This window comes from Urocitellus parryii, chromosome 3 (genome assembly GCF_045843805.1).
Source record: "Urocitellus parryii isolate mUroPar1 chromosome 3, mUroPar1.hap1, whole genome shotgun sequence".
Classification (NCBI taxonomy): Eukaryota; Metazoa; Chordata; class Mammalia; order Rodentia; family Sciuridae; genus Urocitellus; species Urocitellus parryii.
Window position 1 is genome coordinate 199950858 of NC_135533.1, and position 62241 is coordinate 200013098.

At 40.7% G+C, this 62241-nt stretch overlaps 2 protein-coding genes across 3 annotated transcripts; one reads left to right on the forward strand and one right to left on the reverse strand.

The window, feature by feature from the left end:
* Positions 1-7784: 7784 nt before the first annotated feature.
* Positions 7785-11434, reverse strand: LOC113196288 (uncharacterized; the record flags this gene model as incomplete). Its single annotated transcript, XM_077795675.1, has 2 exons — positions 7785-9235; positions 11317-11434. Coding segments are annotated over 2 exons (1569 nt in total), but the record flags the coding sequence as incomplete, so codon positions are not given.
* Positions 11435-29969: 18535 nt separating this feature from the next.
* LOC113196295 (uncharacterized) lies at positions 29970-57970 on the forward strand. Of its 2 annotated transcripts, XM_077796287.1 has the most exons (8): positions 29970-30180; positions 30618-30777; positions 31600-32137; positions 35792-35957; positions 37539-37630; positions 37945-38071; positions 39864-41298; positions 56648-57970. In XM_077796287.1, exons 3-8 carry the CDS (start codon positions 31715-31717, stop codon positions 57498-57500), a joined length of 3096 nt encoding a protein of 1031 aa, XP_077652413.1. In that variant the 5' UTR covers positions 29970-30180; positions 30618-30777; positions 31600-31714; the 3' UTR covers positions 57501-57970. The 2 variants fall into 2 exon arrangements, with proteins under 2 accessions (XP_077652413.1, XP_026263897.1); XM_026408112.2 differs by lacking the exons at positions 29970-30180; positions 30618-30777; positions 31600-32137; ... (2 more) ...; positions 37945-38071; positions 39864-41298 and adding exons at positions 49902-49920; positions 50949-51077; positions 52061-52138 and having other exon boundaries at positions 56324-57970.
* The last annotated feature ends 4271 nt before the right edge of the window (positions 57971-62241 follow it).

Consider the following 62241-nt stretch of genomic DNA (forward strand, 5'->3'; position numbering starts at 1 on the left):
CACATGCTAGGCAAGCACTCTACCACTGAGCCACAAACCCAACCCTTAACAGCAAGTGTTTTCTTTTTTACCACATTGATAATATGCAAGTTTTTATTTTTCCTCAGGGCCTTGATCCTCCTCCTACTAACTGACATCATTGCCCTGAGTGTGTGTATCTGTGTGCGTGTGTCTGTGTGTTGGAAAGAGAGGAGGGGTGCTGAACTTATGAGAATGGGAATGTAAGGGAAAAAAACCCATCAGGTTAGTGTTTGATTTCTGGGTCTGCATCAGAGACAAAAACTCAAGAAGAAAGCTTTGGTTTCACAGGATCCTGTGTAGAAGCAAAGCTCTCTCAGAACAATCTGGAGGTGGGAGTTCCAAGGCATGAGACAACAAACAGAAACCAGTTAATTTCAGAATGTGTTCTTTCCAGTATCACCGACTACTCACTCATCACAATTGCCCCAAGCAAACCTGCTTCTTTACCCAAACAAAGAACAAGGAAGTGCCAACGTGGGCTTTGGAAGCCAGATCTGCCTATACTCCTTCATTCCTTCATTCACAAGGATTTTGCTGAGAGTGGGATAGGTACTTTTCCAAACTGAAGGTATGTCAGTCTCTAGATGTCAATCAGTAGACACCTGTTCCCACCTCCAGGAGAGGAGTCCCCCATGTGGAGGATAGCCAAGAGCATAACTGTACCTAACACCTGGAGCAGCAGTCCTGGGATGTCAACCCACTGCATGGTTTACAGGAAGAAAAGGAAGAAAAGACACAGACACTGGATGGGACAACACTTAAGTTACACAAAGAAGAGACAAAGTAAGATTACCTGCAATTGTGAACCTTGGTCCCCATGGTTGGTGGCTCTTTCTGCACGCCAACACAGACAGTTGCACAGTCATGCATCTTCTGTGCTGCTAGCCAAGAACTTGTTTCCTCCCCACAGAGAACAGATATAGCAGCAAGGATGAGTGGATGCCATATGATATGTACACACTTAAACAGAACAAAGAAGTACACATCAAATCTGGAACAGGGAAAGATAGTAACAAACAAGGCAATGAGCCCAGCACCCAGCACCGGTTATGGAATCTTTTTATCTCCATGTAAAGAAATATTTCAGGCCTGAGGCACATTCTTTTGAAACTATGTGAGGGTCACATAGTTGTGCACAACTGTCATGCACAACTGCAGTTTACCTGCTATCCCAGGCTGCTAAAATAGCAGATTGAGCCTGTCAGATCTAGTGAACCATCTGTTATGAATTTGGAAGCAGATCTGGGTTTGATGAAGTCAACCCCTGTGAATGAAGAATCACAGAATCTTTCTGTTGTTTTCTTTTAAATAACCTTTATTTTTGAGTCCTTTTAAATTCATAGCAAAATTGAACAGAAGGTACAGAGTTCTCATATACTCCCTGTCCACATGCATCCATAATCTTACCCACTACAGGTGTCCCCAACCACAATGGTACCTTTGTTACAGTTGATGAACTTACTGACAAATTATCAGCCTTCAAAATTCACACGATATTAGGTGTTGTATATCCTGTGGCTTTTGACAAATGTATGGCATATATCCATCCATGTAGTATCATGGAATAATTTTACTACCCTAAAAGTCCACTGTGTTCATCCTACTCATTCCACTTTCTTCTCTATCCCATGGTAACCACTGATCTTTTTACTATCCCCGTAGTTTTGTCTTTTCCAGAATGTCATGTAGTTGGGATCATACTGCATGTATCTTTGCCAATTTGGCTTCTTTCACTTAGTGGTCTTCATTTAAATTTCCTCCATGTTTTCTCAGGGCTTGATAATTCATTTCCTATTGTCTGGATTACCACAGTTTATTTGACCATTCACCTATTGAAGGATATCTTGGTTGGCTCTAAGTTGGGGAAAATATAAATAAAGCTACTTTTAAACATTTATGGGCAGATTTTTGTTTGGACGTGAGTTTTTGATTCGTAGGTAAAGACTGAGGAGTACATGCTGGATGGCATGGAAACAGTGTTGTTTAGTATCATAAGAAACTACCAAACTGTCTATACTATGTTGCATTCCAACTCCCAAATTGCTATCCTATTTTGCATTCCCACCAGTAGAGAAGGAGAGCTCTTGTTGCTTATATCCTCATCCATATTGGGTGTTATCACCTGGGCGCAGTGGCTGGGGAGGCTGAGGCAGGAGGATTGTGAGTTCAAAGCCAGCCTCATCATCTTAATGAGGTCCTAAGCAACTCAGCAAGACCCTGTTTCTAAATAAAGTATAGAAAAGGGCTGGGGGCTGGGGTTGTGGCTCAGTGGTGGAGCGCTTGCCTTGCACATGTGAGGCACTGGGTTTGATCCTCAGCACTACATAAAATAAATCAAGGTATTGTGTTTATCTATAACTAAAAAAAATGTATTTAAAGAAAAGAGTTGGGGATGTGGCTCAGTGGCTAAACATTCTGGGTTCAATCCCTAGTACCTCACCCCAAAAATGGTGTTGTCATTGTTCAGGACTTTAGTCATTCAAATGACATAGGATGGTGACTCATTATGTTGTTTAATAATTCTCTAACAACTTATGATGTTGAACATCTTTTCATATGCTTACTGGCCATCATTATATCTTCTTTGGAGAGGTGCCCAGTCAGGTCTTTTGTTCATTTTTTAAATAAAGTTTATTCATTTCTTATCATTAGTTAGAAGTGTTCTTTGTATCTTTTCAATAACAGTTATTTATGAGATATGGTTTTTGCAAATATTATCTCCCAATTTGGCACTTGTCTTCTCATTCTTTTGACCATGTCTTTTACAGAGCAGAACTTTTTCCATTTTGCAAATCCGGCTTATTTCAATCCATGAAATTATTTCTTTCATGGATTATGTCTTTCTTGTTGTATCTGAAAAGTCATCACCACACCCAAGGTCACCTTGATATTCTGCTATGATATCTTCTAGTAGTTTGATAGTTTGGCATATTACATTCAGTTGTAGGATCCATTTTGATTTATTTTTTGTGAAGAGTGTAAGATCTGCGTGTAGATTGTTATTATTATTGGCATGTGGATGTGCAGGTGTTTCAGCATCATTTATTGCAAAGACTACTTAGCTCCATTGTATTGCCTTTGTTCCTTTGTCATACATCAGTTGGCTATATTCATGTACACCTATTTCTGGGCTCTCCATTCTGTTCCATGGATCTAGTTGTTTGTTCTTTATCCAGTATCACATGGCCTTGATTACTGTAGCTTCATACTGACTCTGCATTTGTCAGTCCTCTTTGTTCTTCTACTTTGATACTGAGTCATCTACTAAGGGTTTCTTGCATCTCAAAATAAACTTTAGAATCAGTTTGTCAATATCCACAACACAACTTGCTGGGATCTGATAAATATTGCACAGAATCTGTAGATCAACTTATGAAGAAGTGACTTCTTTTTTTACACATTTTGGTTTTTTATTTGTAGTTGGACACAATACCTTTATTTTATTTTTATGTTGTGCTGAGGATTGAACCCAGCATCCCGCATGTGCTAGGCAAGCACTATACCACTGAGCCACAACCCCCAAGAAGTGACATCTTAATAATGTTGAATCTTCTACTATTATTTATTTAAATATATGGTACAGGGATTGAACCCTTGGCCTTGCACATGATAAGCAAGCACCCTATCACTGAGTGGCATCCCCAGCTCATTTCACTGGAATTATAGACATGGGCCACCATGCCCACCAACAATGTTGAATCTTCTAATTTGTGAACACCTAAATCTTAATCTCTGCATTTATTTAGTTATCTTATTTTTCATCAGTTTTATAGTTTTCTTCATGTAGACCTTGTACATATTTTTGTTAGATTTATACCTAAGTATTTCATTTTGGGGGGAGGTGCTAATGTTAATGATAGTATGTTTTTATTTATTTTTAAGTTTTCTTTGTGTATGTGTGTGTGTGGTACTGGGATTGAACACAGGGTTTCTCTATCACTGAGCTACAATCCCATCCCTTTTTAATTAATTAATTACTTTTAACTTGGTGTTTTAGATATATATGACAGTAGATTGTATTTGACATATTATACATACATGAAGTGTAACTTCCCATTCTTGTGGTTGTACTTGATGTGGAGTTACACTGGTTGTGCATTCACATATGAACATAGGAAAGTTATATCTGATTAATTCTACTGGCTTTCTTACTCCCACTCCCCCTCCCTTCCCTTTATTCCACTTAGTCTAATCTAATGAGCTTCTATTCTTCCCACAACCCCTTACTGTGTATTAGCAACCACATATCAGAGAGAACATTCAGCCTTTGGTTTTGGGGGATTGGCTTATTTCACTTTAGCATGATGGTCTCTAGTTCTATACATTTACTGACAAATGCCATAATTTCATTCTTCTTTATGGCCAAGTAATATTCCATTGTGTATATAAACCATAGTTTACTTATACATTCAGTTGTTGAAGGGCATCTAGATTACTTCCATAGCTTAGCTATCGTGAATTGAGCTGCTCTATACATTGATGTGGCCATGCCACTATGGTATACTGTTTGGATTTAAGACAGTAGAGCAGATACTGAAATAAGACTTTAGGGGATGGTAGGATGGAATAATTGTATTGTACATAAAAGGACATGAATGTTGAGGGCAAAGTGGAATGTTATGAATGTGTATGTTGAAGCCCTAATACCAAAAATGTGATACATTTGGAGGTAGGACCTTACTGGGTTTAGATCATGAGGATTTGGCCTTCATGATGGGATTAATGACCTTAGATTAATGTCCTTAAGAGAAGTGAAAGAAAAATCTGGACTCTTATTATTCTCACATGTAAGGACACAGCAAGAAGTTGGCCATTTGTAAACTAGGAAGAGACCTCATCAACACTCAATCACGCTGGCACATTGATGCTGGACTTTCAAGCTCACAGAATGTCCTTGAGAAGTAATTGTCTGCTATTACCCACCCAGTCCATAGTATTTTCCCATGGAAGTTTCACTGGACTAAAAACCATTGCTAAGATATATCCAACCTCCACCCATGTTGAAGAACATTTAGGCCCAAGTTATTTCTAACAATGTTTCAATCCATGTTATACAAATTTTTAGTGACTAAAAAAACCCCACAAATCTTCCAAATTCATTTTGCAAAAGCTAGCAAAATATCACCAGGTTTGATCTAGTTCTGTACTTGACAAAAAAAGAAAAAAATTCACTATGAACAAATCTTTTTTATTCAAGAAGTATGACGAGATTTCAATTATTTGGAAACTTGTCAACAAAATGAATTTCAAATGACATAGACCATAAAATTACAATTTAAAAAAACTTCACAAAACTTAGCAACCAAGTAATTGCTACAGTACATACCATGTATCAAGCACTATTTCAAATATCTTATACATATTAACTTATTTAATCTCTACAACCTGTGAGGTAGCTCCATTTTATAGATGGAAGAACTGAAATACAAAAAAGCTAAGTGACTTGCCCAGGGTCAATGCATAAAAGTCTGGTGTAGTAGGGTGAATCAGGATGCTGGGTACAAAATTTATGTACTTAACCACTACACCGCTTCTTCCAAAGGCAGGAAGAAATGAAAACTTCCTAAGTACAACAGAATATTTATCAGAACCCAATAATGAACACCATATAAAACAAAACACTAAGAATGTCCCCCACCCCTGAGTTTAAAAAAAGACAAGCAATATCTGCTACATATTTAAAAACTTCTTGCTGATGTAAACATAAGTGGCATAAGATTGGAAGCTGATATAAACAAATCATTATTTATTATGTAACTACCTAGAAACCAAAAAACCACTAAAACTAAAAATAACTTCGCAAGGTAAATGGATCCTGATAAAATTTAAAAAAAAAAATGATACTTAGGGGGCTAGGGTGTGGCTCAGCAGTAGAGCTCGAGCGAAGCTCTGGGTTCGATCCTCAGTACCACATAAAAATAAATGAGTAAAATAAAGGTATTGTGTCCAACTGCAACAACAACAACAATAAATAAATAAATAATACTTAGCACTGGGCATGGTGGCACATTTCTGTAATCCCAGCAACTGGGGAGGGAGGCTGAGGCAGGAAGACAGAAAGTTTCCAGCCTCAGCAACTTAGTGAGACCCTGTCTCAAAATAAAAAGTAAAAGGTTTAGGGATGCAGCTGAATGATAGAGCACTGCTAGGTTTAATTCCCAGTACCACAAAATAGTAATGATGACAATAATAATAATAAGAGGCTTGGGCTAGGGCTTAGTGGTATAGCACTCACCTGGCTGGCATGCATGGATTTAATCCTCAGCACCACATAAAAATAAAAGTACTGTGTCCACCTACAACTAAATATATATATATATATAATATTAGTAGTGGTAAAGTTATACTAACAATGAACAAAGAAAGGAAGTATGGCTTTAAAGTCACAGCTATTTCCCTCCATCCAAATGCCTGGGCTTTCTCAGGAATACAAGGGATTCATTTCTGCTGGACTATACACCCAATTGGTGATGTGGGAAAAGTTATGAATAATGTTGGTTCCCACTGCCAGAGATTTAGTGTGGTAGAGAACGCACAGACAAGGACTAGGAGGTAAAATTATAATATTAAACAGGCAGATAGTTCTACTGAAGATGTGACCAGAAACGTCTAACTCAGGGTGAAGGGCTAGATCCATGAGCTCATATAGCACCTGGTTGTTCCTTGGGATCAGGGAGCCCATTTCTCGGCTGCCCCACCAAAAAAAAAAAAAAAAAAAAAAAAAAAAAGTCCTATCATTTAAAGGAAAATAGAATAAAAAAATAAATACATACTAATAAATGACATAGTCCCAATTTTGTTTTGAGTTCAGAATTTTTTTAGATCCTGAAATGGATACTTTTTTGTTATTGTATTCTGGGGAGTGTACTCAGGGCCTCATGCATGAGCACTTCCATTTTTAAAAATCGCAGTCCAGTATATGTAAGGAAGGGAGAGACTGCACCCACATTAAAGAAGGTTAGATTTGGGAGTTGGGTTTTAAAATATTTTTAAGAACTAGTGCTCAACTTAGTATGTTTTTGCAAAAAGCAATAGATACCACACCCAATCTCAAAAACCTGAAAAGTTGGTAAGGAGTATACTCATATATTTTGAGAGCAATTTGCAAGGTAACTTAACAACAGTTGTACATTGCAGCATCAGTTAATTTAAAAGAATTGTGATCTAATCATAAGTTTAAAAGAAATCCAGAAGCATTTGAAGAAAAAAGTCTTTCAGAGATGAGATGGACTTTGAACAATAAATACAAGAAAACCAGATTACCAAGTAGGAAGAAAACACAAGAGATGAGTGAATATATATTATAATATAAAACATGGATGTGGAGGGCCATAGCAAGAACTAGGAAAGAACAAACTGATAGAATGACTTATAAATGACTATAAAAATGCTCTGTGGAACAATATTGTGGAATGACTTTATGTAGTGAAATTGAGTAGCTGCAATAAAATACAGAAGATATAAACATTCCTGTTGACACACAATTTGATTATGAGATACATATTAACAAATGAGATAAAATTTAAAATAGGAAAAAGGAAGGAAGAAAAAAAGCCAATCTATAAGTAAATTAAATGCCTAGACCTTACTTTCCTAATGTAGGGAAGAATCACACTAAGTTTCTCCCACCTTAGTGACCAACTGGAAAACAATAGACAATGGTCTGCTTTGCTTAATGGTTCTAACAGGAGATCAGGGTGAACATCCTTCTTAAAGAAACCTTCATGCAAAGTCCCTTGTTCTCTGTCTCAGAAAGCCATGCCTTATGATGCTGAGTGAGGCAGACCTGAGGGTTTCTCTCCAGTGTGAGTTCGCTGGTGGTGATTGAAAGTGGAACGCTGACTAAAAGCTTTCCCACACTCAATACATTCATAAGGTTTCTCTCCAGTGTGAACTCTCTGGTGCACAATAAGCTGTGAACTGTCACTAAAGGCTTTCCCACAATCATTGCATTTGTAGGGCTTTTCCCCAGTATGGGTTCTCTGATGTACCATAAGGCTAGAGCTGTAACTGAACACCTTCCCACACTCACGACATTCATAGGGCTTCTCACCAGTGTGGATTCTCTGGTGTATAATGAGGTATGAATTTTGATTGAAGGATTTTCCACACTCATTGCATTTATAGGGTTTTTCACCTGTGTGAAGCCTCTGGTGCCGAATAAGGCACTTACTCAGACTGAAAGCCTTACCACACTCACTACATTCAAAGGGCTTTTCTCCAGTATGAATTCGTTCATGGTCAACAAGCTGACAAATCTGACTGAAGGCTTTCCCACATTCACTGCATTTGTATGGTTTCTCCCCAGTGTGGAGGCTCTGATGTCGAATAAGACATTTACTCCGACTAAAGGCCTTGCCACATTCATTACATTCATAAGGCTTCTCTCCAGTGTGGATCCTCTGATGGTCAATAAGACTTCTGTTAGAACAGAAAGCTTTCCCACACTCAGTACACTTGTAAGGTTTCTTACCAGTGTGAAGAACCTGATGTCGGACAAGATTTTTACTCCGACTAAAAGCTGCCCCACATTCCTTGCATTCATAAGGTTTCTCCCCAGTATGGGTTCTCTGGTGATCAAATAGTTTGGAACTCTGATTAAAAGCTTTTGCACATTCATTACATTTATAGGGTTTCTCCCCATTATGAAGTCTCTGGTGTTGAATGAGATGGGAGCTGTGCCGATACGTCTTCCCACACTCACTGCATTCATAGGGTTTTTCCCCAGTGTGAGTTCTGAGGTGAACGATTAGCTGGGAGGTCTGCCTGAAGGTCTTACCACACTCATTACACTCATAGGGTTTCTCTCCAGTGTGGATTCTCTGGTGACCAATGAGGTGTGAACTCCAATTGAACACTTTACCACATTCATCACACTGAAAGAATTTCTGTCCTTTTGGGACTCCTTGATATTCCTCAGGACTGGGGGACAGATTTGGATGTTCCCCTACTTCTTTATAATCCTCACATCTGTCTTTTGTGGAGTTCTTCTTATCCTCATCTGTTATCTCCAAAAAATTGATTTCCAAACTGTTCCCTTCTTCATCTGAGGGCTGCCCTTCCAGCTTCCTCAAAGTATCTTCACAGACATCTTCAAATTCTGGTCCCATAGAAGTCACCCCAAAGAGTCCCCGTGGTGACCTATCCGATGACTCTGATCCTTTAGAAATGGTCTGCTTTGGAGTGAATTCAGAACTCTCCATCCTGTTCTCACCTGCTGCCAAAAGAAAGAAGAAAATAACCTTTACTCACTTCATGTCCTGTTCTGGAAACAGAACCAAGAGTCTAATATATCATAAGGTTAAGGAATAAAAGAACACATTGAGAAGGGGAGAGAAAATAGAAAATATATCAGGTTTTTTTTCTTCAGGATAGAAAAACAAAGAGGAGGAAGATGGTCAGTGGAGGGGGTAGAAAAGGAGATACCAGGACAGAAAGATGTTGAACCAGAACAGATAATTACACAATCAGAAAGTAGGGGCCCAGGTGGCAAAGCATGATGCAATCTTCTAGAAGTCATACCATCTCAATATTAAAATGATGAACTCTATGTTCCTTTCTAAACATGACATTGTATGGTTCCATGCTTCTCAGAAAAGATGTTGGGAGAAAGAAAGCTGGCAAACACCTCATTTTAAATACAAGAAAGAGAAACAGCAAAGATGTGTGTTGATGAGAGATTATATTGTAAGGATATGACTAGGAAAATGTTTAAAAAGGAGAGATCTTGTATGACAGAAAAGTGACAAGATGTGAACATACTTTTCAACAGTGTTGAAAAGAATAGCAGAGCTTAAAAAAGTGGGAATACCATAGGTACCCAGGGCATTGCACTATAGGAGTCAGTTATGTACTCCTCTAAAAACCTAGGGATATACCTCAGTGGAAGCTCACCTGCCTTGCATGTGTGAGAAGGCCCTGAGTTCAATCCCTGGCATTAGAAAAAGAAATATAGAGAGCATCAATTATTTGAAGTTTGAATTAAATATGTTTGGGGATTTTTTTGTACCTGGGATTGAACCCAGGGACACTAACCACTGAGCCACATCCCCAGCCCTAATTTGTATTTTATATAGAGACAGGGTGAAACTGAGTTGCTTAATGCCTCATTGGTGATGAGGCTTGCTTTGAACTCATGGTTCTCCTATCTCAGCCTCCCAAGCTACTGGGATTAGAGGTGTGAGCCACTACGCCTTGAATGGAATCTTGATTCTCTAGAATAAGAAAGAAACTAGATAAGTATTTCCCTGGAATTTTTAATTCTGGAATACAAAATCTGTACAGTAAAAAGCAGAGTAGTCAGTTATCACTAAAAACTACAACACTGGTTACTTTCAATCATGTCTTAACCAAGGCCAGGGCATCACATCATTACCATATTGGAAAGTTAAAAGTTAAAAGCTCAATGACTCTCATGTCCACCCTTTGTCAAGATGGCCACTGTTGTAAGTTTTTCAATCTCAGAACCTGCCCTTTCCCAGTCTTTGCAGACAGGGAAGCCCAAGCAGCCACAATTTGAATCAGGTGACCCTGAGCATCACATGAGGTGATTGGGCAAGAGCTAGGCACTAGACCCAACTGTAATTTGTCTTTAGGTTAGTCATTAGCTTCTGCTGTGGCCTCAGCAGAACACTACCAAAATACAGATGATATTTAACAGCTATAGCAATTAGAACCCTTCTCTAAGTAAATTCTGACCTGAAAACTCGGCAAAACAATAGCAAATATGAGTGAGACCTAAAGCTGAAATGAAACATGGAACCAAGTCAAACCATTTGAAGCCACAATAAGAAGAATGTATGAGAAAAACCAAAAACAGAATCGAGAAGGAACTATGATGGAGATACAAGTTTCAGAGTAAAGAAAGGGTAACAGTTGGAACAGGGAGCAGCTGTGTTTCAGTCACACTGGAATACTGGCATAAAATTCATTTGCTTGTGCTGCTGAGGCTCCTGGGCTGTCCTGGTTGTGGCTCATTCTCTTTGAGGCTCTGTTTCCTAGTCTGGTCTAGCTGATTGGTTTGTTCTGGGTTCCTGTTACTGTAGCCTTAAAACACATAGCTCCTTACTACCATAGACTAAGTGATTCTCAATTCCTTACAATCTAGAAAACTCAAACTAGGTACCATATGTCCCATCAATTGTGAAGTAAAGGAAATGCTCACCATTGTTAAAGCTGGGTATGGGTGCAGAGAGGTTCAGTATATACTGTTCTACTTTGGAAATTTTTATAATAAAAAGTGGGGGGAAACATAGTGGGAAAAATATGCAGAATGAACTCTAAGAGAATCATTACCTAATGAGACCATGCTATAATAACTTCCTATCATCATGTTCTGGTACAGGGCTCTCTGCCTGAGGGCAGAGCCTTTCCACTTTTTCTGTACATAGTCTACAGACAGGTCCTCATGCACTTAGTCTCCTGAAATGACAAGTTTCTACCACTCAAGAACAGTCCCAGCCTGAAGGGCAGAGTCACAAAGGGTGCAGAGGGCACAGGGTACAGTCTCTTGATAACTGTAAAGGATAAGTCTATGGTAAAGCACTTGCCTAGCAAGCATGAGGCCCTGGCATCAATCCCTGGTACTGCAAAACAGGGGTAAAAAAAAGAAATGGAAAATCCAGGACAAAATAGAGTCCATTAACTGTGAATAGGGACCCAGCTCTAGGGGAAGCATTTAGGCATGAGCCTCAGGAGCTGCCTCAGGGCAGAGACCCACAGGTAAGCTCCAGTCACATTTGGGTCATAGACATGGGAATTTGGGGGAAAATAAAAAAAAAGAAAAGAAAAATCCATGCTCATCTGGGGCCTCACTGTTATTACTGGGATCTTATTTCCCCAAAAAGTTCATGTGTTGAAGGCTTGGTCCCCCATGCATCAGTGTTCAGAGGTGGGGCCTTTGGGAGGTAATTGGATCATAAGGGCTCTGACATTAGTAGACTCATGTATTATGTATTCATTGTTTAATGGGCAATTGCAAAATACTACAAACTTTAGGAGATATGGACCTATTTGGAAAAGGGATGTCACTAAGGGCACACACTTGAAGAATATATTTTATTCTCGGCCCCTTCTTATTTTTGCTACTTCTGGGCCACCATGAGATGATCACCTTTATTCCACCACATGCTTCCCACCATGATGTTCTGTCTGCCTCATCACATTCCCATGAACAACATAGCCAAGTGACCATGTACTGAAACCTTTGATACTGTGAGCCTTTAAGTCTTTCTTCCTTTAATTTCATTTCTTCAGGCAGTTACAGAAATGGAAAGCTGACTAATATACTGATCATCTGAAGCACAGGAGCTGCTGCTTGGTTTCTTGAGTTCCCCATGTGGGAAAGGGCACAACTGTAGATGTAAGCTGAGTTGAGAGGGAAAAAAAGTAGGCCAAGCCCAGCCCTCGGCTCCCATAAGGATTATATTACCAAGGAGAAGATTCAAGAGAACACAGGCAGCTCTATATACTGATTCTGGGCCTTCTTCCTACGGGCTTTATCTCACATGTGCTGTGACTGTTCTTTAAAGGGCATAATGGGAGGTCCCTGATCAAACTGAGAACTGGGTGTTCCTCTTAGCAGGCACTCTCTTCAACCTTCCTGAAAGAAGCTGTTTCTGACCATGTTCTCTCTGCCATGGCTTCCCTATCACCAGCCAAGCCTGATTTCCCCTCAGGTCTCTGGTCCCTTAAGTTCAGGTGTCTTCCTGTTCCTGCCATGTCATGGACACTCTTGGAAGTCTAGCCTAGTGCTTCCTTCTTTTCTGTCAAAGAATTCAGTGGTTCTCATGGCTTTCACACTTCTAGCTTCTCTCACTTGCTACCATGCCAATGCCCTGGATTCTATCCCCAGCACTGCAAAAAAAAAAAAAAAAAAAAAAAAAAGTATGAATGTACTTAATGCCACAAGTGGTTAAAATGATAAATTTGTAGATTCTGCTGTATGGCAAATGTCATGTATGTTTTATTTTATCAAATACTTCATCACAATACTACTCACAAATTTTTAGAAAGCAGAAGCATGACCCTATTCCATAATCAAAATACGTATGTACCAAAAGTAAAATATATATATATGTACCATGCATGAGTGTACATGCTCCTGCACATGTATTTAACCCATTAAATCACAGGTTTTCAATTCTATGACTATTTCAACGAAATTGACAAGGGTACATTAAAATAGGTTGGAAATGATAACATGTAGCTTAAATATATATGTACATATGTGTGTGTGTCTTAAATGTGTACATATGTATTATATGAATTATATAATATTATGTGTTACATTATATAATTTATATAATTATATTAATTGATGTTACCTTTAAATGTAATAAGGTTACTATATATTTATATTATACATTATATACTGTATTTTGGGGCTAGGGTAGTAGCTCAGTGGCAGAACGCTGGCCTAGCACCACATAAAAAGTAAATGAATACAGTAAAAGGTATTATGTACCACCTACAACTAAGAAAATATTTAAAAAAAAAAAAAAAGGTTCTTGGGGCTGGAGATGTAGCTCAGTGGCAGAGCACTTGCCTTGCACGAATAAGGCCCTGGGTTCGATCCTCAGCACTACATAAAAATTAACAAATAAAAATAAAGATTGTGTCCATCTAATATATATATATATATATATTTTTTTTTTAAATTTAGTTCTTATGGGTGTTCCACTGGAGGCTACAGGTCTCCACTTCCCTTCACCTACCCACCCGCGCTCTCTCACCGTTTCCATAGACCACACCCTCGCGCACACTTGTGTGGGAGCGAACGTCTGGAGAGACCGGACTCCAGATTCTCCACACCCGGAGGCCGACCCCAGAGGCTCCACAGAGCGGCCCCTCCCGGAGCAGCTAAAGACCGCGGCCCTCGGGCGTCCAACCCGCACAGCTGAACTGCCAGGTGAAGGCGGTCGGGGTCCTGGTTTTTGGCTACCGCGCCGCCGCGTCGCGCACGCGTGTCGCTGCCAGGGCCGTCGCGCCTCTCTAGGACACCGGGAGAGTAGACGTCTCGGCTCCTCCCGGGCTGGGCGCCGCCACCCTGGGGCCCTGCGTGCTGCAGAACACCTTGCCCCTCCTCGCTTTCGGTTGCTGCTCACTTCACATTCTCCTCCCAGGAAAGTTAGGGAGCCAAAGTAGGGGGTCAAAGTAGGAATTGCAAGCCCAGAAAAGCCTCCACTGTCTCGCCCCAGGGAAATTCCCCAACAAGGCTGTCCTAGTAAGGATGAGTTCCAAGCCCTAGCAGGCAACTCTTCAGCAGTGCTCAGGCAGCATGTGACTGTTTTCTCAGCACTGACACCCAATCACCTACTACAGAAACTTCACCTCCGTGGAAAAAGCAAATAAGTAAGAAATGACACATGGAAATTGCAAATAGTTACAAATACTATATTGAAAATTAATAGGGTTATTTGAGTGACTGATTTTAATACATGTTTATTATTATTATTATTATTATTATTATTATTATTATTATTTTGGATGCCTTTTTCTGAGTTCTTAGCATCCTGCCTGCCACACACTGGTTTGGGTGGCCCAAGGAAATAGGGTCAATAAACTGGATAGTCATTGAGGCCATATCCTTTGGTCTACCCACTATAACACCCCATAAAATCCTTCCTGTCCTATTTCCCTGTGGAGGAAGAATGGGGGTTGGCATGTCTCTTAGCTGAGATCAGAGAAGCTGCGGGGGTAGGGATGTAGGCAGGGTAATAAGCAAGACTAGATAGGTTAAAGGGCAAACTTCCACAGAAAACTAAAATCCATGTCCAGGAATCAAAGCAAAGAGTATATTCAAAGTACTAGATAGAATGAGGGTCCAAGGTAAACTGGAAAATCAGAACAGGCTGTTTTCCTGGGTTATGACCTGGAAAGGCTTTGTGTGGCATTTTGAATTGTAGAACTAAGTACAAAGCAATAAAATGTTCAGTTTGTGCATATGGTTACAACCTTTCTGATTCTTGCCATTTTTTAAAGTGTTCATGTACAGGTTGGTAAAGAGCAGCTGTCCAGCTCCATAGGGGCTCCCCTGTACTCCAAGCTGTTTTAATCATTCTCATGTTCCAACAGCTGTCAAAAGCTAACATAACCAATGTAGGTAAAAATCTAATTGGCTTGCTTGGAATTGATGAATCAGGACAGGGTCCTGTACTATAAAACAGATAAACAGCTCCCACTGGACATGACAAAACAATGTGTTTTGTAAGGTAGGAACAAGGAAACAGAACAACAGAAAAAGGAGATGGGTTAAAATCCAATTACTTCAAGTTACTTTTGTAAGAGTTAAGACAAGGGATTTGCTTAGGTCTTGGTGTTAGTGTTTCCAGATTCAAATTTTCATGCTATCCACCACTCAGAGTGATCTAAATTCAGGATATGGAGGCTGATGGAATAAATCAGGTTTATTACTGGGCATGGTGGCACATGCCTGTAATCCCAGTGACTCAGGAACCTGAGGCAGGAAGATTGCAAGTTCAAGGCCAGCCTCAGCAACAGGAGACAGACCCTAAGCAACTTAGCAAAACCCTGTCTCAAAAATTTAAAAGGGCTGGAGATGTAGCTCAGTAATAAATGCCCCTGAGTTCAATTCCCAGTGACCATAAATAAATGAATGAATGGAAGGAAGAAAGAAAGAAAAATCAGGCTTATTCAAAGTCAGCCCTGAATAGGATGGAGTGAGTTTAACCTCAGAGCTCTATTTTTAGAGGGATTAGGCTTTTATGGGGACAAAAAAAGGAAATGTAGTGCATAGGAAGGTTGTGTGCTGGGTGGAATCTTCATCTTCCAGGGTTGTGTCTCCTTTCTTGTCTCTGGCCAGACTTTGCAATGGACCTGGACCTTCTGCAGCTAATTACAGCTAGTTAAACAAAACCTAAGGAAGGGCTTCTCTTCAGTAAAATGTATTAGAGAGGGATAAGGGAGTGGGGAGCAAAGGACAGTTTAAAAAAGGGGCCCTGTTATAATTACCCCCTTGTTCTTTCCTCAACTTGAGAGATTGGGGGTAATGATTGATTTGGCTATTTCCTGCTGAATTAGTTTATAAATATGGTTAGAGAAATGAAACCATTTAGCACTTGTCTGGACATGAGAGGGAAACAATCTGGGTATGTCCTGGTTGTTGGTCTAATCTGGTCTCACATCAGGGAGGAAGTGATACATGACTAAAAGTCAGTATGGAAACCCTTTTATATTATTATTATTATTAATTTCCTTGGAACTGTCAGAGCTCCTAGAGATGGAGCAGGAATTGCAAATAAAAGACTTATCAGACTCTAAGGCACACAGAGATCACCTGGAGACCTTACTGAAAAGAGTATTATGGTTCCATGGGACAACGATGGGCCAAGAGCCACGTTTCTAATAAGCTCCCAGGTGATGGAGAGCTGCTGGTCTAAGTGTTATACTTGGAGAAACAAAGACCAATCTCTTCTTTTCCCACCAACATTAACAATTGTTAGGAACCAGGAGATCCATAAAAAGTTCAGACCCTATAAAGGTGGCCCAAGGTAGAGAAAGTGATCACTGCTTTCCACTAAGTGAGTGCCTTAATTGAGCAGGGATGACCAAGAGGCATGATTAATGGTTCCAACAGGAACATGCTGAAAAGATCTCACTTCATTTGCATGAGCTTGCCCTGAGAACAAGTTTGCCCCGAGAGAATTAGGATGGGAGGCAGAAAATAGAGTGTGGACCAGAGACTTTGGTGTTATATTTGGGAGTTCTGAAATTCCTGACTATGACAGAGAAATGTGAATGAGTTTAATGCTTGGGGTGGGCAAACTATTTTTTAAATTATTTTAGGATTCAAGGTAGCTTAGTGGTACTGTTTGCCTAGTATACCTGAGACACTGGGTTGATCCCCAATACCATAGTAATAATAATTATTATTATTATCATTATTATTATATAATATTGATATAATATATAATATAATATTATCATATCCATGGTCATCTTTCAGCTGTGTGCTGTCTTTGGATCTTGAAGCTTTTTAATAGGTAGCTTTTAAGCAATGTCTGGGCAAAGGATAAACCTATGTTTCAGTCAGCTTTTTCCCTGCTGTGATTAAAGGACCCGACCAGAACAATTGTAAAGGAGGAAAGGTTTATTTAGGGGCTCCAGGTTTATGAGGTTTTAGTTCATACCAGGCCAGATTCATTCCTCGGGGCTCAAGGTGAGGCAGAACATCATGGTGGAAGAGTGTTGCCAAGGGAAGCAGTTCACATAATGATCAGAAAGCAGAGAGAGAGAGAGAGTCCACTTACCAGATACAAATATACACCCCAAAGCCACGTCCCAATTCCCACCTCCTCCAGCCACACCCTACCACTTTAATTACAACTCAGTTAGTCCCTATTGGGGGATTAATTCACTGATTGGGTTAAAACTCTTATAACCCAATCATTTCTCCTCTGAACCTGTTGCAGTATTTCACTTGCAGGTCAGCATGAGAAAGAAAGAAGAAGCAGAGCAAGCAAAGCAGCAGCAGAAAAAAAGTGCTTTATTGTATACAAGCAATCTTTTTATAGTATTGTGAACAAAGAAGGCAGCCTTCCAACATCAATAAATCAGGTCCTTCAGCTAATTAAATGTAGCACATAGAAGTTTTACTTTCTAATCAGAAGTGACCCTCTTCTCATGGCTAATCTACCCTCGGCCTGGAGCATGCCGAGCTCTGCTCTTGTTAAGAACAGATAATAAAGTTTTTTCTTAGCGCCCTCCTAGCCCACTTGGCAGAACATCCCGTTTGCAAGCAAGTCCTCCCAAGGACAGCAGACACCTCGTTTTCAAGCATGTCCGCTGTTACCTATCTGTACCTTGACAGAATATCCCGTTTGCAGGCAGACTCTATCAAGGACAGTAATAGTAACACAGTCACATCTGATTCTCTACAGAACCTTCTTGAATTGCCTCACATGTGAGCTTTTGGGGGGCACCACATCTAAACCATAACAAGCTACATGATCTTTATGTGATTTTCCTCCAACCAAAATAACTACCAATTTTTAAAGGGAAGATACCACATACCCTTTCTGCATAAAAGAAGGAAAACCCCTAAAAGCACAGTTTTGGCAAGTTCCTGTGAAGGCCTTTCTGGTCAGATTTCAGGCAGACCCTCCTAGAAATTTCTCTTGCAGCAGAGAAGTTCTGGTGCTTGCTGATACTTCATGAACTTTGGCCATGGCTTATCTCTCCTGAGGCATAGGGAAATACATACCACACAGAAGCCCCATATACCTAAGAAGTGTGAGAAAGCTTCTCTCAGTTTCATGCTTACAACCCACCAACCTGTCACTCAGGGGAGAAGGGATGTGTTGGTTCCATCAATAGGAAAACCTTTGGGCAGATTTCAGGCCTTAGGAAACACCAGAAACTATGCACAGGAGTGAAATTCTATGTGTGTACTTAGATATTAGGTGTGCCCAAGCTCATGTGTGAGACAATGCAAGGAAGTTTAGAGGGGAAATGGTTGGGTTATGAAAATTAATCCCCTCTTATAGATTAACTTGGTGGTAATTATAGACAGTTAGGGTGTGGCTGGAGGAGGTGGGTCATTGGGGAAGTGTCTTTGGGGTTTATAATTTGTCCCTGGTGTTTGAGAACTCACTTTCTGATTCCTGGTGGCTATGTCTGAACCACTTTCCTCCACTACACCCTTCCACTGTGATGTTCTGCCACACCTTGGGCCCAGAGCAATGGAGTCAGCTGTTTATGGACTAAGACCTCTGAAACTGAGCCCCCCCAAGAAACTTTTCTTCCTCTAAAATTGTTCTTGTTAGTTCTTTTGGTCACAATAGAAAAAAAAAGCTGACTAAAACAGTACTGAAGATGAGGGAGTATTCACCCTGAGTTCTGCTCTTGTTGTCTACCAGAATATCCTCTTAGATAGAAGCCACTAAAGCAGTGTGCATGGGAAAGACTTCCTCTGGGTCATTTTTCACATATCATGTCACAGAAGCCACAACAGGAAGGAGCACACAGGAATGATGGCCAAGCAGTGACTCACTGATTTCTTAGGTCTTCTCCCAGCATGGGTTCTCTGGTGCCTTGTCAGGTTCTGCTCTGGCTGAGGCCTTCCCATACACCTTTTGTCCTCAGTACTTCTCCCCACCACAGCTCGCTGGTGCAGGCACAGCCTTTGGCCCTCACTGCAGTTTTTCACTCTTACCACACTCAAGGGTCTTCTCCAAAGTGGCCCTGATTTTCCACAATTACCTTAGAGAACTTCTTCATGTTGTGGACTCTGGTGGGCAACACTGGCTAGGCTCGAGGTAAAACGTTACATATGTAGATCTTTCCTTTTACAGTATGTGGTTGCTGATGTTGCCTAAGATCTGAAATTCTAGCCAAAAGATTTGGCACAGTTGTGTCATTTGGAAATAAGGGATGCTCACAAAAAAACAAGAGTCTTGCAGAGGATGAAAAACAATCACCCAAGGAATGGGTGGTAAAGGCCATAAAGAAGGTGCTATCTCACTGTATCCTAAACCAGGGCCCTCAGTAGAAGAGGATTGACACAGAACAGGGAAAGGAAATGCTAGAAAGGCCCAGTATATCTAGCCCACACACCTCCCTGTTTCTGCTTTGCCCATTTGATTTTTCACTGTATCAACAAACAGGAAAGGAGGCACACAGGAAGGAATGAAAGGGGTATAAGAGACACTAATATAATGCCACAAAGTCCATGTTCACTAGTTAATCACAATGTATGTAAATACATTATGTTTCCTTATTAAGAGGCACAGAAAGAGAGAGATGTTTTGCAAGTAACTCACCTAAAACTAAACAATAGAAAAGGTTGAAAAGGGAGGGAGAAAAATATGCCAAACAAATTCTAAGAACAACAAAACTGGGTATAAATAATAAAGTGAGATGACACAGACTCCAAGAATAAGCATTTAAAATGCTTAAAAACAGAACATTTTGTATTTATTTTAAAATGAACAATCTCCAAGTCATCAGGAAACCTATAAGTTACCCTTATTCTCCATCCTCCCACCTCTAAAACATCAGCAAGCCCAATTCACTCTTTTTCCAAAATACCTTATAAATCCACTCATGTCTTTCCATTCTCCACAGTGTCCAAACCTGACCATCATTCTCTCTCAAATGCAATCTTGTAATACTGACCTATTTGGACCCATAATCAGTTTCCTCCATGCAACCTCAGATTCATTAACCTGGTCCACATGGCCTGGGAAAGCAGGCCCCTACCTACTCAACAGCATCTCTGAAGCTGTCACTCCCATCCAGGTACAGTCATCTCTCTTCCATTACCTGTCAGCTAACAGGTCATTCCCCAAGGTGTTTGCAACAACCGTTCCCTCTGCCTGACATTTTTGTGTGGTTGCTTTGTTTTGTAGTTCTGGAGATTAAACCCAGAGCTTCATGCATGCTATGCAAACACTCTACCACTGAGCTACACCCCTAGTTGGTCACTCTGCCTGGAGTGCTCCTCTCCCACGTTTTCAAGGGCATAGAAACATGTTTTCATTTCATGTTCAATTTAAATGGCACCTCCTAAGACAAGAATATGATTTTTTTGCAGTACTGGGGATTGACTGGGAATTGACCACTGAGCAACATCCTCTTAGGCCACACACACACACACACCACACATATATACATATATATGTATACATATATTCATATATACATACATACACACATATTTTATTGAGACAGGTTCTAAGTTGCTGAGGCTAGCCTCAAAAATCCTCCTGCGTCAGCCTCCCAAGCTGCTGGGATTATGGATGTGTGCCGTCATGACCAGCAAGAGGATGAATTTTTAAAAAATTATATCTGTAGATATAAAAGCATAAGAATTACTGTAATTTTCTTCCAATTTATTACCTTTATAAACAAACTTTCAAATGTGTGGACTACTAATATTAGTCTGTTAAATATTGAAGTATGATGAAAACAGATACTTGAGGATTCTCCTTCAAATAGTTCTATTATTTCTCTGCACAGCATTTATTTCCTGTGATTTGTTTGTTTTTCTCCACTAGGAGGCGCCTCTATCCTGTCTGTGACTGTGTTCTCAGGACCCTGGACAGTGCCTGCTACAAAGTAAATGTTCCGTTGCTATGTATTGAAGAGTTGTAGTGAACTCACATGTACTTCTGCATTTATCAGTAGAGCTTTAAATTATATAAGGTAAATATTAATGGATCTACAAAAATAAGCAATAAGAGTGGGATACCAATCTATTTCCCTTAGAAACATCCTAAGCAAAGATACTATGTAACCAAAGGTAGATAAATGAGTACTGTTACTATACCTTTCTGGATTATTTTTTTGGAATTGCCATGCATTATTTTTATAAATGGGATCAAATGTCACTTTTTAACACACCACACACCTAAAGAGGTGGACAAACCCACTCAAGGATTCAAAGTTCATACCAAGATGGAATGTGACAGGAAGGTGCATAGCTTAGCACCTATAGGATTTGGGGTTATTTCAAGATATATAACTGCTTGAGTTTTTTGAAAAGTTTAATATATAACTAACAACCCCTTCTGCAGCTGAGACAAACTGCCAGCCCCCTTCTTTCACCTAGAATCATCAGAACTGTGTTGTTCTGTGTTGAAGGTCCAGATGCCCTCACCAGCATGGGGTAACACACCAATAATGCTAAAGAATTACAGGGACTGGCCTAAGAAATTAAAGCAGATTGTTATCTCAAGGATATCCCAATAGAATAGGAAAGAAATCAGAAGCCCTGAATGATGAAGACCCTGCTCAGCACCTATCCTTTCTGCCCATTGTTCCTGCACCTTCTTTCTTCCCCCATTAAAGTCCTTTTCTGTACCTGAGTTCCCTAAGTTGGTACTTTGAGGATGATAGCCCACTCCACCTTTTCAGAAACAGTGCTTGAATAATTCTGATTTCCTCCCCACAGGCTTCCTTGGGTATTTAGCTCACAGAGAGTAGACTGTGGGACTTCTCAGCCATTATAGGAACCCGATTTCTATAATAAATTCACCATATATATATATATATATATATATATATATATATATATATAGATTATATATAACATGTTATAAATAAAATATATTTAGAAACCATATGAAATTTAATATAAATGACTGTATGTGACAAGATCAGTTGTGGGGGTGTTGTTACAGCTCAGTGGCAGAGCACTTGCTAGCACTGTGAGGCACTGAGTTTGAGCCTTAGCACTACACAAAAATAAAATAAACGTATCTAAAACTAAAAAAAAAAATTTAATGGTCAATTGTGTATCTCAGTTTGGCTCTAGCTTACAAATGGTAGTTGTAGGATATATCCATGATATCTGGAGAACACTAATACGTGTGTGTGACTGTGTGTGTGTGTGTTTGTACACAATGATAGGCTAAACCAAATGAAGGTGACAGTTCAGAAATTGCTTGGTATAATGTAAATTAGAGGAAGGAGTTTAAACACATAAATGGAAGCCAGCTATAACAAGTTAGTTTCCCAAGTGATATTTCCAGAAATTTTTAGAGGTTGGCTTTTGCTATGGATTTTGAAACTGTAGGAGCAGAGAATTGTTCAGAACAGGGGTGAGTGATTAGGATTAATAAGATGAAACAAAATTCTAGCAAGAGGCCTAGAAAAGTCTCATGGAAAGAGATACATGAAATGATCAAAAGTGTTTCTTTTAGAGAAGAGTTGTAGCATTTATCCTAGTCCAAAAAAATAAAGAGGAAATAAACCAAATTGCTAAACAATTGGCCCTTTCACATATAGTAGCTCCTACTATAGCTTTACTCTCCAAATTTATGCATGATTGAAAAGTATGTTTCTTCTAATCCTATGAACTACTTCAGGAGGTATCACATGATCATTCCCTTCCCAGGTTTCATCAGCTTCTGAGCAGTGGAAAGCAGAAACAACAGGGAACCTGGATAAAAAAAGGGAACAGGCTCATTTTTTTCCAAGTGTGTGATTCCTGGGGATACTTTTCTCAGACATTACTTAGGAAAAAGGGAGAGAGGAAATAATACTCCTGACCATCTGCAAACTGAGAACCAGCTTGGCCCTCCAGAACTCATTGAGAGAGGAGTGTTAGGTTGACTTTGGGAGTTAGACACATTTAATCTGGAGAAATATTAGTGTGTAGGACATTGGTATTATCAGGGCACAGAATGCTCTTCCAGATACTCATAGAAGATATGAGCTTATTCTGGCAGAGCTCTAATAGCAGATGGAAGTATACTGGAGGTCTTGTATGTAAAGGGAATTTAGAAATTCCCTGGAGTGTCAAGTCTTATTCTCATTGGATCTCTGCCTGTTTTTCAATTAAGAAATAAGGATTGTAACCTGGCATGGTAGCACATGCCTGTAGTCCCAAGTCCAGCCTGGGCAACATAGAAAGACCCTGTTAAAAAAAAAAAAAATGAGGGAAGACAGGAAGAGGGTAAAAGAGATGGGGGAAAGAAAGGAGAGGGGAAAAAAGAAAACTATCATCTTCTATCTCTAGACTGGTAGAACAGAATCATCAGGTGACATTATGGTTGCTTAAAGGCACAATTTTTATACATCCAAACACCTTTGCTGTTGTTTAAAATTCCCTATAGACTACAATAGGAAATAACCTGAACTGAGATAATGAACCTTCCCAAGCAATCACTATCTCTTGACATTTGATCAAGTTGTTCCCTCTTACCAAGAATGCTCCTCCCTCTCTCCAGATTCCTATCCAAGACCCAACTCAATGCTATTCCTTTTGAATCTCATCTAATCCCTTTCAGGATCAATACTTCCTTTGGCTCTCTTAACTTCTCTTATGTTGCCTTTTTTTTTTTTTTATTGGTCGTTCATAACATTACATAGTTCTTAATACATCATATTACATGGTTTGATTCAAGTGGATTATGAACTCCCGCTTTTACCCCGTATACAAATTGCTGTATCACATCAGTTACCCTTCCATTGATTGACATATTGCCTTTCTAGTGTCTGATGTATTCTGCTGTCCGTCCTATTGTCTACTATCCCCCCTCCCCTCCCCTCCCCTCCCCTCCCCTCCCCTTTTCTCTCTCTACCCCTTCTACTGTAAATCATGTCTTCCATTTGTATTCTCTTGACTTACCCCTCCTTACCTCTTATATGACATTTTGTATAACCCTGAGGATCGCCTTCCATTTCCATGCGATTTCCCTTCTCACTCCCTTTCCCTCCCACCTCTCATCCCTGTTTACTGTAAATATTCTTCTCAAGCTCTTCGTCCCTTATGTTGCCTTTTGTTAAAGTCATCAGTATCCATCCACTCCTGGTTCTTACTATTTCTGAGGTGCAAATCTTCCTTGTTTCCCACCTATTTTCTTCCTTAGATGTTGTCTATAAATTATGATGTATAATGCTTGATAGGATATGCAAAGCTCACCTTTTACCTTACTTAATCCTCCCAACTATGTGGGGGAAAGGAAGCATGGATCGCTTTTTGTTGTTCCATTTCTCAATTAAGGAATTTAAATTTTAGGGGGTGATGGCCATAGCTGGATTTTTGCCATATTTATATGCTGGAAAGTATTTCCAGCCCCGTTTTGAGACATTCAGGAAGAATTTGATTTTCAAATATGAGGCCCAAGAGTACCCAGAAACTGATAAATTACAACCAATAACGTCAGGTTTATTATTTCCAAGTCCAAAGCTATGCTTTAGGAAAATCAAGCTCACTGAAAACAGGCTCACAAAGAGACAAGGTTGCTAATAGTGGGAGGCAGGAGACCTGGATTCCTTTTTCTCTGTGGGTCTGTTTCTCCACCGGCAAGAAAGGAAGGTAACAACTAAGCTGGTTGAGAGCTGTGGTTAGGATGGCCAGAAAATGTTCCTTCCCCCTCGCAGATTTGCATCTCAAAGACCGGTGGAGAGCGTGGGGAAATGGACTACAGGCCCCAGCGGGTGATTTGGCCAGAACAGGGTACTAGATGTAGGATGCTTCAGATCCGTCCCCGACCCCATGAGACCACTGGAACAGAACCCACAGGGAAGCACAGAGTGCTTGAGGTAGTCGGTTGGAAGGAAGAAGCCTAAGTTCCCGCCAAACGTCCTCGCTGATCCCTAGCAGGTCTCCACCTCTCGCTGCATCTGTCGCCCCATCTGTAACAAGAAGGAGTCGATACCAGCACCAGCAGCGGATATGGGGAGGAGGAGGTAGCCCCAAGCCGGGGACTCCAGCAGTTTATCCACCAACTCCCCACCCAGATCCCCACGCCCCCAACCGCACTGGCCAAGGAAGTCCTGAACTCAAGATCACCGAAGTGAATCCTTCCGCGGTTTTCGCGTGCTTTGAGAAACTTCCGGTTTCGTCTAGGAAGTCGGAGGTCTGCACATCTCGTTGGTCTTTAGACCTGGGCTTGGGTCTCTGCGGGGTTCCTAGAGGCCAGTGGATAATGAAAATACATTCCCCGCCCTCCTCCCCCCCCCCCCCGTTTCCCTTGAGACAACATTTTCTGACATCGTTAATCCTTCCTGCGGAAGAAATCTGAAAGGAATTAAAAAACAGGAATGAAAGAGTCAGAGCAATGGGAGAAGAAAGCAGGTCTAAAGACCTCAATTCAAGGGTTTCCTTAACATTTTCAGCCAGCAAAATATTGCCAAGCCTCCAGATCCTCGCCTGCAAACTAATGATGCTGTCTTACACAGGCTCTGGGAGTGCACAGCAGACATACAGATATGAGAGTTGTTCCTGTCTCTTTCTCTCCAAATCCCTCAAGAGAGCTGGATATCACAGGCAACTTGCCATGACTGAGACTTTATCAGTTTCCTTCTCAGCCTTGAAGCTTTAATCAAGGACACATTTCTTGGTGGCCAAATTAGGCTCTTTGCTGGATATCAGGGAAACAAAGGTGGCCTGGCTGGGCTGGGGATGTGGCTCAAGCGGTAGCGCGTTCGCCTGGCATGCGTGCGGCCCGGGTTCGATCCTCAGCACCACATGCCAACAAAGATGTTGTGTCCACCGAAAACTAAAAAATAAATATTAAAAAAATCTCTCTCTCTCTCTCTCTCTCTCTCTCTCTCTCTCTCTCTCTCTCTCCCCCCCCCCTTCTCTCACTCTCTCTTTAAAAAAAAAAAAAAAAAAGATGGCCTGGCTGTATAGAGTTCTCCTCCTAAAGAGTTCTCCTTCTAAACAAAACAAAGCAAGACATCCAACAAAGCGTGGAGTTAGCAGCTGGTATTGGCATCAGACCTGCCATTTTAGTTCAGGAGCCATTTTTATCTAGTGACTCCTAAGTTTCAATTTAGGAGCCATTTTATCTAGAGATCCTAAGGCAATGCTGCTTAGCCTGTGCCTGCTAAAGGGTCAATGCCATCCCAGCCCATGACCCTCAAAGTATGCTTGTGAAATTCCTCTTGCGGGCTATAAAGCTGCCCTGTGAGTGCCCACCTGCTGCTGTTCTTCTTGGAGGGAAAGCCTGGTCAGTTTGCTCTGACAATAAATCTCTTGAGCGGAATTCTGGTGTGTGGTGTGGTCTTTGGACTTTGCGTGGACTCTGCGAGTGTCCTTTCACCTAGGGACTTGATTGTGAATTAAAGAGACTTGCTCACATGGGGCTTACAGTAAGGGAGTTGTAGTAATAAGTCGGTGTTAATACAGTAAGGCAAGAAAGGTCCATGACAAGAATATGGGAGGTTACTGCAGAGGCACAAAAGAAGAGGTACCTAATTTAGGTTGGGAAGGTGTACAAAGAAGATTTTCCCAGAGAAGGGGCTTCTCAATTAAGTCTTAAAGGATGAGTAAGAGTTTTTGAGATGAAAGGAGAGTCTTTGTGCTCTCCTTGCTGAGCTTGGGCCCCATCCACTCCCATTGAAGCAAGGTAGCTGAGATTTTCTTCCTATATCAGCAAACCTCCTTCGGAGTGTCTAAGACCCCAACTTTTTTTAGGGTGTACATGAATGTTCTGACTGTTGAAAAGGGATGTCCACCAAGATGATGTCAGAAGGTCTGAGTAGTTTGCAGGCAGCAAATCCACTGACCTGACTGTGCTCCTTTCTTTGTGGTCTTCTTAATCTAAATGGTCCCTAAGGGGACACTTTTCAAAGCTTCCCCTACCCCAGGTAGGACTTAACACAGAAGAGGAGATAATAGTGATGTAGAGCAGCATAGTAAGTGGTATAGGTATCTTAAAAGAATACACCAAGACTGTGTTTTTCTAAAATAGATGGCATCATGGGTAGAGCTTCAAGTCTTTGGGTTAGATAGTGTATTTTGCATTAGAAAAGTAGAACTTGGGTTCCTTGTGTGGTAGCTCTCATACCAAACTTTTTTTGATGGTTTCCAATAAAAAATCAGGATAGGTTACAGAATTACTGCAAGCCTTCTCAAGGTCATTTTTGGCCAAAATGTAGGTCTCCCAAAATGTTATATGGGAAGCATAGTGAGGCATGTCTTGCCTATTTTGACCCAGCTCAGCTGTGGTAGATAAGGCCCACAATGCCAAACATAGATGAGCTTTTTCTGAAGTCCAGAAACACTGCTTAGATGTCTCCAGCCATCACAGACAATGAAAGCCAACTAGCTGAGCATGAAATACCTCTGAGGAATTAAAAACAAAACAAAACAAAACAAAAAAACCCTCTATTATTGCCTATGTATTGCCTAATGTAGGAATCTCCTACATTAGGCAGCCAGAACTGCAGGACAGCACATGGTCAGAGAAACTTGGAGATAAGAACTGACAGCTTTTGGGGCTGGGGTTGTGGCTTAGTGGTAGGGCACTCACTTAGCATGGGTGAGGCACTGGGTTGGATCCTCAGCCTCACATAAAAATAAATAAAGTCATTGTGTTCATCTATAACTAAAAACAAAATATTAAAAAAAAGAACTGACAGCTTTTGACCTGTCCTTAAGAGAATTTCTGCCAGGCATGGTGGCACATGCTGTAACCCTAGCAGCTTCCAGAATGGAAGATCAAAAGTTCAAAGCCAACCTCAGCAACTTAGTGAGACCCTAAGTAATTCAGCAAGACCCAGTCTCTAAATAAAATAATAAAAAGGGCTGGGGATGTGGCTCAGTGGTTAAGCACCAATGGGTTCAATCTCCAGTACCAAAAATAATTCCTGCTCAAGAACCTTGGGCCTTGTTCTTTTTCAATATTCTTTTTCAACGTGTGAGTAAGGCATCCAAGCTCTCCAAGACTCAAGTTGTCTGCAAATCCATCCCTGGTGTTCTTCCCATTATTAGCCAGACTCAGAAAGAAAAACCTCAGAAAATTCTACAAGGGCATGCAGTACAAGCCCCTGGACCTGTGGCCCAAGAAGATGTGAGCTACATGCCACTGAATCAACAAGGAAGATTTGAGATCCAAGAAGCAGCAGCAGAAAGAACAGCTCTATCCTCTACAAAACTAGGCAGTAAAGGCCTGAGTGCCATGCTGAAATAAAACACAAAACTGGCAAAAAAAAAAAAAAAAAAAAAAAAAAGCAAATCCATGGACCTCTAAGGCTTTGATGGCCCAATAGGCTATATCCAGCCGCAATGCCATGCATATAGGCCCAGACTGCCTTGACCTCCTCAGATAGGAATTGGGGGAATAAAGAGAAAGATACTGAGTTTCAAAGGAAATTCCCATAAACCATGGAAATGCAGAAAGCACACAAACAAACAATTGCAACTCCTGAGGGACATGCCCTTGGCTTAGGCCTTTGACCCATGTCCTTAATAAATATTAACATCCACATCAATGGGTTGCTGTCTCTTTTGAGATTGCCCCCAATCTCCCTTGAATATATATCCACTTTCCTAAATAAACAACTGTCTGTCTAAGCCTTTAGTGAGTAATGAAAATTTTTTCTATCATATGCCAAGAATCCTTTGGTCCTGAGTTGAGTTCTCCCTTTTCTCCAGAAATTTCTCAGACACTTCTTCAAAGATATCTCTTCTTCCAAGACACTGTCAAATTTCCAAATATAGGGGTGACTTTGATGTCAGAAGGTCACATTAGGCTCAGTGGACAAAGACTGTTCTGAAAGATCTCTAATCCTGTGAAAACTCTGAGGTACGACTTCCCCTGCCTTTGTCTCTATTATTGCCTTCACATATATATATATATGAGGGACAGATGTCAGAGCCTGAGGTAGGCCCAGGACTCCTCCTGATATTGCTGATCCCTGGACAGCCCAGGAGACTATTTACTTTGGATCCCATAAAGAACCCACTTACTGGACTATGAGGAGATACATAAAAATATATAGTCAATTCCATCTGGAAGTGGTCCATCTTATCTTCTGTCCTTCTCTCCATGCCATTGCACCCAGCGATTGTGCCTCCAAGGCCTGCTCCATCATGTTAACAGCAAGGACGTGTTGACATCCCTAGTTTTATATGTCAACTATTCTTCAAGGTGAAGAATACATCTGGGTTAACACTTGTCCCCCAAAACAAGACAACTGCATCTCAGATTATAAATTGTCCTCATACCTTCCTACTTTTTATCTGCTCTTTGTCCGTCTCTGGCACTGCCTCAGGAAAACATTAACCACATTTCTGGGCCTCCGTCTTTACTTATAACACACAGTCTAACTGGTCATGCTGAGAATATGCCAGCCTTTCTGTTTTGTCGCGAGTGTACTCGTGCACTACTACCTGCCCCGTAAGGCATGAGTTATGTTTTGCACTTTTCAGATAGGGTGAACAGACCCAGCGACTCTTTCACCAAGGTCACCAGGAGGGGAAGGGCCACAACCGGGGTGAGCAAAGGTCTCCCCTACACTGAATTGCCTGAGAACCGGATGTGGGCAGCCGGACGCCTCAGGTGAGCTAGGCTCTGGCTCCAGTCGCTGGCGGCCCCGCCCCTCACCACCCCGCCCAGGACTCCCCCAACTCTCGCCTGGGAGGGCGCGCACACCTCCCAACTAGACTTCCGGGATCCCGTAGAGGCCGGAAGCGGGGCTCTCTCACTTCCGACTCGGCCATTATTTTCACTTGTTTGGGCCGGGGAAAGTGTACCGTGTCCGCGCTTAGTGGTCGCGTATGTGGACCGGTGCGGAGAGGGAGGGTCGGCCGCCGGGGTCGCCGGACCAGCGCTGCGGTGGCCAGAGCCTGGGGCGGCGCGATCCCTGCGGCGCTCCGGTGGCGCCTCTTTGTCGCGGTCATCTGACCAGCCGTGTCTGGCTTGGAGCCGGCGGAACGATGAGCAGGGCAGACGTGGCCAGGTGAGCGGCGCTGCAGAGATGTAGGTACTGTGTGCCCAGCCCTGCACCGCGAGATGAGAAGGAGCGTCAGAAATGGGTCCGACCCAGCCTTGGCATTTCAAACGTGAATTGTGACTTGGAAACGCAAAAGCCCAATTTGAGATGCGCTGCTGAGCATTCGAACAGTCAGGGAAGCAGAAAGATGGCCTGCACTTCCTACCTGTGTGGAATCTCAGTAGACTTCACAGATAAGTCCAGCTTTGTCTTTTTGAGGAAATTGAAGTCCAGAGAAAAATAGCTTACCCAGGGATTCGGGAGCATGGTGATTGGGCAGCATAACATCTACACCCTAGATATCACCTGGTTTTCAAATAGCCATTTTACAGTGTATAAACTGGACAAACGTTTCCCCCAAACTTCAATATCAGCTAAATGAACCTCATTCTTTGGTTTACCAGATATGCGCTCCTCTGTGCCATGTACACACACGTACAAAGATGCCTGGAAGCCAGCCCTGCCCTTGAGTCCTCCCAGTGAATCTTCCCAGGAAGTGGTCGTGGTGGTTGAGGGAGACCCATGTCAACTATGATTACAGTGTAAAGAAGCGATCTGGCAGAGGTATGAGTGAAAAACACCCTGTGGGTTCACTGAGGCAATAACCAGTCTGAAGCTGGAAAGGAAAGCTTTGTAGGGAAGACTAGAAAAGGACTGGAATTTTCTGGTTCCTTTATTTTGGTGGCCATTCAGCAGTTTTAGAGGACATGAGTGGTGAATTGCGCATAGAACAGTATCATAATGAGAGGTACAGCAAGGAAAGCTACCAGCTCTCTTCCTAAGGGGGCAATCAGGAAAGCCTTAATGAGTATTGTTTTGGGTCTGGAAGCATTAGTAACAGTTTGTTAGAAATTGAGAAAAGGAAAACAGGGAAAGTGTATGTGGCTTCAACTTGTTTCTCCACAGTATTAGCCCCAAATTTTAGTGTGCACCTCTATCAGTAAGTTTTAACATGCACTCCCAGCACGCTTATTCATAATTTAAAGATATGTACTACTATACAAATTTCAATACATATTATAAAGCGTAAATAAATAGAGGAGTTGAATTACATCTTAGCTCCCCCCGCCCCATCCTTTGGGATATCTTGCATATCCCACATTGGAGACCATTGCTGTTTTTCTAGTCTGCGTACATGGGGAAAAGCCAGGGGATTGGCTGGGCTGCCAAGAGTTGTGAATGCCAGGCATAGACATTGAGGTTTTATCCTGTAGATGATGGGATTAAAAGTTTAGTAGATAAGTAGGTCCCAAGAGATGCACAGAGAGATGGCTCTCATTGTGCTCTTTTTCCTGGAACTTTGTTTTTTAACTATGTGGAGGATCTGTCATCATCCTGGAATTAAATACTCTGAGAACTCTTATTTCTTTCTTGATGTTTCTTTAGGTGACACTCCACCTTCTTCCCCAACCCTGAAGAAATATCTCCTGAGATCTGAACTATAGTCTTTCATTTTAATTGGACTACCTGCAACTGGAACAAGCTTCTCTTTGGAATCATAATGACCACAGAAGGCAGGGGAACTTTTGGCCTAATCCCCAGGAGCTCTGTTTTCCAGAAGCAGGCTGGGTGTCTGACTGTGAAGCAGCAGCCAGGGAACCAGACCAGGGGACCGAGCTGCAGTCTCCTGAAGAACCACCCTCCTGTCTGTGAAATCTTCAGGCTGCACTTTAGGCAGTTATGTTACCATGAGATGTCTGGGCCTCAGGAGGCACTAAGCCGGCTCAGGGAGCTTTGTCGCTGGTGGCTAATGCCAGAAGTTCACACCAAGGAGCAGATCCTGGAGCTACTGGTGCTGGAACAGTTCTTGAGCATCCTTCCTGTGGAGCTCCGAACCTGGGTGCAGCTTCATCACCCTGAGAGTGGTGAGGAGGCTGTGGCTGTGGTGGAGGATTTCCAGAGACACCTCAGTGTACAGGAAGAGGTAAACAGTGGAGTCTAGAATAGCATCTGGAAACCATTCTCTAGTGCTTGAGTTAGCTTGGGGAATAGGCATCCTCTGTTCCTTAGGTTCTAGGCTGATTTGCCTTTAGGATTTCCAAACCTAATCCATGGAGAAAGGATAAATAATTTTATGCTCCAGTCCATAAACAAAAATGCAAATCCCAGCTAAGCCCTGAATGACTTTGTGAAATACTATGCTGTGAGCCTGCCTATAGCCTGGAGATCACATAAGACTCCTGGCAGGCAGGGGATCTGCACAGTGGTTAGAATATGGGGATAGATGAGAAGGGGCCTTCATTTGAGAAGTTCTCATTAGTTTTGTGAACTTCTCAAAGTCAGTTCTCTCTCTTCCTGCCTCTTAGGTCCTTTATGAGAAATGACATTTCAGGGCCTCCTGATTAGTTCTTCCTTTTGCTAGCTTTTCCAAGCCCAACAGGGACTTTTTTCTTCAGTACTAGGGATTAAATCCAGAGCCTCATGCATGTTAGGCAAGCACTCTACTACTAAGTTACATCACCAGCCCTTTTAAAAATATTTGAAACAGGGTCTCACTAAGTTGTCTAGGCTGGCCTCAAACTTATTATTCTTCTGCCTTAACTGGGATTATAGCTGGAATTATAAGTGTGTACCAGTGTACCTGGCCCAACTGGCATCTTTTTACCTCTTTAATTCTAATTTCAATTTTCTTTATTTCTGGGGTTCTCTCAAATTTAAGGCCAAGGTAGCTTGAACCAGAGGAATAGTTGGAAAGAGTCAGAAGTATGGTACATTGGAAAATCTGACTTGTAGGACCACAGAGCTAAATACATCTGTAACCGTGTGTATTAGTTAGGGTTCAGCCAGAACAGCAGAACAAGTAGAAGATGTTTGTGTGTCTGTGAAGAGATTTATTGCTGAAAAGTGGCTAATGTGATTGTGGCTGGCTAGATAAGTCTGAAATTCACAGGGAAACCATCAACAAGGGCAAGCTGGAACTCTCCGGTATAGCTGCAGTGCACAGGCAGAGATTTTCTTCATGAAACCTTCAGCTCTGCTTTTAAGGCCTTTGAACTGATAAAGTCAAGCCCATTCATCCATCATCCAGGGTAATCTCCCTTATTTAAAGTAAACTGAGTGTGGACTTTAATCAGATCTACAAAGTACTTCGAAGCAACACCTGGATTAGTGTTTGGGGAATGCCATGTTGACACATGACACCATTAAGTTAATTCCTCCTACTGAGCGTCTAGCTGCTCACCTTCATCCCTTCAACATTACCTCTTTATACTTTACCAGGGAAAACTAGTACAAAAAATTTCCCAAATACCCAGCAGGCCATTTTATTCAGTGCTTTTTAAAAAATAATTGCATATCTATAAATATGTCTACCTAATCATCCCAGGTGATTGGAGTCCTGGGACTAGATGTTGTCCAGTCAATGCATATTTGATTGAATTTGTTGTCAGCTGTCATTTCCTTTGTGTAAACAAGTAAGCATACATGAATAAATCAATCATCACAGCTCAGGTTAACAGGTAAGGAGCAAAACACTCATGGCTCCAGCCTAAGCCTGGGGTTCCTGGTCAGTGTTATATTTTCTGACGTGAACACATGAGGGGAAGATTGTCTTTCCTAGCAGGCTTTCATAAAATGTTTATAGAATAACTAAAGGAATAAATACACTTTTCTAGGATAGTTTGCCAGGAAGAGATTAGGGAAGTTTAGGGCAAATCAGAGCCATTCTTCCCATCAGGAGCAAGTCACTTTATTGCTGGAGGAAGAGCATGGACATGAATGTCCCTGGGAGCTGGAGAGAGTTATAGAGTAATTCCTGTGGAGCAGCAGAATCATGCAATTAACAAAATGTTTTTGTGTCTTGTATCTTATTTCAGCTCCTACGAGGCTTACAAAATTGGTGTTGTAGCAGTCATCATCCCCATTTGAAAAGTGAAGTAAGCCCAGGGAGGTTGATTGACTTATCCAGATTAAGCATCTAGTATGCATTGATTTTAGCCAAAGTATTGTTATTGCTGATTACCACCAAGTGTCAGGACCAAGATTTTCTGCCTCCCTACATTCTGAGCCACTACATCTTTCTCTAGTCTCTTGCTGTAGAATACCAATTTAGAATGGAAATTGAAATGAGATTTTCATGCTTTCAAGGAAAGAAAACCAATACATCCCTGATAAGGAATTGGACGTGTACTAGAATTTAATTGTCAGCAAATCACAAGGTTGTGTTAACACAGTGCAGTTAAGTTCTATCATCTGCCCATACCCATAGCTACTGTACTGAAAAGCTGTGAATCCTATTTGTAAGAACCTTCCAGTGAAGAACTTGGGAACCACACTGTTGAGATTTATTAAAGGACAAGTCCCTTGACATCTCAGCAGATGTTGCCAAGAAGCTAATCTGGCATGGTTTATTAAAGAAGTTATTTTCATTTCATGCTGTCTCATACATGCCAGAGCAAGTGCATTTTACTTTTTTAAAAATTCACTTTTCATTACTGGGTATCAAACCAGCGTAGTTAACCACTAAGCTACCTCTCCATTCCTTTTTACTTTTTATTTTGAGACAGGGCTTCACTAAGTTGCAGAGGCAGGCCTTGAATGTGTGATCCTCCTGTATCTACTCCCAAGTCAGTAGGATTATAGGCATACACAACCACACTCAGCATAAATGTACTTTTTTTTTTTTTATAGATAATGATTTGGGTTTTCTGCTCCAAGTACTGCTAAAAATAGTAATCATGAGATTGTGGGGAGCTGGTTTGGTGACTAGCGCAGGTTGGAAATAAAATGGCTATGTTCTAAGGTGTTTTCAAGATCTCTAAAGATGGAGATTATTTGACTTTTTAATACGAATTTTTGGTGAGAGGTAGAATATATTGAAAACTGAGTTTGCAGGTAACCCTAAAGACCCTTAGCAACATTTCAAGGGGAAGTCAGTCAGCAGATATTAATTGAACACTAGTGTTGGGCCAAGCATTTCTTTAGGAGCTAGTGATCAAGACAAAGTTCATATACTCACAAAACTTAATATTCCAGTGGGTAAAAATGACAATAGGGATGTAAATAAGATAAAGAGTATTATATATATCTGGAAATTATAACTGGGTAATTTAAGAGAGAATGTCTATCCCTGCTTTGTTAATGTGTTCAGGGAAGACTTCTCTGAAGAGGAGACACTTTGAAAGAAGTTGGAAAAGCTTTCTTAAGGTTTTTTGTCCAGTGTTCTGGGGAATTGTTTCATCTGTCAGCTTCAGAAGCTATTTTACGTAATCAGGTGTCACATGCCTGTTATTTCTTACTTCTTCTCTAGTTCTTATTGTTCTCTTATGGAGTCTAAGGCCCTAGAGAATGTACTGAATTGCTGTTCTTGCTCACATTTCTAGATGGTTCTTTGTAAGCAAATTTGTGTCTGAAGACCTAATACCGAGTGGAAATGGTTATAGAATCTGTTCCTCAAGCTCTTACCAAGAGACTCAACAGAGGGATGGCAAGTAGGAGTGCAAGCTTCAGATTTTGTCAGAAGAACACTGTGGCTCTTCTTTCCCTGGGTTTCTTCCTAGAAGGGGCTTCATAGAGGTTTTGGGTTCTGTACCTTCAAGGATGCTCTTTTTGAACCCAAATTATATTTCCTTATCTCTAGGTTTCAGCCTCAGCACAGGAACAGGAAGTACATATGGAGGAGACAACAGTTCTGGGTACAACAGAGGAATCTCCTACCTCACCTCTCAGTGGGGGTTCAGCCCCTGGAGCCCACCTGGAACCTCCTCATGACCCAGGGGCACACCACCTCCCCAATGGGCATTTCGGTACTCATATCCCCAACTCATACCTCAAGCTACACTTCTCATCTGTCCTCTGGGGTCTCCTTTCCTTCATCTTTATGTCTCACATCTACTGGAATCCTGCATTGCCCTGCTATCTGGCCTCCTTCCTTTAATGACCTCATCTGTTCCTTTTACTTATTTTCCAATCATGTGTGCATTTAGCAAGTTTTTTCAAGCACATAGGAAACACACTGCTGGGGACCAAAGAGATACAGTACTGTATCTTTAAAGAATTATGTATACTGTCATGTGTAACTAATTAAAACAAAATTTTTTTAAAAAAAGAGTTATTATGTAGCCCGGGCGTGGTGGTGTAGGCCTGTAATCCCAGCGCTTAGGAGGCTGAGACAGAGGATCGGGAGTTCAAAGCCAGCCTCAGCAGAAAACAAGGTGCTAAGCAACTCATTGAGACCCTGTCTCTAAATAAAATACAAAATAGGGCTGGGGATATGGCTCAGTGGCCGAGTGCCCATGAGTTCAATCCCCACTACCCCTCCCCTCAAAAACGTTATTATGTATGTAGCAAGGAGTTAATCGAATATGTAAAAAAAGTCAACCTTATAAGATATATATGAGTGATATATATGAGTGATATCTCTGGCATTTGATCCTCTCACAAATGAACAATGAAGGCAAGAGGAAAGTGGTAGACTGTTAGTAGAGGATTTAGGCAAAGACCCTTGAGCAGTCATTGAGGTGGAGTCAAGGAGAGCTGTATTTGAGATTCAAAGCCCTGCTTGTATTGGAATTTTGACATCGAGGCTAGCAAAATCGAGGGGTGGTTGAAGAAATAGTTTCTCAGGAGGATTACACAGCTGTAGGGGAATATTGTGTATTGAATTATATGGAGCCTCAATAGAGGACTAGTGCAGTAAAATATGCAAATAACTACCTGAACATGGTGGGTAACATGGAAAAGGATAGGTCTGAGAAATACAGGAATGGACAAATTCATAGATGGGGGAATAGTAGGCTTTTTCTCAATGAAGGACTTATGGACAAAATGTGGGAAATCAGGAAAGGAAGGTGGTAAGAAACTGCATTTTAGAAAATCAATTTAAGGTATCTTCAGAGATCAAAGTGAAATGCCCAATACATAGCTGTGATAGGGGTCTGAAAGGAGAAGTGAGAAGTATGAGAGCCAGTGAGCTCGTGGACAAAAAAAGAACACTGGGCTGGGCTTCCAAGCGTGTCCATAATGACATGGCAGGGACAGGAAGAGACAGCTGGACATGAGGAACCAGAGACCTGAGGGGAAATCAGGTTTGACCAGTGATAGGGAAGCCATTGCAGAGAGAACATGGTCAGACGCGGCTTCCTTCAGAGAGATTGAGGAGAGTGCAGTTTAGGAGCAAACCCAGTTCTTAGTTTGACTAGGGAATTCTCACTGTGCCCTCCAGGGAACAGCCACAGCACACTTGGGGTAAAGCCTTTAGGAGGAGAGCCAAGAGTCAGTGTGCATGGAGCTGCTTGGGTTCTCTTGAATCCTCTCCTTGGGAATATAGTTCTTATGGGAGCTGAGGGCTGGAGTCAGCCCACTCAGTGCTTTCTTTCCTCCCTCAGCTCAACTTGCATCTATAGTTCCGGCTCATTCCCAGATGGGGAACTCAGGAGACCAAGTAATGGCCACTGTGCTTCAGATGGTCAAGGCCCAGGTGAGTGTGGCTCTTTCTCTTTTTCCCAAGTTCCTGTGCCTTTGGCCCAAGAATATCTAGAGCTTATCTGTGAGACTGCCACATAAGAGCCAGCTACTATAACTCTTGCCTAACTTCTTACATTGGAGCTGGGTTCCTACTTGTAGTTAAGGAATTTTTGTCTTGCCCTGGACTTGGCCTTTCCAAAGAGTCATCCAAACTCCTTTCCCCTGCCCCTTTGCCCACCAAGAACCAGTACCCTGTGACATCTACACCTGATGACTCTGCCCTTCAGCCTGGGACTGTACCTGAGCAGTAGAAGCTTGTTATTCCAGGAGACTGCCACAAATGAGGACCTGTCAGTGGACTGTACACAGAAGAAGTGGAAAGGCCCTGCTGTCAGGCAGAGAGTCCTGTACCGGAACACAATACTGGAAAACTACAGCATCATGAACTCACTGGGTAATGATTTTCTTTCCTATTAACTTAAGAGTCTGCATTTTATACATTTTCTTGGCTATGTTATTTTTCTTTTATTTTGACTTTTATTACAAACATTTACATTTCCAAACAAAGTATAGTGAACCTTGCTGCACTTACCACCTAGCTTTAACAATGATCAATATTTCCGTTATATCATGTTTGATGTCTGTATGGTGGCTAGTTTAGATTTTCTAAGTTGTAAGGAATAGAGAGTCACTTAGTTTATGGTCGGTAAAGAGCTATGTGTTTTAAGGCTTATAGTAATGGGAACCTAGAACAAATTGATCAGCTAGACTAGAACGTAGGAAACAGCCTCAAGAAGAATGAGCTACATCCCAGGACAGCCCAGAAGCCTCAGCATCACAGGCAAATAAATTTTACATGAGTGGTCCAATATGAATGTAACATAGCTACTCCTTGTGTCTGGTTCCTCTCTTCTTACCCATTTATTTACTCTAAAACTTTTATCCCCATCATACTTCCTCAATTCTGTTTTTGATTTCCTCATACATTCTTATTGTGGATTCTAATGGTTTGACTTGGCCCCTGCATCATTTCAGCCTTAGGTCTTACTTCTAATTGCTATAATTTTGCTCAGTTTCCAGGACAAAATTTACTTAGAGAGGGTTCTAATTGCTACAGGCACTAAATATCATCTATACTTTGGTAGTGTCTGGCCCAGCCGCAGCAGAATCTAATGACTAACTTACAGACAGATTGTACTTGGGCCTAGTGCCTGGCCTTGGTCCAATCATCTGGGGTGGAATGCCCAGGGTCACTTGCTGCCAAGTATGGTTGCATGAATTTCTCTCTCTGCAAAAACCAGGGAAGGTTAGATCCTGTGATTTACAAACTTATGACACTAGCCAACTTGTCCGAGGGTGAACATGAGAATCATCTTGTGATTTTCTATATACTAAATGGTGTTATAGCCTAACTGTAGCTAAAAGAGGATTGAAGGGAACCCACCTAGTTTTTAGTGATAACCTATACTACTGTGCCTTTCCCAAGATTTCAAGGTAAATGCTTAACTCTTCAGTTTCCTTATTCTAAAAAATCAAGATCTTTAAGACATTTAATTCATATTTGAAATTATTGATAATTTTTGGTTTTATGGGAGTACAGAACTTTCTCCTAGCATTCACTGCTTGGGGACCTAGCCTATCCACTTTTGAGTTCTGCCATCTCCTTCAACACTGTTCCACAATATTTCTGAACCCATACCCACATCTTGTCACTGTCCTGTCATACAGAATCTCTCTTTTTTATAAACTTTCCTAGTCATATTCTCACAACATAATCTCTCACCAACTCACTCCTATCTTTGCCCTCTCTCTTGTATTAAACTTGAAGTGTTTGCTAGCTTTCTCTCTCCCAACATCTTTTCTGGTAGCCATGGCTGGAAAGGAATGTAGAGTTTGTCATTTTACCCAAGAGACAGCATCATAGTAACTTCTGGAAGAGTGTACTATGCTTTGCCACCTCAGCCCTTGTTTTTGATTGTCTATCCATCTGTTCTGGCTCAACATCTTGTCTGTCCTGGTATCTCTTTTTCTACCCTCTTCCACTTTTGTTTTTCTATCCTGAATTTTTAAAAAATTAACAAATTGAGATATTTCCTATTTCCTCTTCCCTTCTAAAGTTGTTCTTTTATTCCTTAACCATAAAGGTGACTTTTTTTTTTTTTTTTTTTTTGACACTAAGCTCTTGGTTCTGTTTCCAGAACAGGGCATGAAGTGAGTAAAGGTTATTTTCTTCTTTCTTTTGGCAGCAGGTGAGAACAGGATGGAGAGTTCTGAATTCACTCCAAAGCAGACCATTTCTAAAGGATCAGAGTCATCGGATAGGTCACCACGGGGACTCTTTGGGGTGACTTCTATGGGACCAGAATTTGAAGATGTCTGTGAAGATACTTTGAGGAAGCTGGAAGGGCAGCCCTCAGATGAAGAGGGGAACAGTTTGGAAATCAATTTTTTGGAGATAACAGATGAGGATAAGAAGAACTCCACAAAAGACAGATGTGAGGATTATAAGGAAGTAGGGGAACATCCAAATCTGTCCCCCAGTCCTGAGGAATATCAAGGAGTCCCAAAGGGACAGAAATTCTTTCAGTGTGATGAATGTGGCAAAGTGTTCTATCGGAGTTCACACCTCATTGGCCACCAGAGAATCCACACTGGAGAGAAACCCTATGAGTGTAATGAGTGTGGTAAGACCTTCAGGCAGACCTCCCAGCTAATTGTTCACCTCAGAACTCACACTGGGGAAAAACCCTATGAATGCAGTGAGTGTGGGAAGACGTATCGGCACAGCTCCCATCTCATTCAACACCAGAGACTTCATAATGGGGAGAAACCCTATAAATGTAATGATTGTGCAAAAGCTTTCACTCAGAGTTCTCAACTCATTGATCACCAAAGAACCCATACTGGGGAGAAACCTTACGAATGCAATGAGTGTGGAGAAGCATTCATTCGGAGCAAAAGTCTTGTCCGACATCAGGTTCTTCACACTGGTAAGAAACCTTACAAGTGTACTGAGTGTGGGAAAGCCTTCTGTTCTAACAGAAATCTTATTGACCATCAGAGGATCCACACTGGAGAGAAGCCTTATGAATGTAATGAATGTGGCAAGGCCTTTAGTCGGAGTAAATGTCTTATTCGACATCAGAGCCTCCACACTGGGGAGAAACCATACAAATGCAGTGAATGTGGGAAAGCCTTCAGTCAGAATTCTCAACTCATTGACCATGAACGAATTCATACTGGAGAAAAGCCCTTTGAATGTAGTGAGTGTGGTAAGGCTTTCAGTCTAAGTAAGTGCCTTATTCGGCACCAGAGGCTTCACACAGGTGAAAAACCCTATAAATGCAATGAGTGTGGAAAATCCTTCAATCAAAACTCTCACCTCATTATACACCAGAGAATCCACACTGGTGAGAAGCCCTATGAATGTCATGAGTGTGGGAAGGTGTTCAGTTACAGCTCCAGCCTTATGGTACATCAGAGAACCCATACTGGGGAAAAGCCCTACAAATGCAATGATTGTGGGAAAGCCTTTAGTGACAGTTCACAGCTTATTGTGCACCAGAGAGTTCACACTGGAGAGAAACCTTATGAATGTATTGAGTGTGGGAAAGCTTTTAGTCAGCGTTCCACTTTTAATCACCACCAGCGAACTCACATTGGTGAGAAACCTTCGGGTATGTCTCACTCAGCATCATAAGGCATGGTTTTCTTGAAAAAGAGAATAAGGAACTTCAGTGAAGTTTTTTTTTTCCTTGGTGATACTGGGGATTGATAATGGTAATAGGCCTTTCACATGCTAGTCAAGCATTCTGCTACTGTGCTGTTTCCTAGCCCTTTTTCAGAATTTTTATTTTTGAGACAGAGTCTCACTAAGTTTCTCCCGCTGGCTTTGAACTTTCAATCCTCCTTCCTCAGCCTTTAGATTAGCTGGAATTACAGGTATGCACCATTGTGCCCAACTTGAAGCTTTCTTTATAAGAATCATGTTCATCCTGGTCTCCCTTGGAACCTTTCATCTAAGTGGACCATTGTCAATTTTTATTGAGTCACCAAATTGGGAATAACTTACTGCAGTCCTTCTCCATTATTGGGAAAGTAAGGACTATGCATTTCATTTACTTGTTGGTTTCCCTATTCCTTTATTTTTTGAAACTGTTTTAATGTCTACCTCATTTTTTATTTATCCGTCCCACAATCAGACTGTGTGCTTCTCAAGGACAAAGGTAATTTCTGTGTATTTTAGGTCCCCCGTTCACCATTTCCTAAAGGCATTCTTCAAGCTATGATTCCTTCTCTTCCTCTTGGCTTGTCTCCATGTAGTGTTTAAGCTTTCTGCCATCTGTAGCTTATCATCTGTGTTCTCTGCCTAGAAAACTTTTTTCTTCCTATTTGATAATCTAAAATTCTTTCATAACCTTCAAAAATCCATCTCATGTCTTAAGGATTTTCTTCACCTGCTTCTTTATTCCTCTTAAACATCTATTGATTTGACCTCAATGCTTTAAATGACTGGTGCTATCAGGTGTAACTGTGTTAAATTGCTTTGTAAATGTTTTCAATGCACAGTGTTTACTTTCATACCGCCTTACTTTTGGCTCATTGAGGTCAAGTATATATCTATATCTTTCAGCATATAGATAATAGTTTGTATATACTAGCTGTTAAATAAATAAGTTTTAAACCTCAACTCTGAATTGAGTTATGCAGTTTCTTCTCTCCTTCAAGCTTCTAAAGGTGAAAGGGCATCCTATCATGGACTATCATATACAAAGGTCTCACTGATATCTCTGTATATGTTCCTAGAAATCTTATTATTACTGGTATTTCTGCCTCAAAATTGTGTGTGTGTGTGTGTGTGTGTGTGTGTGTGTGTGTGTGTGTATGACAGAGTGTCTAGGTGTTGTCTAGGGTAGTCATGTCCCACTGAGAGATATATTGCCCTGCATACTGACTGCAATTCCAAACTTGTTGACTGCATCCTACTTCCTCAATAAACAGGTTAAGAACAATACAGAGAATTGAGAATTCAGTGAGATGCATTTCTAGATGATTGGAATTCACAGTGATGAGTTTTGTGGTAAGATTATATAGTAGAGTCAAATGGATAAATTTTTTCCTTATCAACCAGACCTGTTTAAATTCAGTTGTCATCCTAATTTCAAGATGAAAGCTATACATTCAGACAATTTTAGGTCCATCTTTCATTCCTCAAAGACATAAGAAACAGAAAGTCTCAGAACTTTTTTTCTGTAGTCATTCACCAATCATGAACTTTATTGTCTTTTCCTTTCCACTGTTACCATGGGGCCCTAGTGCCAGAAGACTTCACCTCCAGTGTCTGTCTCTTTCAATTTCCATCCTCAGATTTCTTCTTAACAGAAAGAGAGTACTGGCAATATAGCAGAAATGGCTGAAGAGGCTAGAGGTACAGTGTCAGACATACAGCCTGAAGGGGAGATTTTGTGAACTGTGGTTTATGTCTAATACTGGAAAAGAAAGGGAAGAGTTGATGTTTAAGAAAATAATCAGATGTGATTCTAGGGGAGACATCTCAGACAGACTTAAAAAAGATTCTTGGAAGTATACATTTTTGTGGGGGGGGGACTTAAAAAGATTACTGAATTCAGGATACAACTTGAAATATATAATTTGTGAATTATATTTGTTTTTTTAATTTTTTTTTTTTTTTAGTTTTCGGTGGACACAACATCTTTATTTTATTTTTTTTATGTGGTGCTGAGGATCGAACCCAGCGCCCTGCGCATACCAGGCAAGCAAGTTACTGCTTGAGCCACATCCCCAGCCCATTGTGAATTATATTTGTTTTCAACTTTTTTTTTTTTTTTGCAAGCAGAAATTTTATTAAAAAGCAAAGTGAACGAAACAATCACAGCTCCCAGTGCAGTGCTGGGGAGGGGCAAGAGTGCCTCAACTATATTTTTGGTATTTGTTTCCATTTTCCTTTGAAAGTTATGAAAGAGTTCTGCACATAGGAATGTGTATAATCAAGAGAGTTACTTTGGGAGCTTCCAGATCCAAAGAAGAGCTGACCCTGTACCACTACATAGCCACGTGGGCTGCACATGGGCAACCTTCCACCTCGAGTTGGCCTTATTGGTTCTGTCATCCGTAGAACTGCCCTGCTTATTGAATACTGCAATTTTATCATCTGGTTCTTATCTATTCATCCTCTATCACACTAAGTCTTTTGGGGGTGAGGAACAGTTCTAGTCATAATGTTATTTGCCCACGACCACCATCCTGGTGTCAGTGTTAAATAGAAATGAATGTCCTAACTTCCTGGGAAAGCCTCAGGCTTTTGGGAGGGGGAGGGGATGAAAAGTGGCTACATTTGAAAGTCATTCCTCTCCCTATTAGTTATTGCTAATTAAATAAAATTACTGTTATAAATTGTTTGGATCCAGTTATTTGACTATATTATCTTTTCTCATAGTTTTATTTCTTAGTTTTGTAGGTATACAGTTTGTTAAATATTCATTTATCTCTTTTTCCAATCCATCACTTATGCATCGGTAAGAACTTCAAAATGTTGAATAGTGCAAAACAGGTATTCCATGTCTTCCTGTTAGAGGTAATGTTTTTAGCTTTTTGCAGTATCAAAGGGTTCATTTTGGGTTGATTTTTTTCTTTTCATTGAATTTAGTAAGTTTCCTTCTGTTTCTATCTTTAGAAGAAGGAGTGTAGTGGTTAAGAGCATAGGTTTGGTTCCTGGCATCATGCATTCAAATCCTGGCTTCATTGCTTTTTTAGGTGTGTGATCCTGGACAGATCACTTTGCTTCCATGTTTCTCAGTTCCCCCATCTATAAAATGGAGCTGCTTCATAGGATTGTAAAGTTTAAATTAGTTAATACGTGTAAGATACTTAAAACAGTGCTCGGCACACAGTATACAATATAGCAATTATTATACTTTGAATTTTTTCTAGTAGTGCTCTATCTAAATTTTGCTAATATATAGCAAAGAATCATCATGTTTACTGTCATGTGAAACATAGGCATAAATTTGCACCTAGTAAACTGTAAAATCCTTTATTTCCATATATGTGGTTAAAATTCCTTTTTCATATATGGTGTTTTTCATCTTTGTTTCCTTTCAGTTTTTTCTCTGTTGGGATTTCCAAGTGCCACTCCTTTCTTATTTTAAATTGTATTTTTTCTTGAATGTATTTTTTTAATATGTTCTCTTTTTGCCTCAAGTTGAAGAACATTTTTATTGGCCTTGCATTACATTTGTTGTTTCCTCATTAGTGAATGATGAGAGCTTTCCCATCCTGAGATTGGCCATAAAACAGGGAAAATAGATTTTCTTTGAATCCCTTCATAGTCTAATTAGATGTTTAGATCTGAAGCTAGAAGATTTAGTGGTGAATTTGCATAATTATATGCTTCAGCAATGAAATGGTTTCCCATTTGGTGAGTTGGCTAAAAACCATCTAGGACCAGCTTTTATATCTAGCATGCTTTTGACTCAGCCTCTACACTGGCTATCCAATGGAGCCTGTTTCCAAGTTCTCTGCCTCAGTGGGAATAAATAGCTTTATTGTGAAAGAGCTCAATATGCAAAAGCCTTCAGTTAGACTTTATTTTGCTTTTGTGGCTGTACATTGGGAAAATAACCTATTCTTAGTGTGTTTGTGGGGGTGCATTTGATTATAGCAGATATCATCCACCAAAGACTACACCTACAAGAAAGTCTTCTCATTTGTGGCTAGCAAAGCCTTTGGTTGTAGCTCATTTCTTACTTGACATGGGAATATCTATGGGCCTTTTTGATTTTAAGAAACCACTCATCATGGGGGCTGGGGTTGTGGCTCAGCGGTAGCTCTACCTACCTACACATGCTCGCCTAGCATGTGTGAGACCGTGGGTTCAATCCTCTGCACTACATAAAAATAAAATAAAGGTATTGTGTCTATCTACAACTAAAATAAAATTTTTTTAAAATAAAATTCCATCTTCCAATATACAATGGCACAGACTAAACATTCCCATTTTAAAAGTGAGGAATAGGGGTATGAAAAGAAGGGATTTTTTTCCAACACAAATGTAATCCAGCAAAGCAAACACTAAATTCTGTAGATCCATGTTTAGATCCATGCCACAAGATGGCATGAGGTGGCTCCAAAGGACTATAGCAGCCCACCCCTATGGCCATGTTGGCTATCCCACATGACTTGTCTCTTGGGCTAGCTCCACTGTCTGCCTGTAACTTTCCTCTGCAGGCATTCCATATTCCTGGCATCCCTAACTTCTTGGAGTCTTCATTGCATTATTATCAGCACTTTCAAAGCTTCACACATTGCTCTCTCAAGGGCTGCAGGGATTTCTGACCCTGAAACACATTGCTTGGCCTCTCAGACCCTCCTTTGAAATATTGGTGGAAGACTCCATGACTCCCAAATCTCAATAATTTGCATTCCTACAAAACCAGCACCAGAATAAAATAGACATTATCATTGCTGTGGGTATATACGTGACTGCATGACCAATGTAATTCTGCAGATTGTATACTCAGAAAAATGAGAAATTATATCCCATCTGATTCAAATGATGATATGTCAAGACCATTGTACTTTGTCATGTGTAACTAATTAAAATTTTTTAAAAAGAAATTAAAAAAAAAAAAAAACCCAGCACCATGTGAACAATGCCAAGGTATCCCACCAACTCAGGAAGTAGCCCTGCCTCATCAGATGATGGATGCAGCAGCCTCTGAATACCTGCTGGGCTTAGCATTGTGAAACAAATTCTGCGGAAGCAGCTTCCTAGTCTGTCCTGTGTGAGCAGGGCTTCCTAGTGCTCTCTTCTCAAAGGGATGTCTTTAAAGTGAACTTTCACTTTTTCTTCTTTAAGATTGAGATGGGTGGAGTCTTACTGATTCCCCAGATGCCCTCAAGGCATTTCTTCTATGGTCTCTTTGCAGAGTACTAGGTTTCTCTTTAATGGTGCTAATCTTCTCAGGGCCACATCTTTATTGGCCTGTTTCACATTTGCTTTTTTTTTTTTTGTCCAAACTCTTAAGTTTTTCAATTTTTTTCTGCTCTGCTTTTTGCTTGTGGTTATCATAGAAATTCTGACTAAAAGCTTCCAGCAATAATCATGCCACTGCCCAAATGCTGTGGTGCCTTGAAATTTTCTCCACTAGATTAATTATTCTGTCACCTTTCAATTCAGTCTCACACAAAGTCTCAGGGCATGGATAAAATGTAAAAAAGTTCTTTGCCAGAAAGTGGCATATATGGCCTCTATAGCAATTCCCAATAGAATGCTCATTCCCATCTGAAACCTTATAAGGATGGTCTTTACTGTCTTTATTCATTTTGGCACTATGGTCTTCTGAAATTACATCAGAATTGTCCAGTAAGCTCTGTTTACAACATGTTAAGTCTTCCCTATCCTGCACCTCAAATCTTTTCCAAACTCCTCCCACACACTAGTTCCATATGCTTCTGAACCACATTGTCAGGTATAATCGAAACAACCCCATTTCCTGGTACTAATTTCCTGTGTTAGTCAGCTCTTTGCCACTGTGGCAAAAATATTTGACACAGCTTCAAGGAAGAAAGGTTTATTTTGACTTACAGTTACAGAGGCAGAATATTTGGTTTCCCAAATGGTACTATTGAAAAACCAGACTCTACCTCAGAGCAAAGCCTGTCCAAGGAAGGGACATGACCTTTGTCCTTGGAAAGACCCACAGAGCACTCCTAGGCACATTCCCACCCTGCTAAATTGTTTATCTATGAATAACAGGAGAGATCTGCTGTGTCAGATGTCCCTGACTCAGTCAGGCTAGGTGGAGACCCATAGTAACCCCCTAGCAGCCACCAATCAGCATGAGACAGGGAAATACCTGGGATGCCAAATGACCCTCCCAGTAGTTTATGGTGGTTGATAATGTGTTGGGAAACCATGTAATTCAGCATGAACACCCCTCTTGGCTTAAACCAATCAGTTCAAATGAATCCCCCTTTTGTAGTAACCAATCACCCCTATCCAACTTGTTCCCGCCAGTGAATGTGCTAATCATGTTTTAGAGTTGTTATTTGATTTTCCCACGGTGTGTGATGATTTGCTAAGAGATGCTATGATGTATGTGGGGGTCCCTGCCTTCTCCAAAGAATGTATAAAACTGCTGCAAACCCTGGGCTCGGAGCCTCTCAGCCTCACCAGTTGCTGTGTGTGCGTGCAAGGAGGACCAAGCTAGCTCACAATAAACATCTCTTTGCTGTTTACATCGATCTTGGTCTCTGGTGGTCTTTGGGGGGTCCTGAATTCGAGCTTAACACTATGTGGATTGTAGATAGAGTTGCAAAGAGGCCAATCATTTCTCATGGTTTGGATTAAATGAAATCACTGAAGAGTAATCCCAGGACAATATATACTTCCTTTAGACTGAATAAGGAATGACAGCTATGACTTCATGTTTTAGGCCATTTGAACATATCTAAACACCACGTGGAATACATTAAATATATGCTTTAATTCCCATTTTGAGAGATTGAAAAATGCTAGATCCCTCCTCTAAGACTATATAAAGCTCACCAAAGGAGGAGAGGTCAGAACAATTGCAAGGATACTATACCCATAGCAGCCCTGGTAAGTCCTGATGTCAGGAAGAGACCATCAGTGAAACCTCTCCAGTCAGCATTCAGGCTGCCTTGATAATGAGGAGAAACTGACATTGCTTAAGCTGTCAAAAGGGAACCACTAGTGTCCTTAAGTTTGAGATGTAAGTATCCTATTATAGAGGCCACTTTTGGTAGAAGGTATTCATGGCAGTTGCTACCACGACCACCAGTAATTGTATTCATTCCAGTTTAAGCTCTGCATTTAATAATGGCTATCCATTGTCAGCATCTATCCTTACAAAGTGACTCAGAACAATGAGGTAGTTATAGTTACTTTTAGAAAGTCTTTCCAAAGACAGCCACAGTGGGTCTTGTCTCTCTTGACAGAACTGTGGGTTGCGGAGGCTCTTCGAGGACTCCACACCCTCTGAGTGTTTGGCTCTAATCACCAGTGGGATCCCAGCTATTATCAATGACTTCACTGGGACCTAAAGAAGAGGTTAGAGGCACAAGGTCATTTGTTCATTTGCTCACTCAACAAATATTTATTGAACACTTACACAGGAGTGTGCCAGAGCCTGGAGTTCAGTTATGTACAAGGCAGAACTGTGCTCTGGGAGGGAAGAGGTGAAACATGCTTGAAGGGTTAGAAGCAGAGCTCGAGCATCTGGAGGGGAAAACAAAATATATTTTGAGGGCTAATAATTATAAGAAATGGGTAATCAGAAATTTTTTTTCTTCTTATCTAGCAGTAATATAAATTGGTGTTCCTCAAGCGACTCTTTTTTGAAAGACTTAAAAATGAATTTCTGTGCAAACCACAAAAGTTGGTGGTGCTTTGTTATGGCAACCCTAGCAAATAACGCCTGATTTCCATTGAGGAACTACTATTTGGTGGTGACTACTTTGTGATTCCCCCAATGAGAAGATAAAAGTTGGTCCAGAACCTGGAGATGCAGAGAAAGTGGCATAACAGAGCATGACTTTTCCCTTGCTATCAAATTCAGACATAGCTTCTTGGGGGAAGGTTAGGTAGAACACCATTTACCTCTGTCCCAAAAACAAATATCCATAACTCTCTTTTGGGTGGAACTCTGTGGCCTCTGGCTTCTGGGTTGTATTCCAAATGGCTAGCCGATGTATATATTTTACTCTCAATTGAAACTTTCACCTAATAGGAAATGTCTTTAGGTGAATTTTTCAGCACTATGTTATGAATGACTCTCCAGTGGGGCGTGGTAGGCTCCCAGTACATATTTTATATACTGTTGACAAACGATAGCTAACCCTGGATTTGAGGTTGAAAGACGTACTCTGTGGACGAAAATTTAAACTCAGCTCAGCAGCCAGAGCCCACGGTCGGTGCGACTTCAGGGAGGGGGCAGTCCCAGGAGCTAGCCAGCAGAGCAATTGACAGGTTATTCTTCCCTCGCTAGCGGAGCTGCTCCCAGGGTTCCACCCTTTCCAGGCTCTCCTCTCATAGGCTGTCCTCCCGTCCTCGCAACCAATAGTAGCGCAAAGCCTCGCCTGGAGGCGGAGTCGTAGTGCGGGTGTGCTCCGCTGGGCTTCGCGGCCCGGGAGGACTCCAGCCTGGGGGCACTGAGACGCGGAGCCTAGAAGGGCCAGAGGGTCGGAGGGTAGTTAGTGCGTAGTGCTTGACGCAGTTCCTTCTCTACTGTGTTCCGAGGTGTGCTTCTGGCGCTTTCGGTGAGGGGTGCGGCGCGCCTGACTAGGGGCGAACCGGGTTCTGGGAGTGTGTGGGGCGCACAGACCGGGAACATGGCATAGTTCGCGGCTGCCGCTCGGCTGCGCGCCGCAACGGAGGGCTCGTGGTGGGCCGTCTTCTTCTCTTGTTTCGCGATGCCCCTTTGTCTTGGGTCTAGTCTCCAATTCCGCACAGCTGCTCCCTCGGAGCAGGGGCGCTGGTGACAGAACTGTGTCATCCCATATCCTCCCATCCTGTTGGCTACTGGGGCTCTCTGAAGACTCCACAGCCTCTGAGTCTTTGACCTCGATCACCAGTGGGATCTCGGCAATTACCAATGAGTTCACTGGGACCTGGGGAGGAGGTCAGGGTTTTTGCACAAGGTCATTCATTCATTTATTCACTCCACAAATATTTATTGACCACCTGCCCATGAGCGTGCTAGGTAGATCCTGGGGATACATTTGTGTATGAGGCAGATTCGTGTTCTGGGAGGGAAGAAATGAAACGAAGGGTTAGAAGCGGAGCCTGAGCATCTGGAGGGGGAGACACAAAACATTTTGAGGCCTAATAATTTTTAAAAAATGGGTAATGGGGGAGGGTGTCTTCTAGTGTCCCTTTGGGCTTCAATTTTTTCTGTCTCATTAAAAACAATTAACTCAGCTAAGGTCCCCTTTCATCCACTGCCCCATCATTACACTGCAAAGAAATTCCCAATTGGAATGCATTTTGTAGTTAGACTATATAGAGGTTTTTAGATAGCAAAGGGTGATGAACGGGTGAGAAGCAGGGCTTTGATAGGTTAGAATTAGAACATCCTTCAGACACACAAGGCTTGTCACTAGTCATACAATCTTGGGCAAGTCATTTAATCCCTGAGAATCTCATTTCCTCTTTAATATGGGAGATCATCCTGCTCATAGTTCTATAGGAAAGGAAATTACCCAAGGATAGGATACTACCCTGAGTAGCCTTAGAAAGTTGAAGTCTCAGAGAACTCCATCATTTATATCTGTTTACGGTGATTCAGGAACCCATTGGGAACTTCCTCACTGAACCCCAGGAGATGATCTGTCCAGATCTATGCTGGGCAGGCCCTTTGGAGTGAAGCTGCTGTGCACAAGGAGTAAGGGGAGCCCTTCCCTTCTCTTCTAAGCAGGTGAGAGCCAGACTGTGAAGTTAGTCTGGGGACAGGAATCCGGCCTGCTAAAGGACATGGGGACATGGGATGAAACGGAGTATTACTGGATGGGTTATTTTTCAAATAGGGATAAAAATACAGAAACGCAAGGGGGAGCTCTGGACCCTGAGGAGCAGAATTTGGGGATGATATCAAAGGGTGATGAAGTGGGACTCAAATTTGGTTGTCATGAAATTTAGATTTCAGTCCCAGCTCTCCTCTAAGTTCCAGTTTCCCCATTGGCATATTTGGTTATAAGGCCAAGTAGCCTGGGAGGTCCCTCCTAGCTCTTACATTCTGAGAAGCTGTGACTAATGGGACTGGTCAGTTTCTTAGGGAATTTAGGCCCTTGGATGGCCATATTGATATAGAATTGACAAAGATACAAATATACTATCATGGAGTTTACTAGAAAATTGGAAGCACAAAAGGATGAACAGGCAGAGGAGGTAATGTTCAGTGGACTCACTTCTCACCCTCCTGGTATGTACTCCAAATATTGGATAGAATTTTGAAATTGTTGAACATTGCAAATTAAGCAATGTTTACTGAGCTTTCTTCGTATCAGGTGATGTATGGTATCCACAGACAAATATCATGAGCCCTGCTCTCTTGTGACTTAGTGTTTAATGTGTACATGTGAGTATGAGGGGCATAGAATACACATGAGCAATTCTCGCATAAAGCCCAGTTTATATTGTATATCTGTTATGGTCAGGTTTTTTTTTTAAGTGTAGAAATTTTTATATAGTCAAATATATCAGCTTTTGCATTGTGGATACAGCCTTTATTTTATGCTTGAATCCTAAAGGCTTGTCTTTACCTAAGGTCAAGTACTCCCTTGTTATATTCTTATTATTGTTGTTATTTTGTGTTTTTTTCCTTCCAATTTTCATATTTTACCCATCTGTCTTTTGAATATATTTTCATGTATTTCCTCTCATTCCTTCCCTACATTGCAGTTAATGACCAAGGACCATGTGACCAGTACTCAGAGGGACAGATGACACGAGTGAATTAAAGGAATACAGCTTCTCTGGGTAAAGACACTTTTGCTTTTGCTCTTTGTGGGAGAAGGACTCTGCCCTTTGCAAGTTCCTCACAGCCTGAAATGGATGGTTTTCTTGGGATCAGAAAACTTACCTACCAGTCTCAGAGATTAATAAGTAGAAAATCTGTTCTGTCTTCTTGGGCTTTATCCATTTGCTGGCTGCCCCAAACTTGAGTTTATGTGCACAGTTACCTAAATACCCATAGTGTCCTACTAGCCCAATGGCCTCATCTTCCCCTCTTACTGCTTCTCCAGTAAAGCCCACACCTCTCTCATGCCTGGAGATTCTTATAGGACTTTTGAAGGAGTTTTCCATTCAGCTGGGCAAAGGGCAGCCTGTAGTTAGGTTTCCTTTTGATCAAACTCTCTTTAGAGTGACCCTCCTTGATCTCCTGTCTAGTCCTGTTTCCTACTGGGGTCCTGCAGAAACATCCTGGACCTTCTCATAGTGTATCCCTGTGCATTTCTTTTCCCCTACCTGCCCCTTCTAATCCAATCCCTAGCTTGTAAGATTATACATTTCCATTACTTTCTCTGTTTTCTGTCTTATTCTCAAATTTGCATCCTTGACATTTTTCCATTTCTTCTCCTTTTGTCTGAAGTGTTTTCCCGTTTCCCAATCTTGTTTGGCAATTCTACCATTCTTTTTTTAGATGTTGATGGACCTTTATTTTATTCAGTTATTTTTTATGCAGTGCTGAGAATCAAACCCAATGTCTCACACATGCTACGCAAGTGCTCTACCACTGAGCCACAACCCCAGCCCCCTGTACTACCATTCTTTTTTTTTTTTTTTTAAAGAGAGAGTGAGAGAGGAGAGAGAGGAGAGACAGAGAGAATTTTTAATATTTATTTATTTTTTTTAGTTGGCGGACACAACATCTTTGTTTGTATGTGGTGCTGAGGATCGAACCCGGGCCGCATGCATGCCATGCAAGCGCGCTACCGCTTGAGCCACATCCCCAGCCCCTCTACTACCATTCTTGATACATCAGATATGCATCAGATGACCTTAGATTGTTTCCATCAGTCATCCTCTGTATCCAATCTGATGTATGTGGATGCTTTCTTGGAATAGCTGGATTTCATTGTCCTCTGCCCTGTCACAATCTTCCTTGTTGTCTCATTCATAGTTCATTCATTTAACAAACATTTATTGAGCACCTACAAAGTGCTAGATCCTGCAATGGTCATCCATATCACATTTCTAAACATTTTTCCTAATTCATTTCTCTTCCTCCATTCTTCTTTCCTCCCTTTAAGCCATCTGGGCTAATCTTCCTAGAATATTCTTTTCCTATTTTCACTTTTGGAGAGAGTGATACAAAGTTTATTATCCAAACTGGGATGCTTTAGTGAGTTAAAGAGAGGCACTATTAAATATGATATTGGGATAGCAGTTATAATCCAGCACGGTTCTGGGAAAACCAAAATATATGATCACTCTACTCTTAGGCTACATCTCTTGAACTCTTTCCTTTTTATTTCTCTCAGTTTACTTCCTGTGGAATACCTCAGCTGCCTGTCTCCTCTGCTTTCCGCTTAATAAAGCTGAGAGAAACATGAATGTTTTCAGAGGTAGCAGAGAGGAAGGAAATATGAGCCTTAGGAGAAATGAATGGTAAGACTTAAAAAACTGAATTTATAAGTAAGAAAGATGAGAGTAACAGGAGAGGAGAAAAACAAGATAGAAAAACAGAATATAAAATGGGGAAAGAAAATTAAGAGTAGATTTCATTCTTTGTTTTAGAACTTGTTTCTCATTGACCATCAAATTATATCTATATCTATATCTATCTATCTATCTATATCTATCTATCTATCTATATATATATATATATATATTTTTTTTTTTTTTTTGGTCTTGCAGTTTTAGTGTTGTGACTGGATTCACTTCAGGCAATTTGAGTCTTTCATATATTCATTTTGTTGATTGAGCAACAAAAGAATTTTGAGTGCAGACTAAGTTCTTATATCTGTTCTAGACCCTAGGAAATACACTTGTAAACAAAACAAAATCCCTGCCAGACTTGGTGGCACACACCTGTAATCCTAGCAACTCAGAAGGCTGAGGCAGAAGGATCCTGTGTTCAAAGCCAGTCTCAGCAATTTAGCAAGGCCCTAAACAACTCAGTGAGATCCTGCCTCTAAATAAAACACAAAAAAAGGCTGGGAATGTGCCTCAATGGTTGAATGCCCCTGAGTTCAATTCCAGTATATATATATTAAAAAAAGTTTCCAAAACAAAATCCCTGCCAGCATGAAGTGTATGCTATAGTGTAATTTCCCACTTATTTGTGAGTACACCAACCCTGTGCACCTTCCTTTTGAGAAAACAAATTCCTGTTTCTCTTCTGAAGCTCAACTAAAGTTCTGCCTTTTGAAGACCTTTCTCCTAGCATTCTAAGTCCCAGTAATTGCTCCTCCCTTCCACTTCATCTCCCACTTGGGTAATTTGTAAATTTGTAATTTACTTTCTTATTGTTTTATTATACTACTCCATTGAGAGCTTCTTAGAGGTAAATATATTTTATTCTTATATTAGCTTACTTTAGCCACCATTATTTTGTTAAAATTCTGGAGGCTAGAAGTCTGAAATCAGTCAATTTGGTTTCTGTTGAGGGGTCACATCCTGGTTTGTGAGTGGCCACTTTCTGTGTTGTTCACATGGCCTTTGCTCATCCGAGTACAGGAGAGCGAGAGCTCACTTTGGTGTTTCTTCTTATAATTTATGACACTGATTCTTTTGGCTAAGTGACCATCCTTATGACCTCATTTAACCATAATTATCTCTTTAGAGGCCCAATCTCCAAATATGGTAACATTGCAGGTATCAGGGGTCCAACTTAGGAATTTTAAAAACACAAACGTTCAATTCATAACAATGTTTCTTTACATTTTCTTTGGGTTACACTCAGAACAGTGATGGGTACAGAATAGGGTGCTAAATAATTATTAATTTAAGAATTGTATGAAGAAAAGGTAAATTTCAGAGAAGCTTAGAAATGGAAAAGAAGCTGGGTATGATGGCATATGTCTGTAATTCAGGAACTAGAGAGGCTGAGGTGGAGGATGGCAGATTCGAGGCTAGTGTCAGCCACTTAGCAAGACCCTATCTCAAAAAAAAGGGGGCGTGCTGGGCTTTTAGTTCAGTAGTAAGAATGCCCCTGGGTTCCATCCCTAGTACTGCAAGGGAATTAAAAACAAAAAACAAACAAACAAACAAAAAACCCTTGTCTTGGGCCCTCTTGGTTGTCCTGTCCCCTACTCTCTCCCTTTTGCCACACTTAGATTGTTAACATGCAAGGTCCTATCAGAGTTCCTCTGTCATATTATAACTCATCTTCTTTCCCAGTTTAGCCTCTCAGGTTCATCCAGTAGACCAATCTGCCAGTGTGGTAAATGGTGAAAAGCAGACACATAAAACTAGCATATTATTCTGGTTCTAGCTACAGATCAGCCTCTACAAAGTAGGCTGTGATGTGACTAGGATTCAGTATTGAAAGAATGTATTAACATTTATCAAAATAGGACTTAAATCCAGAGACCTAGACTAGAGCCTAGTACCTGGACCTAGAGCAAAAGATGAAATCTTAGTTATATCCTAAGACAGAATTTCAGTTGCTAAGAGCTGGGGATATGGCTCAGTGTTGGAACACTTGCCTAACATATACAAGGCCTTGGGTTTGATCCCCAGTGCCACAAAAAAAAAAAAAAAAGAGTCCCAGTCACTATAAAAATAAAAATAAATTTTGAGTGCCTATTGTATGCCCACCAGTATATCACTAGTACTTAGGAAATATGTCAGCAAGGACTAAAAATCAAAGTGATCTGACAATTAATCATTTCAGTTACTGAACTAAGGATCTTTCATTTTACTTTTTCTGGGTACCAGATTATACTTGAGCCTGTCATTAGGAGTTAAATGGCTACAGTTCTGAAAGTGAAGCAAGAGGAAAACAGGATACCCTTTGTACTAGTTATTGCCAAGAGAAGCTCATGATTTTCCAGAACCCTTTAACTTGGTCTTTATGGCTAAGTTTTCTCATCTTTTTGATTAGTTCCTCTGCCTTTGAATACTTACCCTTCCAGGTAAGACCCTGTGATCTGCGATGTACCACAGGGTCTAGCACAGAGAACAGGTGACATGTACAATTTCTGTTTCTCCCATCAGATGCTGAAACTGGGACTGAGGAGGTGTTGATTCCAAAGCATCAATCTAGGAAAATCAGAATTGAATTGTACTCTCAAGAGAATTTCACATAGGTGTTGCCAAGGAATTCAAAATTTCAAAAGCTCCTCTGAAGGAAAAGAGAAGACTAGCAAGGCTGTTGGAATGTTGCAAGCTATAGAAAATGAAGAGAAAGACAAGAAACTTCAAACATAAGGCAGTTAAAGACAGTAAAACATTCACAGAAGTGAGTGATCAAGAATCTGAAAAAGATGGTAGTCAATGCTATGACCCGGCAACACATGACAGAGTTCAGGCTGAAAAGAGACAATATGTATGTACTGAGTGTGGGAAAGCCTTTAGTCAGAGTGCCAACCTTACAGTGCATGAGCGGATCCATACAGGGGAGAAACCCTATAAGTGTAAGGAGTGTGGGAAAGCCTTCAGTCATAGCTCCAACCTTGTGGTTCATCGGAGAATCCACACTGGACTGAAGCCTTATACTTGTAGTGAATGTGGGAAATCTTTCAGTGGTAAGTCACATCTCATTCGGCACCAGGGAATCCACAGTGGGGAAAAGACGTTTGAATGTAAGGAGTGTGGGAAAGCTTTTAGTCGGAGTTCAGGGCTTATTTCACACCACAGAGTTCACACTGGGGAGAAGCCCTACACTTGTATTGAGTGTGGGAAAGCCTTTAGTCGCAGTTCAAACCTTACACAACATCAGAGAATGCACAAAGGAAAAAAAATTTACAAGTGCAAGGAGTGTGGGAAAACTTGTGGTTCTAATACAAAGATTATGGACCATCAGAGAATTCACACAGGGGAGAAACCCTATGAATGTGATGAATGTGGAAAAGCTTTCATCTTAAGGAAGACCCTTAGTGAACATCAGAGACTTCATCGAAGAGAGAAGCCTTACAAATGTAATGAGTGTGGGAAAGCATTTACTTCTAATCGAAACCTTATTGATCATCAGAGAGTCCACACTGGAGAGAAACCCTATAAATGTAATGAGTGTGGGAAAACCTTCAGGCAGACTTCTCAAGTTATTCTACATTTGAGAACCCACACTAAAGAGAAACCCTATAAGTGTAGTGAGTGTGGGAAAGCCTATCGTTACAGCTCACAACTTATTCAACATCAGAGAAAACATAATGAAGAGAAAGAAACCTTGTAAATAACAAACATTGGCAGTAATATAGCTAAATGCTTCTAAAAAACAATTTTCAGTGTTAATTTTAACTCTATTTGTAAGAATCCATATAGGGAAAATAATAATAGACAAAGGTTAACAAAAGGGATATTCATGCTAGCATCGTACATAAATGTATGAGAGGGAGAGACCTCAGTTTTCAATAGGTTGGGGTTAAATGAATGCTGCTCTATCTATATGATGGTTCTGCAGCCACTGTAAACATAATAGCCCTAGAATATGTGATGTCATGGGGAAATGATTTAGATAAAATAGAAGATAAAGCTGGACATGTTGGCACATGCCTGTAATCCCGGTGACTCAGGGGCTGAGGCAGGAGGATCACAAGTTTGAGGCCAGCCTTAGCAATGATGCAAAGCCTAAGCAACTTAAAGGGACTGTCTCAAAATAAAAAAATAAAAAGGGCTAAGGATGTTGCTCAGTGGTTAAGCACCTCTGGGTTTAACCTCTAGTAAGAAAAAAAAAAAGAAAAATTTCAATGAAATATCAAATATTTTAAAACCTTAAAGCAAACTAAAATGTTATCTCTATGTGATAGAATTGTAGATTATTTCTATTTTCTTTTGTATACTTTTCTATGCTTTCTAGATTTTCTACAATGAAAATGTTCTACTTTTATATTTAGGGAAAAAAGTATAGTATTTTTTAAATACAGTAAGTCCATGCTCATTTTCACTCAACGGTTCTGGGAAAGACGCATAGTATACAGTCTAAAGTCTCAGAATTACATCTTAATACTGGCATTTAGCTGTAGTGGAACCATGAGTGAGTCAATTCCTTCTACAGGTGATTTCCTGGTAGTAAAATTATACTTTGTCTTTTGCAGTTTTAAGATAAATTGACTATAGAGTTGTCAACAAAGTGTGTGATCGCTGTTAGGTGAAAAGAACAGGAAAATATTTAGGGTGTCTTACTTTCCCTCAGTAGTGGAAGGATCTGCAGATGATGAAGTACTATATAGGCTCCATCTTTCCAGTATGTGTCTGGGCAACTAGAAAAACATGTTCCTTTATGAAATTGAATCAATCCTAGGCTCAAAAACTATAAAGAGTTCCAGGAATCATTACATAATAAAAGTAGTGAAAGTGCCTTCACATCTTGTATAGAGCTTAGTAGGTGATCTGTGTTCTAATATCAAGTCTGCCAAGTATTCACTTGTCAATTTTAGACAAGTCAATTTAAACGCTCAGACTTTTCTGTAAAAAGGGAATAATTCTCTGCCTCACAGGATTGCTGTGAAGATTAAATAAAATTGTGCATATAATGGATGACAAGCCTGATACATGGTAAATAATAATAGCCCAAGAGTAGGCTATTGTAGTGGTATACAAGTATTATAGCAATGTTTTGAAACACTTGACAGAACTTTTGCCAAAGGTAACAATATGTTTTCAGGTAATGAACAGGATACCAAGTGTAAAAACTTAAGAAGAAGTCTAGTAGTAAGTAGTTCTGAGTTTGGTTTGGCAACTCAACAAACTTTCTATTTAACAGCATGATTTTTAGCCATATTGGCTCATTTTTCATAATCTTGGTTGCTGCAAGTTTGTTTTCTTCATACAACTCTTACAAAGTTAGGAATTGGGGAAAGGAGCTGAGGCTTTCCAATCTGGTTTCTTTCTTTTATCATTGAGAAAAATCTTCCTCAGAAGCAGGGAGGGAAGAATGCTGAGTAGTCAGTACTACAGATGCATGCTCACCAGCTTTCTCTGCCTTCTTTATAGCCAACACTTTAAGAAGGCCTATACCCATTTTCAACCAGTATTCAAAATGTTTTAAGTCCTATTCAAAATGCATCCGGCAACAGTTAGACTCTCTCCATTCTTTTTTTTTTTTTTCCTGCCATAGTGGGGGAGCAGCCCTGGGGATTGAACCCAGGGATGCTTTCCCACTGAGCTCCATCCCTACTCCTTTTTATTTGGAGACAGGTATTGCAAAGTTGCTGAGAGTCTTGTTAAATTGCTGAGACTGACATTAAACTTGAGATCCTCCTGCCTCCGCCTTCTGAGTCACTGAGATTCTGGCATGCACCACCATCATGTCCTGAATCTCCACATTCCTTTTCTTTGTATATAGTAAGTTCCGAAGCCCATTGTCATTTGTCTTATACATAGTGATTCATTGTTTTAGGAATTACTAATGATTTGTTATCTTATTCAATCCAACATTTTGTATAAGAAAATTTGTGAGGTTAGGTGACAAGCTAATTAGTGCTTGGAGCCAGGATTTAAGCTGAGATCTGACTTTGAAGTCCATAATTTCTTCATTATACCAAAGTGCTTCTGCCATGGTGGTTCTGTGTATGAGTGGGGTTCTCCTGGGCATCCACCTCTATGAAAGGTGGTTGTATCTGGACAATTATTTGACATTGGTTTCATAAGGAAGATGCTATTTTTTTCTGAGATATATGGCCCATCTCTACCTCATAATTTAGTTTTAAAGGGATACACACACACACACACACACACACACACATATATATATATATATCTTCCTTGCAATTACTGGAAAGAAAGAAGTGAAGAGTGTGAAAGGTGTATATTTGTGTAAAACAGGATTGTTTGGCTTTGTCCTGATTTTTGGATAGTGGTTTCTACACAGTTTTGTGACATAATAGTCCTCTTTGCATAGTCAAAGCAGGTTTGTGCAGTGTGGAACAGATTTGCTGCATTCAGGAGCATTCATTGCTGAGCAGCCATTCTCTGATCATGATGTCATCATTTTCCCATTGCTATGTCATATTATCTAGAATTCAGATAGGCTTTCTTTTACATCGAGAAAGACTCTGTGATCTTTAAGATTAAATAGAGTAAATAGAGTATCCTTCTAGGATGGATATCATGTTATCCAATATCCAGGATCTGAATAGAAAAGATCACTTTCTTGGCCCAGGAATGTTAGGAACATAGTCCCTTGAAACCCTTACTGTCAGCTCTTGCCTTGGAGTTTAACCTGCAGCTATGACCATTCTTAAACTCCTCTCATGATATCCTCTGAATTCAGGGGCTATTTCTGAGTGTGTTTTCTTCACATTGTTCCAGTGGAACCTGGCTATTCCCTAGGGCAGTGCTTCCTCTGAAGTCCCTCAATTACTAGTTTTTGTCTCCCTCAAGCCGTGTACCTCTCTGTACTGCCATTTCTTTCCTATTCTCCGTCAGAAACCCTGCCCTCTTGAAATGTACATCATGACAGTACTGTGTATTATCCGTCCTTGTTTTTGTCATCTGCCGGCTTCCTGTGTTGTCACCTTATCTCATGGTTTTAGTTCCCTGAATTTTCCTGAGGCATATGAAGAGGTACTATTTTTAGCCACTATATCCTGATTATGTAGAACTGCTCTCTGTGGAATAAAAATGTGTGCTTTCTTAGATGAGAGGAAGATGTGAAATCTCATTTAATATAACTGCAATTATAGGGAAACACATAAAGAAACCTGCTTAGAAAAATGTTATTTCCCTGGATTTAGAGGTTTCTTTCATAGATGGTGTATACTATACACTTTTCATAGAAAATTGAAACCAAAACTTGATTTAGTTGAGTATTGTATGTAAATTCCAGAAGACTGGATTTTATTGCAGGTCTATAGCTTCAGTGACAGACTTCCTTTTTTAATTTTTCCATCCAGTGTAAATAAAAGGATGCTCATATTATTAAATGGTTTTTAGTTACCAGACTGGTTTTAGTCACTTCTAATATTATTAAACTGGAGTCATAAAATTGGTTTTGCAGGAAATAGTGATAATTCTTCCAATAAACTTCTGCTATTCTTATGTTACTGGCCTTTTCTTTTCTACCTTCTTTCAGAGTAGGAAGAAAGCAATTCAATCTGCTTTTCTTCAAGGAGCTGACTTTTTAGAATAAAGTGATTCTGACTTTCTTCTATATGAAGCTTGTTATTTTCATACTCATATAAATCAGAGCTCTATAGCCATTTGATGGGTAGAGTGGTAAAGGGACAGATAGATGAGGATGGAGGGAACACGAGGGTAAGAGAACAATCCTATAAAATGAGCCCACTGTGCTGATCCCTACACACACACACACACACACACACACACACACACACACACAAACACACATGGGTTTTCCAACTCTGAAGCCCCCTTTCTCTTTGGAGAAGTCAGTCGCCATCACTTTGTTAAATACAACTTGCTTTCTATGCTTGCCTCAGCATTTCTCAGGTTTTTCATCTTCAACACTGGGGAACAAGGATCCATTCCTGACCCAAGATGGGTATCAGACATTTCTTCACAGCTGTACAAAAAATTAAAGGGTAGGAGAGCTGACCATGTAATAGAGCAAAAAGGGCATATTCTTTAAATAGCAAGCAGAATCTACTTTTAATATCTGTCAAAGAATTCTAATGTTTGAAAATATTCTCTTTCTGTGTTGTAACTTGATCCATTATTTTTCCAAAACCCTAAAGCAAGGAAGGGCCTCAGTTAACATTTTCTTTACTATACCTTTTAAGAAAATTTTTTTTAACCCACCACTTTTGGGCCTCTCCAGAGCAGAGTGTATTCAATAGTTATAACTTATATGAAAAATCCAGTTGGTGTGAACTCCAGAAGCAACCTCCCTGCTTTCTACCCTACATCAGATTGTCAAACATTTAGATGGATTCCTTGTGAACAAGGCATATTAATGAAGGTTTTCATTCACATTGACATGAGTTCTCTAAAAGCCAACCATGGCTAAAACATTC

Excerpts from the sequence above, each read along its gene's own strand:
- LOC113196295 (XM_077796287.1), top strand. The coding sequence starts at position 31,715 with ATGACCACAGAAGGCAGGGGAACTTTTGGCCTAATCCCCAGGAGCTCT. Across the intron at positions 35,958-37,538 it reads CCTCCCCAATGGGCATTTCG|CTCAACTTGCATCTATAGTT; the intron begins GTACTCATATCC and ends TTCCTCCCTCAG. Across the intron at positions 38,072-39,863 it reads CAGCATCATGAACTCACTGG|CAGGTGAGAACAGGATGGAG; the intron begins GTAATGATTTTC and ends TTCTTTTGGCAG.